This window comes from Dendropsophus ebraccatus, chromosome 1 (genome assembly GCF_027789765.1).
Source record: "Dendropsophus ebraccatus isolate aDenEbr1 chromosome 1, aDenEbr1.pat, whole genome shotgun sequence".
In the NCBI taxonomy this organism is placed as follows: domain Eukaryota; kingdom Metazoa; phylum Chordata; class Amphibia; order Anura; family Hylidae; genus Dendropsophus; species Dendropsophus ebraccatus.
Window position 1 is genome coordinate 148,885,621 of NC_091454.1, and position 69,320 is coordinate 148,954,940.

A 69,320-nucleotide genomic window follows, 5' to 3' on the forward strand; every position below is an offset into this window, starting at 1 on the left:
TGCCCGAAGCCCAGCGCGTGCTCCTCAGATGAGTCCAACGCTCATAGAGAATGACAGGCGAGTCCGACGCTCCGTCATTCTCTATGAGTGTTGCACTCATCTGAGGAGCGTGCGGGATCAGGTGAGTATAGGGTGCTCTAGCGGGGTCGGGAGCCTGTCACCCCGGCACGGGGGGTGACAGGTTCCCTTTAAGGACGGAGCCTGAAATGGCCATAAGGATAGGGACAATTGTCACTTTTGCATTTTTGTTTTTTCCTCCTCTCCTTCTAAGACCCATAACCCATAACCAGGCCATGTGAGGGCTTGTTTTTTTCAGGAGCAGGTGTACTTTGTAATGGCATCTTTCAATCTGCCATTGAATGAATGACGGAACCCCCAAAATATCATTTATGGGGTGAACTTGGGTCAAAAAATGCGATTTGGGGGGCTTCCACGTTTACGTAATCCACTTTGCGGTAAAACTGGCATTTTCCTTTATTTTATAGGTCAGTCTGAACACGGTGATATGCAGGTTTACTAGGTTTTCTTACGTTTTACTATTTTTATTAGCAGTAAAACTTTTTTTTTTTCAAATAGGCATATTTAAAATTGTCCTATTGTGACTCCTATAGCGCATTTATTTTTTCACCTACGGGGTAGTATGGGGTGTCATTTTTTGCGTCATGATCTCTAGTTTTATTAGTAACATTTTTCTCTAGATCAAATGTATTGATCGCTTTTTATTAAATTTTTTATACATAAAATGTCATAAAAAAAAGCAATCTCTTTTTTTTTCACGTCGTTCACCGTGCGGGAAAAGTAATGTTTTATTTTAATCGGACGATTACGCGCACTACGGTGTATAATTTGTTAATTAACTTTATTACTTTTTATGTGTTTTATGTATGCAATAGGAAGGGGGGGTGATTTACACTTTTATTGGGGGAGGGGCTTTGGGGCACTTTGTAAAACTTTTATTTATTTATTCTTTTACACTTTTATAGTTCCCTTAGGGAACTATCACTTACATATATTAGATTAGTAACACTGATCCCTGCTATGCCATAGTATTGCAGGGATCAGTGTTATCTGTGATCTTCTGATTCAGCCTGCCTGTGATCGCGGCGGCCCGCCATTGAGGGTGAGGGCCTGACTGCAGATAGCAGCCGGTCCTCACCCGGTATGGGGCGGGCTCAGCTCGTGAGCCCGCTCCATAGCCTGGGACTGCGCCAGGGCGTACATTTACGTCCTCCTGCGTTAAATCCCAGGCAGTGAGGGCGTAAATGTATGCCCGTTGTCGTTAAGGGGTTAAGACTCCAGGGGTTATTTCTCCATTTGAAGAGGTTAAGAAATCAAATTATTCTTTGGAATGATAGTATTATAGCTAATTTAATGTCTTTGTTTCTCAAGCTATAAATCACTGGATTTAACATTGGTAGTACCACTGTATAAAACACAGTTGCTATATTTATATTATTTCTAGAGGATGGAGATTTTGGACTAAGATACACATAAAGAACTGTGCTATAAAGTAATGTTACTGCTATGATATGGGAGGCACATGTAGAGTATGCTTTTTGCCTCCCTTCTGGAGTTGTAATTTTTAGAATGGTTACAAAAATCGACGCATACGACCCAAGAATGAGCGCAACGGAAGGCGCAGTGACCAAAGATGAAAAAAAAAATAGCACAATTTCATTTATTGTAGTGTCTGTACAAGAGATACTTAATAATGGAGGAAAATCACAAACAAAATGTTGGAGGATATTAGACGAACAGAAAGAAAGATGAAAGGTGCAGCAAGTCTCTATTAGAGAATGAAGGATTCCAGTGCTATAAGCTCCAAGCATCAATCCCAGGCATGTCTTTTCCTGCATTATTATGCTATAGTTTAATGGGCTACAGATTGCCACATAACGGTCATAAGCCATAACAGCAAAAAGGATACATTCAGTACTCCCGAGTGCACAAAAAATGAAGAGTTGTATGGCACAACCAAAATAAGAAATTGATGTCTTACTGAAGTACAGGCCCATTAGCATCTTTGGAGCAATATCTGAAGCATACACAATATCTATAACAGAGAGGTTGCTCAAAAAAAAGTACATGGGTGTATGGAACTTTATATTAGTATAGACAAGGTAAATGATCCCAATGTTTCCCAAAATTGAAATAATATAAATAATTAAAAACATAAAAAATAAACATATATTTTGGTAACGTCTACCAGAAAAACCCATAAGGACAAATTCATGTATCAAGGAGTGGTTGTTGTCTTTAGAAATTTCCATTGATAATTTACAAAAAAATCTCTGCAAAACATAAAAAGATGTAAATCAGCATAGATCCATTTTTTTTTTATTTTGAGAGTCTACTACTCACAAAGTACAGAAATTTCAAAGCAAACCCTAGATCCCTATAGCAAAGCCATCCTGGCAACTTAACCCTTTCCCGCAGGAGGACGTAACTGTACGTCCTCTCGCGGGTGCGGGCGTTCAGAGCGGGGCCGCGCGGCCCGCACGGCGGTCCGATCGCCGTGCCTGCTAATACAGTAATCAGATGCAGCTGTCAAACATGACAGCTGCATCCGATTACCGGACGCAGCTTATCCCTGGTGTCTAGGGGCGGAGATCGCTCCTCCGGTACGTTGTCCCGGAGGAGCGATCTCCGTAACTGAAGCCGGCTGGGGACCGCTCCAAGATGCCGCCGTCCCCGGCCGGCACCCGTTTACTTCCGGCTGCAGCAGCCGAAAGCAAGCGAGTGCCTATCTCATGGATCTCTGCAGCATTTCTATGCTGCAGAGATCTCTATGAGAGATCAAAGTGTATATACTAGAAGTCCCCCAGGGGGGCTTCTAGTATATGTGTATAAAAAAAGAAAAAAGTATTGTTATTAATAACAAGCCCCCTCCCCTAATAAAAGTCTGAATCACCCCCCTGTTCCCAGGTTTTAAATAAAAGTAAATAAATAAATAAATAAACATGTTTGCTATCGCCGCGTGCGTATTCGCCCGAACTATTAATTTATCACATTCCTGATCTCGTACAGTAAACGGCGTCAGCGCAAAAAATCCCAAAGTGCAAAATTGCGCATTTTTGGTCTAATCAAATCCAGAAAAAATGTAATAAAAAGCGATCAAAAAGACGTATATGCGCAATCAAGGTATCAATAGAAAGTAAACATCATGGCGCAAAAAATGACACCTCACACAGCCCCATAGACCAAAGGATAAAAGCGTTATAAGCCTGGGAATAGAGCGATTTTAAGGAACGTATATTTGTTAACAATGGTTTGAATTTTTTACAGGCCATCAGATACAATATAAGTTATACATGTTATATATCGTTTTAATCGTAACGACTTGAGGAATATGCATAACAAGTCAGTTTTACCCCAGGGTGAATGGCGTAAAAACACATTCCCCCCAAATAAAAGAAATGCGTTTTTTTTTCAATTTCACCACACTTTGAATTTTTTTCTGGTTTCGTAGTGTACTTTATGCAAAAATTCAGCCTGTCATTGCAAAGTACAATTAGTGACGCAAAAAATAAGGGCTCATGTGGGTCTGTAGGTGTAAAAATGCAAGTGCTATGGCCTATTAAGCACAAGGAGGAAAAAACGAAAACGCAAAAACAAAAATTAGCCTGGTCCCGAAGGGGTTAAGGGTTCAGTAATACGATAAGTAATTCTTTTGTCAAAAATAGTATAGCAAATAATCATACAACACAGTGAAGAGGTAGAAGAGGTAAAAGAGGTGACTGGGTTCCCGGGGAAATATTGAACCCATGAAGCTACCATGTGACGTCTCTTGGAAGAAGCCTCCAGAAGCCCCCAGACGGCATCACTCAAAGGTTGTAAGAGGTTTAAAGTGCCAGTTTCTGTGTTTTGTGGGTTCATATTTGTTTCTAAAAGGTGTAGTGGTGCTTTAAAAATAAGCCATAATTATCCTCCATTACTGATGCTCCTCAGCCCCCTAGCTTTGTGGTTCTCCGCTGCTTTTTGTTTTTTTTTCTGGAATCTCAACCCTGTAGGAAATGCTCAGTCAGCCAATTCTGAGACTGTGTGAACTTTAGACTAAAGGACCACACCCTGGAAAAGATTTATTATGATTAGTAAGAACCATATAGCCACAACCCAAAAATTTAAAATAACCTTGTAATTTGTCCTATGTTTATTTATATCTGATCGCGCTCCTCAGTTATATCGCTATATCCACATTGGTAGTGAATCGATAATAGATAACACCAAGTTGATATATTCCTATACATATTCACAGGGTAGCGCTGAAAGTGCGCGTCATATACACATATAACCTTGTAATTTGCATGTCCTGTCTGTGGTAATAAGAGAAAGCTGCAATCTGTACAGCATTGCGGTGACAAGTAGATAAATAAATAGATAGATAGATCAGACAATAGCTGCTCCTTGTGAAATGACCTCTTCACAGGTCACAGAGCACGCTCAGTAATGTTCCACATTCATGGTGACAGACTCTGCCTATTGTCTATGTCCCTGAGTCTTACTGTAAAGCATGTCACTAAATGCTGTTAAAAACAGCCCAGGCAAAATTAGAGCCTCTATAACAGTGTATAAAAAGGGAAATAAAAAAAATTACAGTCAGAAAACAGAAACAGATTAAAATAAAAGAACAATTTTTAGTATCTGACTCTAATCAGTAAAAGAAAATTTAGGTGACACCTGCCCTTTAATGAAGCCAAACAAAAACCAAGCTTGGACATCCAAACAGATGAGAAGCAGTCATGAAGTGTGGATGAGTGGTTAAAAGAGAGATTCCGGGATGGATCACTAATCTGCATTGGCTAAGGAGATGCTGGAACATTTGTCTGGTGCCATTCTAATGAAACATATAAAGATACCTGACACATATTATCTATATAGCACATAAGTTGTGTAGATAACAATGCCCGCTGTCACTTAAAAAGCCAGCTGCTGTATGTTCATTTATTTATTTTTTGCTTTTTGTGTGATTTATATTTGTATAGTTTTCCTACATTAATTAATCCCCATAGAATAAAGTATTTCAGAGGCAAGCATAATTGACCCCAGGATAATAAATAATTATAGAAATTATTTGTTCTATGCAGCACCTATACATTTTGGAGAAAATATCAAAATGCTGCCAGTAAATTTTAACAAGCATTTTAAAAATGTTTCATTTTTTTTCAAACAGTAAGAACCCAAAGACTTTACTTGTCTGTGACAAGCAAATCCAGCTATAAATGTCAAAGATTTTTTCTCCACTGTACTGTATGTATGGGAATGGTCAGGAACATTACTAAACTCTAGGGACCTAGGGCACCTCAGGACACTGGTGTGGGTGGTGGCCAGACAACACAAGTAAAGTGCTTCATTTAAACATTGCTATCCAAAAGAATGTGTTCCATCCAATGTATCTATCTGAAAAAAGAGCTAGGGTCTATTTTTTTGGGTAGGCCCTATTTTCGGAGAAAATAAGAAATACACTCCCCTACACTGTAGCTCCACTCTGTATGGTAGTTAACTGTCATACTGTATGTCTCACTGTTGTCGAGCTCTGTAGTTGTCCCCCCATACTGTATAAATCCCCCCCTCTGCAGGTAGTCCCTTTACTTTATAACCCACCCCCCCAGTTGGCCCACGTACCCTCCATTCCCCTATATTCAATGTCCCCTACTGTGCATCTTCTTACCACTCCTGCCTCTTGCAGCTTGTGATGAACAGATGGGGGCGAAGCATAACAAGTCATGGAACTGGTTGGTTGATGCTCATAGGCATGTGGTTGGCATGTGTTTGATCCTTACCTTGCCTGGTCTCCCTGCCAGTTAGTATGTCTGACCACAGGTGTTGTCATGGAGGTCAGGGGGCTGGTCCAATCACGTTCTAGACAGGGTCCCTGACCAGGGGCGGATTAACTTTACCATAGGCCCGGGGCTGTTCACCAAGCCTGGGCCCCCCCACCTCACTGTAACTATGGCGGCACTAGCGTGGCGTTCATAGTACAGGACAGATAATGTCATGATGTCCTGATTTGTGCAAAATTGCCATAAAAAAACAGTGAATCATGCAAATTATGGTGGAAGTGTAGCCAGGAGACAGTACACCACTGAAAGTATAAGTCTTTTTGGGTGGTCATGGGCCTCCCAGGAGCTCAGGGCCCCGGGCTGCCGCCCGAAACGCCCCTATTATAATCCACTACTGTCCCTGACCTCCTATAGAACATGGTTTGTTAAGATGTTTTTGTTAGCTATTAGTCTTTCTGAGTGTGCTAAGCGTACCCTGTACATTTATATCTCTGTATCTCTATACCTGGTTCATCTAATCTTGACTCCCGTACCTCTGACTACTCTTTGGTTCTAACTCTGTACCATGTTATCTGTCAGGTTTTACCCTGACCCATATGACCATCTCTTGGTGTTTTCTTCTTTCTTGTGTCCGTTTTGTGTTTTACATCTTAGGCCCTGGTTAGGGGGCATCACCCAGTTGCCTGCCACTGCCAAGGGCTGTTGAAGCAATTTGACATCTGTGCAAGGCAAGTCCAGGGCTCACTGTTTGTGTTCCCCCTGTACCCTTTCTATTCGTCCTGTGGCAGCCTATCTGACATATGATGTTTGGATGTGTGTGTTTATGTGTAATACTTCTAAATACTTAAACATTTGTGTCAATTCAATAAAAACTGCAAAAATGTAACAGAAACGCCATGCATAAACACAGCCTTAAAGAGATTAAGGTGTGATTACATGCTGCCTTGTTGTGCTGAATCTGCCACCTCACCTCACCAAGAGTCTGCATTGAAATTAGATGTTCTGCAACACCATTGGACGTATAACTGTCAGGAGTGCTGGGGGAGGGGCGTAGGCAGGGACTTTGATGCATCCTGAGACTTCAGAGGATGTGTTGTCTATGAAGAAAGGGAGGAGCCAGCAAACTGTAGAAAATACTCATTTTGTAGTTCTACTGTTTTTCATTTCCTGTTAGTTGTGAATCACACAAAATCCCCTAAAGTCTGGACTACTAGTGATAACACTACTTTAGTAAGTTATAAATCTTGGGGTGATAGTTTAACTTAAATATAATTTTCTTATGCCGGAGTACCCCTTTAGGATTCTTGGCTTTTAGTGTGCCACTCTTGTGTGTCAAACATAAGTGTTGAGTGTTGTACATTTTGCTATCCTTTCTGGGGCAAACATAATAAATATTTGAACAATGTGCCATATTTCAAGCACATATGGAGCCAAATTTCTGGTGCTTCAGGCATAGTAAATATTGTGTGAACTCAACTTCATGTTGTAACATACTTGTACACATTCCCACAGCATACTAAGCAGGTCTGTGGCATCAAAGGGAGCATGGTCTCCTTACCCAGGCGACCAGCTCTCATGAACGCCGGGCTGGTCAGCCTATCAGTAAATGTAAATGTAGGGATCACCACCCAGTTAGGGAATGCCATTTAGGGTGGATCATCCAACTAGGTAGGGATGGTGGTTTGGGTACAGTTTTGGACTGCAGTGTCCCTCTTGTCTAATACTCGCTTAAGATCAATAGTTGTGTTAGCAGCAGTACTCCTGTTCCTAGTTGTAATGTAATCTGCTGACAGTCCTTCTCTATTATAACATCACTTACATTGATAAAGATAAAGAAGTCAAAATGTAGACATGAATATATTGGTAAATTGGCATACAAGCTATTCTACAAACTTAAGTAATTTTATGGTTCTTTAATAAGTGTTTTCCCAAGGAATTCTGTTGTCTTTGTAAAATGGTGTATAAGCATGTTTTTTTTATTTTTTTATTTATACACATAGAGGTCAGATTTGTTGTGACATATAGGGGGGCATATAGGGGGAGTGTATATTTTGTTTCAATATCTTGTGACTAATTTTTAAAATGTAGTACTGCCATAGTGAATGTATCTAAGTAAAAAGTCACAAAAAAAGCAAAAATTGCATTGCAAAAGCATAATCACCTGGTATTAATCAGACGTAGGCCTGTACCTGTTTGTGCGACTTTTTAAAAAGTTTCAAATGATAAATTGGGCGCTAATTCCGGTTTATGCAAACATTTGTGTGAATACTCAAAACGGGCAGATAAAAAAAAAAGTCACATCGAAAAAAATTTTTGCCTGTCGAATACTGATTCGTAAATAGAACTTAAAAATAGTTGCAAATTTCCTTCATAGTATTAAAAGGGTATGTGATGAAGTCACAACTCGGTGGCGAATGCTTATCCTGGCTGATAGAAATCCCACTCAGTCAATCAGTAACTGATCAGCCAATCAGTGACTGCTACGACATCCCGCCCTAGTCACTGTCTGGCTGGGTGGCCAGTCCATCAGCTGGGTCATGACCCCAGCTTTGGTGGATATTCGGTAGTGGCGATCCAGCATTGGAGAAGCACAGGAAGAGGTGAGTTGGTGTAGTTTTTTTTATGTTCTACTGCTGTTAGAACAATGTTGCCCCTGGCCGGACTTCTTTAATTATTCCTTCCTCCTGAATGACATTTCACTATAATAGTTGATGTTAAAGCAGATTTAATGTCTTTATTTCTCAAACTATAAATCAATGGATTTAACATGGGTAAGATGACAGTATAAAAGATGGTGGCCATGTGCACATTGTCTGTAGAAGACAGAGATTTGGGACTGACATACACAGAGAGCAATGTACCATAAAATAGTGTTACTGCTGTGATATGAGAGGAACATGTAGAAAAAGCCTTCTGTCTTCCCCCTGCAGCTGTTATTTTTAGAACCACAATAAAAATGGAGCCATATGACACCAGAATGAATATGATGCAAGGTATAATGATAGAGGATGAACAAATGAATATAATCATTTCATTTACTGTAGTGTCTGAACAGGAGATCTTTAATAAAGGAGGGAAATCGCAGACGAAATGATGGAGGACGTTCGACTCACAGAAGGAAAGACGAAAAGTGCAACAAATCTCTATTAGGGAATGCAGAAAACCAGGAACATAGGCTACAAGCACTAGTATCAGACATGTCTTCTGCTGCATTAATATGTTGTAGGTTAACGGGTTACAGATTGCCATGTAACGGTCATAAGCCATAACAGCAAAAAGGATACATTCAGTACTTCCAAGAGCACAGTATAGGAAAAGCTGTATAGCACAGCCAAGATAAGAAATAGACTTTTGATTAAAAATGAGACCAACAAGAATTTTTGGAACAATATTTGAGGAATACACAAGATCTATAAGAGACAAGTTACTTATGAAAAAGTACATTGGAATATGAAATTTCACATTATGAGATACAAGAATCAATATTCCTGCATTTCCCCAAACAGAAATTAGATAAATGAATAAAAACATTAAGCTCAAAAATATTCTTAGATCAGATCTTTCAGAGAATCCAGTGAGAATGAATTCATGTACAAAGGAATAGTTGCTTGTTTTTGATAATCCCATGAGGAATGTGATCAGGAAACCTGAAACATAAAACAGATTTCAACATTAGTACCTGTACACTAATAAAAGGGCTTATTCTCACGTTCCATGAAACACACGGAACCTACGGATGGGTAAGCCATGTAGTGGAATGTATAACGCCTGGCATCATGTATCAATATAAAGCTGGGAGCAGGGAAAGTGTTTAAATCTTTGCTGAACTTTAATGACACAGCCGTGCTACTGTAATAAGCAAAAAAAAAAAAAAAAAAAAAAAAAAGGCAATTTTTAAACCAACTTTTATGACTTTTTTTTTTTACAATAATTACAGTTTTTTGTACAATGTGTGAACATAGCTTTACAGTCAAACTTCATTGTCCATTGAAATTCCAAACTATAACTGGCAGTAGAATTTAGTACATGTTTACACACTGCAAGCAGTTACGGGGAAAATGGTATTAGTTAGTTTTTGTTTTTTTTTGGGGGGGGGGGAGACTCATTAGAGTGGGAGGCTGGGAGCGAAGGGTGTGAGTTTGAAACTTAGATAATTACTTTTAAATATTTGTATCCCTTTGATGACAGTACGGGATACTTATCTGTAAAAGTGTATGTCTTTTATGTGACTAAAATTTAATTAAGAAAAAATAAATAAATGGGCTAAGTGTTTGGCTGAATGTTGCTGCCTGTTAAATTAGAGATCATAGACATGCAACGTGGTAAATGAGCCCAATGGTTTCCCAAAATTGAAATAATATAAATAAAAACATAAAAAATAAACATATATATAGAAAAGCCCATACGGACAAACTCATTTATCAAGAAGTGGTTGTTGTCTTTAGAAATTTCCATTGATAATTTACAACAAAATCTCTGCAAAACAAAAAAAGATGTAAATCAGCATAGACCCATTTTTTTTAATATATTGAGAATCTACTCCTCACAATTAAGTACAGAAATTTCAAGACAAACCCTAGATCCCTATAGCAGAGCCATCCTGGGAACTTCGCTAAGGCAGTAAGTAATTCTTTAGTCAAAAATAGTGTAGCAAATAATCATGTAACACAGTGAAGATGTAAGAGAGAGAAGAGGTAGAAGAGGTGACTGGGTTCCCGAGGAAATATGGAACCCATGAAGCTACCATGTGCGGTCTTGTAGATAGAAGCCCTCAAGACTGCGTCACTCAAAGGTTGTAAGAGGTCTAAAATGCCAGTTTCTGTGCATTGTATGTGCACATTTGTTTCTAAAAGATGTAGGTTTCTTTAAAAATAAGCCATAATTATCCCCCATAACTGGTGTTCCTCAGCCCCCTAGCTTTGTTGTTCTCTTCTGCTTTTTGTTTTTTGTCAGCCAATTCTGAGACGGTGTAAACTTTAGACTAATGGACCACACTCTGGATAAAACTCATTGTGATTACTAACTAAAAAATATGAAATAACTTTGTTATTTTCATGTCCTGTTTGTGGTGATAAGAGGAAGCTGCAGTAAAGCAATCTGTACAGCATTCCAGTGACATCAGTAGATAGAGGAGACAATAGCAGCTCCTTGTTAAATGACATTCATCTCAAGGTAACTGACTCTGTCTTTTGTTGTCTATGTCCATGGGTCTTACTGTGAAGCATGTCAATAAATGCTGTTAAAAACAGCCCAGGCAAGATTGGAGCCTCTATAACAATGTACAAAAAGTTAAATAAAAAATTACAGAAACAGATTAGAATAAAAGAACATTTTTTCGTATCTAACTAATCAGTAAAAGAAAATTTAGTTGACACATGCCCTTTAATAAAGCCAAACAAAAACCAAGCTCGGACATCCAAACAGATGAGAAGCAGTCATGAAGTGTGGATAACTGGAAAAAAAAAAAGAGATTCCAGGATGGATCACTAATCTGCGTTGGCTAAGGAGATGATGCTTGAACATTTGTCTGGTGCCATTCTAATGAAACATATAAAGGTACTTGCCTATAGATAAATCACCCAAAATGTTTCTATTTATTCCCAGGTTATCATTTGTGCAGTAATATTTGTAGAAAACAATATCTAACTACTGTATAATATTTAAAGCACATATTATCTATATCGCACATAAGTTGTGTAAATAGCAATGCCCGTTGTCACTTAAAAAGCCAGCTGCTTTATGTTCTTTTTTTTTGCTTTGTGTGATTTATATTTATATAGTTTCCCTACATTAATTAATCCCCATAGAATAAAGTATTTCAGAGGGAGACAAGCATAATTGACCCCAGGATAATAAATAATTCTAGAAATTATTTGTTTTATGCAGCACCTACACATTTTAGAGAAAATATCAAAATGCTGCTAGTAAAATTTAAAAAGTAGCATTTTTAAAATATGTTGCATATTTTTTTCAAACAGCAAGAACCTAAAGGCTTTACTTGTCTGTGACAAGCAAATCCAGATATATTTATCAGCTATAAATGCCGAAGATTTTTTCTCCACTGTACTACCCCTGTATGGCAATGGTCAGGAATAGAGATGAGCAAGTATTAAAATGCGGAAAACACGGAAATGGACAGGAAACAGCAGGGGCAGCATGCATGGAGTCTCTGGGGCTGGCGAATCGCAAAATTATGCCAAATTATGGGCAACAGCCGGGTGGTGGCCCTAAAAACAAGATGGGCAAGGCACATGTGCTGGCAGTTGTTAGGAAAGCACCCAACTAGGTGCAACGAAGCATGGCAGTGACAACAGAGTGACCAAGCTAGACTGAGGTAGCAGCTGAACCACTCAAAAAATTAGCCTGACACAGCATGGCGGTAAGAACACAGTAAACCACTTAGATGAGGTAGCAGCTGAACCACCCAAAGATTAAGCTTGGCACAGCATGGCGGTGAGCACACAGTGAACAAGTTAGACTGAGTTAGCATCTAAACCACCCCAAAATTGAGCCTGACTCAGCATGGCGGTGAAAATACAGTGAACCAGTTAGACTAAGGTAGCATCTGAACCACCCAAAAATTTATCGTAACACAGCATGGTGGAGATAAGAGTGAACAAGTTAGATGAGGTAGCAGTTGAACCTCCCAAAAATTAAGCCTGACAGAGATTAGCGTTGACAGCAGAGTGAACAAGTTAGATGAGGCAGCAGTTGTACCTCCCAAAAATAATCAATCAATCAAAATAAAAAATTAGGCCTGACACAGCATGGAGGTGAGAACTCAGTGAACAAGGTAGATGAGGCAGGCGTGGAACCTCTCAAAAATTATGCCTGACACAGCATGGCGGTGAGAACTCAGTGAACAATGTACATGAGGCAGGTGTTCAACCTCCCAAAAATTAGGCCTGACACAGCATGGCGGTGAGAACTGAGTGACCAAGATAGATGAGGCAGGCATTCAACCTCCCAAAAATAATGCCTTACACACAGTGGTGGATTAAATGTAGCCTGGGCCCCGGGCTGTCCACCCAACCAGCCCCCCCCGGTCAATCTGCCTAAACCGCCCACATTATAATCCGCTACTGCCCCCCACCCCCCCACGCTGTCCCCAATAAATACTGCCTGCCTCCCCTCCCTGCTGGCCCCAATAAACATAATGTTTGGTCCCTTGCTGCTACCCCCAGTAAGCATTTTCCACCCCACCTCTGCTGCCCCCAATAAACATATTGCCACTTGTTCACCCGCTGTTGCCCCCAACAAACATATTGCCACCTGGTTTCCTGCTGTTGCCCCCCCCCCCAAGGTCACAGCTGCACAGAGGTTGTCAGGAGAGGAGGGGGCTGATCTTATAGGGGAGGTCACAGGGTCACAGCAGCACAGAGGATGTCAGGTGAGGAGGGTGCTGATCTTATAGGGGAGGTCACAGCAGCACAGAAGATGTCAGGAGAGGAAGGTGCTAATCCTATAGGGGAGGTCACAGCAGCACAGAGGATGTCAGGAGAGGAGGGTGCTGATCTTATAGGGGAGTTCGCAGGGTCCCAGCAGCACAGAGGATGTCAGGAGAGGAGGATGCTGATCTATAGGGGAGGTCACAACAGCACAGAGAATGTCAGCTGGCCCCCTCTATAGCTGGCCCCCTCTTTCCCCCTTATAGATGGTCCCCCTCTTCCCCCCTTATAGATGGCCCCCTCTTATAGAGGGTCCCCCTCTTCTCCCCTTATAGATGGCCCCCTCTTATAGCTGGTCCCCCTCTTCTCCCCTTATAGACGGTCCCCCTCTTCTCCCCCTATAGATGGCCCCCTCTTATAGATGGTTCCCCTTCCCCCCCTTATAGATTGTTCCCCTCTTCCCCCCTCATAGATGGCCCCCCCCTCTTCCCTCTCCCCCCTATAGATGGTCCCCCTCTTTCCCCCTCATAGATGGTCCCCCTCTTCCCTCTCCCCCTCTCATAGATGGTCCCCCTCTTTCCCCCTCATAGCTGGCCCCCTCATAGATGGTCCCCCTCTTCCCTCTCCCCCCCCTCATAGATGGTCCCACTCCCCCCTCTCGTGCTCAGCAGATAACACACACACAAAAAACCCCACAACACAACTCACCTGCCATCCGTTCCCCCATCGAGCCTCTCGCCTCCTGGTCTGTCCCTGACTGATGTGCGGCTGCCGGGGGTGTCACATCCTATCCCCAGCAGTGCGCACATCAGAGAGCTCCCCGTGCGCCGGAAGTCACAGCCACAGGCGCACAGGGAGCTCTCTGATGCGCGCGCTGCAAAACAATGCTTGCGGTTACAAGAGAGGGCAGTGGCGGATTATAATGTGGGCGGCGTGGCATGGGTCCCCCAGGCGGCCGCCCAAACCTCCCACATTGTAATCCACTACTCCTTGCACAGCTTGGCAGTGAGAATTCAGTGAACAAGGTAGATGAGGCAGGCGTTCAACCTCCCAAACATTATGCCTTACACAGCATGGCGGTGAGAACTCAGTGAATAAGGTAGATGAGGCAGGCGTTCAACCTCCCAAAAATTAAGCCTGACACAGCATGGCGTTAAAAAACCAGTGAACAAGGTGGATGAGGTAGCAGTTGAATGTGCAAAAAATTAATCCTGACACGGTTGGCCCTTAGAAAAATTGGATGTTTGGTCAGGGTTTAGTTAAGAATAGAAACCGGAGGAGCAGAGGATATATGAAGAATTTTCATGTGAAGCTGCTTTCCTCTGTTAGTTAAATTGTGGTGAAATTCAGGCTTTATTCATTTTAATAAGCGTGAGCCTGTCAGCGCTGTCAGTTGACAGTCGGGTACGCTTATCAGTGATGATGCCACCAGCTGCACTGAAGGCCCGCTCTGACAACACACTAGCGGCAGGGCAGGCCAGCACCTCCAAGGTGTAAATCGCCAGTTCGGGCCATGTGTCCATGTGTCCAGTGATCACACAGGACGTTGGTATGGTCAGCTAGGTACTCCCTCACCATCTTTCTAAACACTTCCCCCCTACTCTGTCTAGACTGGGGACGGGTGACATAGTTTTGCTGGGGTGACATGAAATTGTCAAAGCCCTTGGAGAATGTTCCCCTTCCAGTGCTTGACAAGCTGCCTGCTCCACCCCTCCTCTCCCCCGCTTTTTGGCCCACAGAACTACGTCCTCTGGCGCTAGTGGTGTCAGATGGGAACAGTGTCGGACTGGAGTGCCTTGGGCCCACCAGGGGAAATCTTTCTTGGGGCCCACCCTTCAGCCACCATACTTATCTATGGTAACACTAAAGGGGTAGTGCGGTGTAAAGCATTACATGTGTCCAAGGGTCCAAGGGTCCAGTTACACAGCGTGATATGGGGCAGTGTAGGGCTGCAAACGATTGCTAATCAGCAGTGCAGGAATATATAGAGATGTGCAGCCGACAGCAATGATTTTTACAGATGCAAAAAAGATCATTTGCTTGTCAGCTGATCTCTGGCACTTTTACATGGGGCTTCCTAGGAGCGCTTATTACCAATAATTGGCCCGTATAATCGGGCTATACGACAATTTTCTTTGTATGATAACGCTGTATACTTAGATACATAGGTCATACAGCCACCAATAACACCAGTATATAAAGAGCAAATATCCCCACACATATTACCGCCATACTATTACTGACCAAATACAGTATACCAAGACTGATATTACCAATAATACCAGTATATAGGAGGGAAATAGAATCACCATACATATTACCGCCATACTGTTACTGACCAGATCCTGTGTACTATGACCAATAATACCAGTACACAAGGGGGGAAATAATACCGCCACACCACAACCATCACCACCATATTGTTACTGACTAAATCCAGTTTACTAAATTCAATAAAACACAGTACCAGATAAGTAACAAATAATACCACCACGCCATACTGACTAACACCACCGCTGCTACTGAATAACGCCACCACATACTGACTAACACCATCGCTGATACTGACTACCACCACCACATACTGACTAACATCACCACTGATACTGAATAATATTCACTGTGCACAGATCACTATCACCTCATTCTGTCATATAGAGGTGGACGCAGCTCTACACAGGCTTTATACACCATATACATTACAGTGCAGTTATATCAAGTGACTCACAGGGGACGTCTTCTCCGATTGTAGCTCTTCCCTTTTCATTTTCTTCTCCATCCATCCTGGGCCGTTATAAGAACTTTTTCGAGCCACGAATCCACAGAATCTGCCAGAAAGACATATTAGGCTCCTCACTCTGGCACCATCCTCATCTCTTTACAATATATATATCCCTTATAGTATGTGCCTGCTCTGTGTAGACACCTTATAGATTGCACCCCTCTGCCTCCCTTATAGATGTCTCTTGGTGTTGTCCATCCCTCATATAGCCCCCAGTGCTGTCCATCCCCTATATAGCCCCCAGTGCTGTCCATCCCCTATATAGCCCCCTTATGTTGTCCAGCCCCCCCATATAGCCCCCTTATGTTGTCCAGCCCCCCCATATAGCCCCCTTATGTTGTCCAGATCCCCCCCCATATAGCCCCTTATGTTGTCCAGCCCAGCTCCCCTCCCTCCCCATATAGCCCCCTTATGTTGTTCAGCTCCCCCCTCCCCATATAGCCCCCTTATGTTGTTCAGCTCCCCCCCTTATGTTGTTCGGCCCAGCTCCCCCCTCCTCATATAGCCCCCTTATGTTGTTCAGCTCCCCCCTCCTCATATAGCCCCCTTATGTTGTTCAGCCCAGCTCCCCCTTCCCATATATCCCCCTTATGTTGTTCAGCCCAGCTCCCCATATAGCCCCCTTATGTTGTTCAGCTCCCCCCTCCTCATATAGCCCCCTTATGTTGTTCAGCTCCCCCCTCCTCATATAGCCCCCTTATGTTGTTCAGCCCAGCTCCCCCTCCCCATATAGCCCCCTTATGTTGTTCAGCTCCCCCTCCCCATATAGCCCCCTTATGTTGTCAGCCTCCCCCTCCTCATATAGCCCCCTATGTTGTCAGCCTCTCCCCCTCCTCATATAGCCCCCTATGTTGTCAGCCTCTCCCCCTCCTCATATAGCCCCCTATGTTGTCAGCCTCTCCCCCTCCTCATATAGCCCCCTATGTTGTCAGCCTCTCCCCCTCCTCATATAGTCCCCCATGTTGTCAGCCTCTCCCCCTCCTCATATAGCCCCCTATGTTGTCAGCCTCTCCCCCTCCTCATATAGCCCCCTATGTTGTCAGCCTCTCCCCCTCCTCATATAGCCCCCTATGTTGTCAGCCTCTCCCCCTCCTCATATAGCCCCCTATGTTGTCAGCCTCTCCCCCTCCTCATATAGCCCCCTATGTTGTCAGCCTCTCCCCCTCCTCATATAGCCCCCTATGTTGTCAGCCTCCCCCTTCCTCATATAGCCCCCTATGTTGTCAGCCTCTCCCCCTCCTCATATAGCCCCCCATGTTGTCCAGCTCCCCCTCCTCATATAGCCCCCTATGTTGTCAGCCTCCCCCCTCCTCATATAGCCCCCTATGTTGTCAGCCTCTCCCCCTCCTCATATAGCCCCCTATGTTGTCCAGCTCCCCCCTCCCCATATAGCCCCCTATGTTGTCCAGCTCCCCCCTCCCCATATAGCCCCCTATGTTGTCCAGCTCCCCCCTCCCCATATAGCCCCCTTATGTGGCCCAGCTCCCCCCTCCCCATATAGCCCCCTATGTTGTCCAGCTCCCCCCTCCCCATATAGCCCCCTTATGTGGCCCAGCTCCCCCCTCTGATTTAAAAAAAAAAACCAACAACACATAACTCACCTTACCACACGCTCCCCCGTCGCTGGTCTCTTCTCTCTTCACCGCCCGACGAGCAGCTCTGCTGTGGAGTCCCGGCCAGCGCGCACCACTGAACTCAGTGTGTGACTCGGCGGCTGGGACTTCCGGTTCAGGGCGCGCATACCGGAAGTCCCAGCCACCGCGGCGCACACTGAGGTCAGTGATACGCGCTGACCAGGACACAACAGAGCTGCTCCTCGGGCGGGACGGGGCGGAGGACACTCTTGTGATCGCAAGCGAAACGCTGCTTGCGGTCACAAGAGTGATTGACAGGGCGGGAAGCCTATGGCTTCTCGCGCTGTCAATCAGAATACTACATTTAACTGGAAGCGATTGTTGCGATCGCTTCCAGTTAAAAAGGAACCCGGCAACGGAGTGGGCCCCTGAGGAGCACAGGGCCCCGAGTGGGCCCCCCAGGAGCACAGGGCCCCGGCTGGGCTTGAGTGGAGACCTGCAGTCTCCAGCCCTGCAGTCTCCAGCCCTGTGTCCCCTGACTGGGGAGCGGGGCCTACCGGGGAAATCCCCGGCTCCCCGGTGGCCCAGTCCGAGCCTGGATGGGAAGTATTGTTTAAGCTTCTGCACCAGGGCCTGTTCATATTAATTGACTCTCATACTCCTTTCCTCTACAGGAATTAGAGTGGAAAAGTTCTGCTTGTACCGAGAGTCCAGGAGGGTGAACACCCAGTAATCGTTGTTGGCAAAAATGTTTTGCACGCGAGGGTCACGGGAAAGGCGGGCTAACATGAAGTCACCCATGTGCGCCAGACTCCCAACACGCAAGAATTCCCTCTCCTCAATAGGCTGACTCTCCATATCCTCCTCCTCCACCAAGTCCTCCTCTTCAGTCCATACACACTCAACAGATACAAAGGAAAAGTCCAGCACCAGGATTAGCAGATAAAAGCAATAATTCCTTCTTTATTTTCAAAACTTTACATAACAGGAATAAACATGGGATTGTTGAGCCGTTTTGGCGTCTCTCACGCCTTGTTCACAACATAGCATACCATATACAGTTCCCCACATCCTTATATGGGCGGTACTAAGCATCACATGTTAATTAGTTAAAATTACACACACATGGTTAAAAGTGCAAAGTTGAATACAAAGTATACACCTGTATACACAGGGACAAAATACAATTGGCAAAGAAATATACAGCATGATTTATATGAACCTTAGGGATGATAGACAAAAACCACTAGAGTAACAAAAACATACTAATGAAAGAAACAAAAATCTAGTATGTTAACCCTTTGAGGACCAGGCCCAAAATGACCCAGTGGACCGCGCAAATTTTGATCTTAGTGTTTCCGTTTTTCCCTCCTCCCCTTCTAAGAGCTCTAGCACTTTCAGTTTTTTATCTACAAGCCATGTAAGGGCTTATTTGTTACAGGAATAGTTGTACTTTGTAATGGCGTCATTCATTTTACCATTACATGTATGATGGAATTCCAAATATATTATTTATGAAGATATAAATAGGTGAAATCGCAAAAAAGAATGCAATATGGTAACGTTTGGGGGGTTCCTGTGTCTACGTAATGCACTATATGGTAACAGCGACATGATACTATTATTCTATAGGTCAGCCCGAACACAACCATATGCAGGTTTACGCAGATTCTCTAATGTTATATATTTTTTTTAAATGAAATCCTTTTTTTTGGCAATTAATTATAAATAAAATGGGCCTATTAAGACGCTTCTAACGGTTTTATTTTTTCACCTATGGGGCTGTATGGGGTGTAATTTTTTCCGCCATGATCTCTAGTTTTTATTAATACCATATTTGTGAAGATCGGACGTTTTGATCACTTTTTATTAATTTTTTTTTATATATAATGTAACATAAAATCGGTAATCCGCGCACTTTTTTCCCTCTTTTCATGTACGCCGTTTACCGTTCGCAATGACGCTTGTTATATTTTAATAGATCGGACAATTACGCACGCTACGGTATATTATATGTTTATTTGTTTATTTATTTTTATATGTTTTATTTATATAATGGGAAAGGGGGGTGATTTCAACTTTTATTGGGGGAGGGGTTTTGGGGTAGTGTGTTAGTGTTTTTAACTTTTTTTTTTTTACACATTTGAAGTCCCTTTGGGGGACTTCTACATACATTAGTTTGATTTCTACACTGATGAATGCTATGCCATAGGCATAGCATTGATCAGTGTTATCGGCGATCTGCTCATTGAGCCTGCCTGTGCAGGCTTAGTGTAGCAGATCGCCGATCGGACCGCACGGAGGCAGGTGAGAGACCTCCGGCAGTCCGTTTCAACGATCGGGACCCCCGCAGTCACACTGCGGGGGTCCCGATCGGTAAGTGACAGGGGACTCCCCCTGTCACTTACACTTAAACGCCGCGGTCGCGCCGCGATTGCAGCGTTTAAGGAGTTAATGACACGCGGCAGCGCGATCGCTGCAGCATGTCATTACCGGTGAGGTCCCGGCTGCTGATTGCAGCCGGCCCCCACCTGCTATGAAGCGCGCTCCGCTCAGGAGCACGCTTCATAGCGGGAGAAACACCCAGGGCGTACAGTTACGCCCTAGGTCGTCTGGGGACAGACTTCCATGGCGTAACTATACGCCCTGGGTCGTCTAAGGGTTAAAATTAAATCATGTCTTGAATTTAATCTATAAGGAAATCTGCTTCCCAATCTAAAGATCAAAAGGATTCTCTGTTAAAGAGTTTACGTTTTAGAGAGCCCCCTCTTTTTGATAGTACAGTATGTGCTGCCCTGGCTCCAGGCTTTGCCACGCTCCAACTGCAGATACAGTGGGTGAGCTGACCTCAACTAACTAACACTCAACAGATAAGGATTGAGCATAGGTACCCTCTTCAATCTCAGCAACAGATGTGAGGGTGGTCTGGCTATCAAGCGACACATTTTCTTCCCCTGTCTCCTGAGACAAGGGCAAAGTTTCAGACTTCAGGCTGAGCAGTGAGGTTTTCAGCGGGATGGTTACACTTAAAATGGCGGCATCCCGCTGACCATCTGTGTTGACTCTTCAAAGGGGCTCAATACCTGACAGATAGAAGACATCCATGTCCACTCCTCATTGTATATTTTAGGATGCTGACTAATCTGACTACCGCTTCTCTGCATTGCTTGTAAACCCTGGCTACCATGTGCAAGGTGGAATTCTATTGCATGGGCATGTCGCACAGCAGTCGCTGAGCTGGCAGTTGTAAACGCCTTTGCAATGCCCTAAAGGTGGCAGCATCTGTGGTATTCTGAAGATCTGCAAAATGGACTTATAAGGTACCAGAGACTTCTGTTTTATTTCCCTTGTGTTTGGAACTGCTGGACATTCCATAGAGGGATGAGCAGGATGCCCAGATTACACTGTGAAGGACTTGGTTTATGCTCAGCATAACACGGAAGTGGGTTGCGGTTTTCTTAATGGTGGTTAAGTATTTAAGTGTGTCAGTGTTGTTGTATACACATGCCTGAGGAAGGCTCTATCTTATTTGTGAGCCGAAACGCGTTGCGTCTGTCAATAAATACCGCTTGTTATGATATTATACCGCTTGGAGATTCTCCTTGGTGGTGTATGATATACTGAATTTCCCTACACCTGCGCCAGGCTTGTTTGGAAGGTTCTTTCCTGTCCCAGTTGGTTTCTGCTGGGAATTCGCTCTACTGCTACTGTAATAGGGAGGAGGAAGAATAGGAGGAAAAGGAGGAGATGAAGGACTATGACCGAGGTAGGCCCCACAAACCTCGGTGTGGGCAGCACATGAGCGGACCAAGGGTCAAACTCGGTCCCAGCCTCCACCAAGTTAACTCAATGTGCCAACAGGGACATATAGTGTCCCTGCCCGCCAGCACTTGTCCACGTGTCCGTGGTTAGGTGGACCTTGTCACTAACCGCGTTGGTCAGGGCACTGATGTTCTCTGACACGTGCTGGTGTAGGGCTGGGATGGCACACAGTGAAAAGTAGTGGCAGCTGGAGTACCGAGGGACAGCCACTGCCATGAGGTTCTGAAAAGCCTCTGTCTCTACCAGCCAATTGGGCAGCATCTCCATGCTCAGGAGTTTGCCTATGCGGACATTTAGGGCTTGTGCATATGGATAAGTGGCAGTGTATTTGCGCTTACATTCAAAGGTCTGCTGTAAGGACAGTTGAACGCTGCATTCGGACACCTGGAGGGTGTGGAGCATTGTGGAGGTAAAGGGGTGGGTGTAGGGCGGGAGGCGCTCGTGCCTGGGTCTGCTGGGTCCTTCCAATAGCTCAGCAGAGATCCCACAGGCTGCCGTGACAAAAACCCTCCCCCCCCCCCGACCCCCCCATTCGGAAATAGGATATTCTGCTCCTGCAGTGAAAAGCCTCAGACACGTACATTTGAGTCCCGCTACTTGCCGGCAGTTAAAGGTCGAAGGTTATCTGTGCAGGAGGCAATAGGGTTAAAGATCAGGAGACGGCACATCTGTGCCTTATCAGCTCCTGCACTGATAACCTACGATCTCTCTACTAAAGCTGTCAGTTGCGGGACTCCGATGTGCCTGTCTGAGGCTCCTCACTGCAGGAGGATAGTAAGTAAGACCCTGCTCCAGACCCCGCCACAGTGGGAGTTGCCGTGCATGGACTGAGCTCTCCCTCATTAGCCAGGAGAGAGCTTGTCGCCGAAGACCGCCCACAGGGGAGGGGAGGAACGGCAACGTTGTAGCATAATTCCGCCCACCTAATGAAGTGGGTGGCTCTGAACTGCATTTATCAACGCCCTGGTTTGTGACGTCACGAATCAAGATGGCACCGCGATTCGTGACTAAAGCAAATTCTTCAGGACTACACTACTTTCGGCGGGAATCAAGGCCCAGAAAAGTGTGGTAAGATAGCAGAATCGCTTAATAGAGTATATTAGGCACTGATCTAACTTTTCATTTGGGGCTCATATTCAAAAATTGTGTTTGCCTGGACTTCTACTTTAAAACGGAGCCAGGGGGCGTGTCGAGGCTGCTGAGAGAAATGGCCGCATGACCTAGCTGCTCCGTCCTCAAAGCTACTTCAGACGCTGATACCGCACACCGGCTTCACAAGCACCCAATCCGACATCGGAACACCCGCTCCACTTGCTGTGATGTTGAAGAGGGGGAGAGGAGACGCGCTGCAACGCAAATTGACTGACTATTACTTCCACTCGGGGAACCAAGATGCGCCGCTGCTGGAGACAGGGAGGAGGAGGCGGAGACAACACTGCAGTGCTCGCCCGGCGCCATGAGACACAGTAAGCTCCTGCCTCCCTCCAACAAATATGCTCCCCCCCATGAGCCTGACACCCTCAGTGACACAGGAGACTCAGAGGATGCCGCCTCGGGTTTCTCTGCTGCCCACCGCATCTGTCACACTGATGCTGCAGCACATGAATCTCCCTCCCCTCTACCTCTCCTTGCTAGTGCCAGCGCCAGCCCAGTAAAGCAAAGGCAGAAAATGGATGACACTACCCCTGATCCCACTGTCTCTCATCCAGCAGAGCCCTTTGACTGCATGCACGCTCTGCAAGTATCTGATAAGCCCATTAAATATAATTCACTGTAAGTGCTGATCCTTGCTCTGAGAGACTCTATACAGTACAGTACAACTTACAGTACATGAATTGGGCTCCAGGGTAGACCACCAGGAATCTAAGATTAAAGATATTATTGAGTCACACAATTCTCTTCTGGATTCTCATTCAGCCCTGGAAGATGAGGTTGCTTTCTTAAAGGGGAAGGTTACAGACCTGCAGGACAGGTCCCGGCATAATAAAATCAAAATCCGCGGCATTCCTGAGACTGTCCTTCCCTCTGAGCTTACCCAATATATCCAAAAATTGATCAAGGATGTCCTCCCAGATTGCTCCCACAGAGACCTAACTATTGACACAGCCTACAGGGTTCCCTGCCCCAGTACCTCGTGACACCCTGGCCAGGGTTCATTACTTTCATATAAAAGAGGAGTTTATGAATGCTACTAGGCGTAAAGAGAACATTCCTGATAAGTATAAGGACATCTCCATTTTCACAGACCTTTCGCTGTGACTCTTCAATGGAGGCGCTCCCTTGTTCCAGTCACTGCTACCTTGAGAAATGCCAACATCCCGTATAAGTGCGGGTACCCTAATCGTCTGATCATCACCAGGAATGATTCTTCCTTGATGGTAAAGACCATGGATGAGGGACTACAGTTTCTCTCCACTTGGGGCATTGAAGTTCCTGCTTCCCGTCTTCAGTCATCTGCTGATCCGCAACATGTCCGACAGGATTGGCAAACAGTCTCTAACCGGAAGAAAGGTCAAGGCTGAATCCATTGGACAGACTTCTAGAGTTCTTCAGATTTCCTTTAGTCCACCTTCTCAGCTTTTGCTGGACTTTTGAGCCCTGTTCTTTGCTTGAGTCACCATTCTGTGACTTGACATGCATCATCCGGCGTACTGATGATTTTCGGCGTTAAAGGGAACCTGTCACCCCCCGTGCCGGGGTGACAGGCTCCCGACCCCCCGTTAGAGACCCCTATACTTACCTCATCCCGCCGGGTCCCGCTTCTGGATTCGGTCGGGTCCCGGAGATCTCAGCCGCTGCAGCCCGGCGCGCGCGCTGACAGATGAGTCCAACGCTCATAGAGAATGACGGAGCGCTGGACTCTCCTGTCATTCTCTATGGGTGTTGGACTCATCTGTCAGCGCGCGCGCCGGGCTGCAGCGGCTGAGATCTCCGGGACCCGACCGAATCCAGAAGCGGGACCCGGCGGGATGAGGTAAGTATAGGGGTCTCTAACGGGGGGTCGGGAGCCTGTCACCCCGGTACGGGGGGTGACAGGTTCCCTTTAAGTGCCGATATGCTAATGGTTTTATTCGCAAATGGCCGATTTGCAAATAAAATATTTGCATATCGGCACTTTACGCCGAGTACGCTGGGGGTGTGGGGGTGTGGAGGGGGCAGAACGGGGGGCGCGGACTCAGAGTCCGCGCGATTTATCATTTTTTCTACTCAAAGATATGCCGAAAACCTACTCCACCTTTATAAGTCCGGAGTAAAAAACGCCGGACTTAATAAATGTCCCCCTATATGTCTCAGATCTTGTTTGTAAATACGTGTCTGTTTATTTTTATTCTCTTATGTTCTGATTGCAGGTCATGGTGCCTTTATTTACCACTGCTCTGTGATGACTATCGTTTGATGCTCTCTTTGTTGTTGCTCAGGTATTAGTACAGTATCCATCTTTGTTATCTCTATTTTCACTACACCCTAGACTTTAGACTCTTAGCACCAAGGTCCATTTGCTTCCTCTCCTTAGTTACCCATGACAGTTAGATTTGTCTCCTACAACGTACATGGTATTCACTCTCCAGTCCGTTGGTCTCATTTATGGGCTGAAGTCAGAAAGCTCAAGAGCGATATACTTTGTTTAGTACAGATGCATATACTTGCCAAGAATGGATACAGATTTAGACACCTTTTTCTGTCTATATACCACGCTCACTAATGTCTAAGGCGCGTGGGGTACTAGTTCACTAGAGTTCACTCACAGTTTTAATCCAAAAAGAGGTTGCTGATCCTGCTCCCAGATTTCCTAGTATGCACTATTAATGAAATCCTCTATACCCTAGCTGTGATTTATGCCCCCCATGGACAGCTTGGATTTGTGAAGAAAATGCATCGCCTAATTTCCCGACATAAATAGAACTCATTGTTTGCGGCGATTTTAACATAGTCCCAGATAACTCCAGGGACTCTACTAGGAGTGATAGGCGAGCCCAGCAATCTCTTGATACGTTTTTGTGGCAGAATGACTTATGGGATGTATGGCGGGCCCAACACGCGACAAAACTAGACTTATTACTTATTACTCCCCAGTGCATAATAACATGGATCTCCTTTTCACTGACATCCCAACCTTACCATTAGTAGAGAATACCACTATTGATCTACGCACCTGGTCGGACCACTGCCCACTAACCTTTTCGATCACTGAATCTATTAACCCTTCCAAATCCTTCCTGTGGCGGTGTAATAACTTTTTGGTCACTCCCCCTGCCCATAAGGCTGTTGTGGAGCAAGCCTTGCGAGAATACTTCTCCCTTAACTCTACTGCCGATGTCACCCCAGCGACAGTGTGGAATGCCCACAAATCTGTCATTTGTGGTGTTCTCATCCAATTAGGCAGTAGAGTTAAAAAGGAGAGACAGAAGATCTTCTTGCAGAAATCAAGAGTTTGGAATTGGTTCATAAGCGCCTTCTGTCCCAATCCCTTACAGACAAAATCAGAACCCTACGTAGTAAATTGAGAGAAATTTTGCTCTCTATGAATATAAATTTAGGAAATCCAAGGAAGCAAGGCGGGTAAACTTTTAGCGGCAAAATTAAAAGCTGCACATACTAAATCCCGCATCCCACATATGATTGATCCACATACGCAGGGTAAGCTCACTGACCCTAAGGTGATAGCTAACTGTTTCTGCGACTATTCCGCCTCATTATATAACTTAAAAGATGACCCTCAGACCCCACAACCCACGCAAAGTTCCATTGATGATTTTCTTGGGAAATTACACTTACCGACGTTATCCCCTGCCCACCTAGAAACTTTAAACTCTCCCTTCACTGACCAAGAATCCCCAGGACCTGACGGACTGACAATCCTTACTTCCGATCCTTTGCCCCTATCCTATCCCCCCATCTCTTAGCCTTCTTTCAGCATGTTAAGGTCAATGGTTCTTCCCCTGCTGAGAATCAATTAGTCACCATTCTCAAACCCGATAAAACGCCCGACACCCCAAAAAACTTCCGTCCCATCTCCCTTTCAACCTCTAAAGGACATATGCCGTACCAGTACGGCATATGTCCGGAATAGGAGTTCAGAGGGGGGCCGCGCCGCGACCCCGCTTTGAACTGCCCGATCCCGACTGCTATCTGCAGCACGGGACCGCGACTATTAGCGAGAGCGGACGATCGCCGCTTCCGCTAATTAACACCGTTAGATGCAGCTGTCAAACATGACAGCTGCATCTAACAGTGTTATTTGCAGCCCATCACTGGTGTCTAGTTGCAGGATCCCCCCGGCGATGCAATTGCGGAGGGGGGATCCCTTGGTCTTACCGGGCCTCAGCGTCGGAATGATGCTGATCCCGGCTCGGTATTCTATTGCAATGGTCTGCAGCAGACCAAAGCAATAGAGCACCGATCTCATGGATCAGTGCAGTATAATGTAGCTACACTGATCTATATGGGAGATCAGTGTAGTTGTATTAGTAGTTAAAAAAAAAGTGTTTTCATAAATAACTCCCTCCCCTAATAAAAGCCTGAATCACCCCCCTTTTCCCATTTTATAAATAAAAATAAATAAATAAACAAACATGTGTGGTATCGCTGCGTGCGTAATCGCACAAATTATTAATTTATCACATTCCTGATCTCGGACGGTAAACTGCATAAGCGCAAAGACCTGCCAAAATGCAAAAATTGTGCATTTTTCGTTGCATCAAATCCAGAAACATTGTAATGAAAAGCGTTCAAAAAGTCGCATATACGCAATCAAGGTACCGATAGAAAGAACACATATGGGCGCAAAAAATGACACCTCAATCAGCCCCATAGACCAAAGGATAAAAGCGTTATAAGCCTGGGAATGGAGCAATTTTAAGTAACTTTTTCTTTCTGTAGAAGGTTTTATATGCAAGTTGCATATCATTTTAATCGTACCGACTTGAGGAAGTTTTTTCATAGGACAAACGGGAAAAAGAATTGTTGTTTTCTTTTTTCAATTTCACCTTGCATATAATTTTTTTCTGGTTTTGCAGCATATTTTATGCAAAAATTAAGTCAGCCATTACAAAGTACAATTAGTGACACAAAAAATAAGGGCTCATGTGGGTTTCTAGGTGAAAAAATGCAAGTGCTATGGCCTTTTAAACACAAGGAGAAAAAAAAAACGCAACGAAAATTGGCTCCGTCCTTAAGAGGTTAAACACCGACATCAAAATTTATGCCAAAATCCTAGCTGACAGACTCCCCACAGTCCTACCCACCATCATATCAGGAGACCAGACTGGGTTTGTACGACAGAGACAGGCCTTTGACAACACACGCCGGGTTGTTAATTTGGTGCATTATATTAATGCAACTAAAACGCCCTCTGTGCTGGTCTCCAGCAATGTTCTGTCTGCAGAAGTCTAGGCGAAATACCCATCTCTTTACATGTCCAGCAGCACAGGAACAAGCAACACCATCATGAGCCAAAGTCACAGAAGAAACAATCCCACCAGACGCAGGAGGGTCCAGCAGATGGCTATTGATGTAATCCGCCTCATATCAGAGGTAGGTGACATGTCTGTGAATATCTAATGTTATACACCTTTTTGTCATGTCACAGTATATATTTGATCAACCTGTGCCTTTGTACCTGTGGTAAAATAATTCTTGCATCAGCATGGCATTTGCCAGTCTTCTGCCATGCTAGGAGTAGTAGTTTTGCTTCAGCTGTAAGGCCTCGTTCACACTACGGAATCAGTGCTGAAATCCTGCCTTCAATGTGTTTGAATGGGAGGGCTCACGCACCTCTCCGCTTAAAGAGCTAACATGTCAATTCATTGAGCGGAGGCACGCGAACCCTCCTGTTCAAAGAGATTGAAGGCAGGATTTGAGACATTTTGCAGTAACAAATGTTGACCCTTTTTCCTTTTTGATTATGTTTTCTCCGGTCCGTATGTCAAGGAGTCCTGGGGTCCGGGAAGATGGCAGTCCCTTCTCTCAACCTGCAACTCCTGTCCCTGCCTACTTGCCCTCCTAGGCTAACCCTAGGGCAGCAACTGGGTGACAGTTCCTAGCCTAACTAGGGATACAGGGCGGTAGAAAGAACACACAGACAGGTATATACAAACAGCAGATCAGGCAGTCCTTATCGGCAACAGGAGGTAGTGTCAAAATCCAAATCAGCAACCAATGGGTTAACAGATAGGAATATGAAAAATGTCCAGCACCCATCATTCGGGTAAAATGCAGTTTCTTTATTAGAAAAATCTTCACAAAACAGGAATGCAAAAAACAGTTTACGCGTTTCGGCGATTTACATGCCTTGGTCACAACTGAGTATAGCATTGAATACATACTGCCTACATTGATAGGGCAGATTTTTGCTATCACATGATCCATAATTAAAACAAGTAACAACACATGTTAAAAGCATAAATTGGAGACAGGTGAACTACTACTCATGACAGAGCAAAGTAAAATGTACATTTTGAATGGTTACCATAGCAGATATCTAAATACATAATTTAAATCCATCAATCATAAATCATTCATTTATATATTGTCGTAACCTATTTCCTATAATGTGAACAGGGACACATAAATTCTGTATAGATAAGCAACCTATTTCCTATAGTGTGAACAGGAACACATGGATTCTGTATAGATTTGTAACAGTTAGTAGGTTAGAAACAAATCATGTCTAGCATTCAGACCTTTCGGTACTCTAGATGCAAGTCTGAAAATCCAAAAACACTCTAGGGGGAGATTTATCAAAGGGTGTAAAATTTAGACTGGTGCAAACTACCCACAGCAACCAATCACAGCTCAGCTTTAGGCAGTGCTGAAAGGAAAGCTGAGCTGTGATTGGTTGCTGTGGGCAGTTTGCACCAGTCTAAATTTTACACCCTTTGATAAATCTCCCCCTCTCTGTTTAATAATATGCGTCTGCGAGAACCTCCTCTTTTTGGTGGATGAATTTTTTCTATACCCATTATTTTTAAAGATGACACATCTCCATCATGTTTATCTCTGAAATGTTTGCTCAGTGAGGAGACATTTACTGCATGATTTCTACAGTCTGAAATATGTCGTCTAATTCTAGTTTTCAATTGATATAACTGTGTATCTTGTAGGAGCTGCCGTTGGTGCAGGACTTAAACTTCCTAGAAACCTCCATGTGTGAACATCTCACACATCTCTGATGTTCACATCTATAGGAAGCTTTAACTTCCAACCAGGTATTATCCTTAGGTGTAACCCTAGTATATAATGAAGGTGCTAGAGTTGAGCCCAAGGTAGGGGCTCTTTTAGAAACCACTTTAACCCCTTGGTGTGTGATGTTGTATAGGGCCTCATCTTGCCACAAAATTGGCAAGTGTTTGTTAATGATACATCTAATAGAGTTGAATTGTTTACTAAAGGTGGTAACAAAGACCATATTTTGCTGATCATTACTTTTTTTCTATTTTGTTTTTTTATGTCTGTAGGATATGTCTCTGTTCTCACTCAGCAAATCCTCCCTGGACACTTCTGCGATTTTTCTGCTAGCCTGATCCAAATATGTCTGTGAGAACCCACGCTCCCGGAATCTAAGTTGTAAATTACTCATTTCTGAATCATACACCTCTTTCGTAGTGCAGTTCCTTTTCAAACGGATACATTCATCATACGGAATATTATGAACCACATGTGATGGGTGGCAAGATGTAGCCATAAGTATAGTATAACCTGCACATTTTTTGCGGTATAACAGAACATCTATACCTTGGTTGCCCCCTGCAACTAATCGTACATCCAAAAAAGTCACCTCCTCACCTCCAAAACATGTGGTAAATTTCAAGCCATAATCACTGGAATTTAGTTAATCCGAAAACAACTGGAGTGTATTTGCATCATTTTTCCAAACTATGACCAGGTCATCAATATAACGTCCTATCCATTCTATACTATCCAAAAAGGGATTATTTTCGGAAAACACAAATTTCTCTTCTAAACATGACATCACTATATTTGCTAATGAAGGAGAAAATTTTGCACCCATACTCACGCCCTGAATCTGTAAAAAAAAAAAAATCATTGTTGAAAACAAAATAACTATGGCTTAAAAGGAAATCTGTAGCCATAATTAAAAATCAATCTCAGGGGCTGAGATCCCCATAATTCAGTAGTGTAGTACAACAGGCTAGAATAGAGAAGCAGGCCTGCTGTCAGAGGTCTGTGTGGTCACATGACAGCAATGGGGAAGGGGTGTGTTTAGCATGGAGCAGTCAGGAAGTGAGAATCGCAGAGCTGTGCAGGATGACAGTGACAGAAACTTTTCTATACAGCAGTGTGAATGGCTGAGTGTAAGTGCAGGCACATTATAGCAGCAGTGTCTATAGCTAAGTGTAAGTGCAGGCACAGTATAGCAGGAATGGAGAGGATGGCAAACACAAGGACTGACAGAGACTGCAGGTAGTGTGAAGGATTCAGCAGGGCAATACTCTGTCTGGGGAGAGAGGGGTTAGAGCTGTGAAGAGATTACCTTCACAGTCCCCTGATACAAGCTCCAGCCTGAAGTGAATCTGCCATGATTTGGAAGGTGAGGGAGACTTCCTGGGTCAGAGTACAGTGCTGTAGACTACGTTATGCAGACCATGCCCTTCCCCGACTTTCCCTCTCACCCAGCACAGGGAGCTTTCAAACCAAAGCAATGCTCTTAAACCAAGTTACAATTTTGAAAAACTGAGCTCTTCTTGCAAAACACTCTTAATCAAAGCTACTCTTAAACCAAGGTACCACTGTATATATATATAGCCTTTGTTGGGTGTTTCTGTGACTCTATACACTGGGCCCGCTGTTCAAAGAGCAGAGCCAAGGGTTGCTGAAGAAAGAGTGCTGCTTACTGTTTATTTTACAGATTGTCTCAGTAATGGGACCCCCTCCAACCAAAACATCTGACCTGTTGATGTTACATGTCAAATGTTTTTTTTTTTTTTTTTGAAGTGACAGGCACCTTAATACACCATCAATACTCACATTCTTCCTGTATCTCTGCACTGCAGAGTAAATGTTATGAATATCTTATACTGATTATGTCTTTTTAGTTTTTTATCTAAATATTCCTGGTACAAATATATGTGTGTGTTCTGAGTACACTATGTACTTACAACTCACCTATGTAAATATAATTCTCACGAAATGTACCAAAGGGATTTTAATACGCAACTTTAACAATAGATGGCGCTATAAGATTAATCAATAGAAAGAACAATACATGGAATAGTTTAGAAATTATACAAGATGCAAAATATAGAATGCACAAAATGTCAGATTTTTAGTAACAGGATTAAGTTGCTTCACAACACATAATGAATGTCATAGAGAACAAGGGGGCATAAACAGATTTCAAATGCATTTTAATTATGTGAACATAAAATATGGCTCTGGTATGTAATGCAATGTCATTGAAAAACTGTACTTGGCATATATAAAAATCACTTACTACTTTTAGCAATAATTATTGTATGTATTGTATTTAAAAAAAATTATTTGGTAGAAATTTGCTATGATGCTTTATTAAGAGGTAAAGTTACTTATTAATAAATATATAATCCAAATAACATTTATTATTTCAAAAATTTGCAAGACCAAATCAACAGAGGACAAACACATAACCCTTTAAAAAATTCATTGTGACAAAATAAGGGGAATAACTTACAGGGAATCTGCCAGCTGTAATTCACGTTCGATACTGCTTCTACTGTTCACACGTTTTTTTCAGCTCTGTTAAAAATGACGTCCGTCATTTTGAGTCTAAAATAATGGACGTTATTTAGCAGCCTTGCCTTACCTTAGTGCAATGACGGCTGTTGGTACATTATTCTAGTTTGGGTTACTAATTGGACTTTGGGTGTGTCTTAACTGAAAAGTCCATTGAATCTCATAGTAAAAAACGAGAAAGAATGGTGAGAAAAGAAAAACTGTATGTGAACAACTAATAAAAAATATCCGCTGTTTGCAAAAGACGTCCGGAAATAATGATCTTGTTAGTTATTTTCACGTCCGCGGTAAAAACGTCCGTTATTCAACACATTGTGTGCATTGGACGTCCGTCTTTCCATTGACTTCAATGCATTGCCATTGCAGTCAGTTAATTCGCTGCAAAAACGGACATTATTTTAAATAGCAAAATCTCCACCTTTTGAATATTTTTTGACGTTGTGTGACCATAGCCTTAGACAGCTGTTAGGTCAAGGAGACACATGGTGCCTTTCAAATACACAGCTGTGCTTCCGTGATGTATAAAAATGCTATTATTCTTCAGTGTCAAGTGTCCCAAGCCCCTGATTTTCTGAGGTCTGTAATACCTCTTCTCCATAACTGCTGACCTCAGGCACTGGATCCCTTGGCTAAATAGACCCAGCTCCTTTCTGACAATTCAAGTGGCCAGTCAGAAGAGCCATGAACATCACATATGCCTAAATACTATTCAGTTTGCTCAGATAGCTCTGCCTGGATACTGTGATGTGACTGACCACCTCAGCCAATTGGTGATTGGCTTTCCAAGGTAGAACCACCTGTTGGGGGGGGGGGCTGCCTAGCACATCAGACCACCCTAGAGTCCCCAATGTAAATACATAAGGGGGCTATTCCAGACTAGCCTTTTCTTGGGTATGCAAATCTTTATGCATGGTTTGATAGATATCCATTCCAGGGGTGTATAAACATTTCACTTTCTCTATAAAAGCTGGGAGATTAAAAATAAAAAGTGAATGTATTCTCATCCCTTAAAGTGTTACTGTCGCTATAACTTTCAAACTCTAAATCAACAGTAGATGTGATATAAAGCAAGTTTGCAATTTACATTGATATATATTTATATTTTTTGGTTACCATGGAAAACAGGGCACTTCCTGTTTTGATTATGTTTTCTTAAAAAACAGGAAACGGACAGAAACCAGGAAGTCATGTGATTGACAGACATATTAAACTGTGACACTCTGTACTGGCCGGAATTCCTGTTTTGTCTGTTTGTATTCAACAAGTTTTATTGAAAAATAGAAATTTTCCACAAGTATATAACAATGTACAAAAATACGGAGCAGCAATAAAAATACAAGTAAAGTACGAGCTAGAATACAAATCCAAATCAACCGAGATCAACTGGTCATCCCCAGCACGCAGTGAACAACTAACTCAGAGGCTGTAGTCCGACAAGGAGATCCATCAAAATAACAATGTAATCAGTCACATCCACAAGGGATCCATTTGAAAACACAACACTGTTTTGTCTGTTGTTTTTCAACCAGCACAAGTCAGAAAATCTGCCTTCAGGAGACTGGACCCGGATTTTAGGTAAGTTCACCTTTATTTTACAGCATGATAAAAAAAATAATAATAATAATGAATGTGTATATTAACTTGCTTTATTTAACATCTACTAGATTTTGAAAGTTATAACGACAGTGACACTTTACACTTTTGATGGGTGATAGGGAATGCTAAAGAAAGCAATATTGCAGATGCTTTGCATTTAACAAATTAGTTTCTTCTGCAGTATGGCCTCTTTATCTGCCATATAGTTGTTAGTGATGAGCGAACAGTAAAATACACGAGTCGAACCTCGAACAGTAGTGGTGTTTGGTTCAGTTCCCGAAAATATTAGTGGCCCCGGCGTCCCCAATTCATCAGTCTAATAAGAACCACACAATATAAGGGTGGGAGACGTGATGCAAATGGGTCTTAGGGAAAACAAATTAACATAATTTTAGCTTCCCTTAAGTCCCATTGGCATCACAACATATGGGGAACTAGCAAATACTATCCCCAGAGGGTGGGTTGTTTAGTACAGCAGCATTAAGAACAGACCTAGCAAAGGTAGTTCTAGCAGAAAAATTGGAGTCAATTTTATAATGCCTCAAAAAGGTAAACAAGGATGACCAGGTCGCAGCCTGGCAAATGGATTCCAATGGCACAGAGGAACGCTCCACCCAACTAGATGCAACAGCTCTGATAGAATCTGCCTTAGTAAATTCTGGCTTGGAAGCTTTTTTCCCTTATTATTCCCAACAAACAAGATCAAAAGATTTTCTTTTTTACGAAGAGGATTAAAACTGCCCAAGTATATTCTGATTAGGGATGGTCCCAACCCGCCGAGGTTCGGGTTCGGATGAACCCGAACGCTCGGCATCGGGTTCCCGCTGTCTGCCCGCTCCGTGCAGCTGGCGGATACAGCGGGAGGACCGCCTGGAAAAATGGGATACAGGCTATGGCTATGGCTGTATCCCATTTTTCCAGGCGGTCCTCCTGCTGGATCCGCCCGCTGCATGGAGCGGGCAGACAGCGGGAATCATTACCGAGGGTTCGGGTTCGTACGGACCCGAACCGAACTCGGTTCGGACCATCCCTAATTCTGATGGTTCGGGAAACATACAACAATGAAAGATGAATCTCTTCCTGAAATAGGTCAGAAGGAGCAAAGACTGGAAGAATCACAGGCTAATTAACATTATCAAAAGATGGCACCTTAGGTAAAAACCCCGGCAGGAATCTAAGAATAACTTTGTCCTCAGAAAAAATTACATATGGGGGAACGGAACCCAGAGCTTGGAGTTCACCCACTCTTTTAGCTGAAGTAATAGCTAACAAAAGTGCACACTTTAGAGTCAAAAATTTAAAATCCACCTCTTCAAGAGGTTCAAAGGGAGCCTGACAAAGGCTTCTAAATACAAAGGATAAGTCCCAGCTGTCCACATGCCTAGGCCTTAGTCTGGTGATGCCTTTAACAAAGTTTTTGACTTCCAAAATCTGAAAAAGCCTAGTGTTTAGATGATAGAGCGGCAATCCTGTACTCTTATGAAACTAGGCATCAGACCCTTGTCAAATCATTCTTGAAAAAACTCTAGTAGCTGAGGAGTAGAAGGTTTTAGGGCATCAACCTGCTTAGGGAGGCACCAAGATTGAAAGATCTTCCAAATCCGAGCGTAGGACCTGTTAGTAGAGTCACTACGAGCATGTGAGAGAGTACGAAGGACATTATAAGAAAAAGCTTTGGAACCTAATAAGGTCCCCTCAACCTCCAAGCCGTCAGACTGAGGCTGGACAGATCTCTGGATAACAGATGTCCCTGGGATACAAAACTCCCCCCTGCTCATGTTCATGAGAAGGGTGAACCATAATCTTTTCGTTCAGAAGGGTGTGATAATTACTGATGCCTGATCTTCGTTAGAACCCTGGGAATCATGAACATGGGTGGGAAGAGATAAGCCAACTGGAATGTCCATGGGATCGACATTGCGTCCACCACAGTTGGATGTGTAAAGGAAGCAGAACCTCTTCAGTTTGGCATTGCTTGCTGTGGCCACAAGGTCTATTTGAGGAAGTCCCTACCTGTGGGTTAACAGAATGAACACTCCTCGAAAGCGACAATTCCCCCGGGACCGTCAAACCTTGACTTAGAAGATCTGCAAGCGTGTTGTGGATACCTCTTATATGAAGAGCAGACAATCTGCTATTCTGGGTTCTGCCCATCTGAAGATGTTCTCTATCTCTCTGACGAGTAGTGGTGACCTGGTTGCTCCCTGCTTGTTGATGTAGGCCACACAAGCAGTATTGTCTGTCTTGATTCTTACAGACCTCTGAAGCAAAATGAAGGAGCAAAATGAAGGAGCAAAATGAAGAAGCGCTAGATAAATGGCTCTGAGCTCTCTCACATTGGACGGGAGGACAGATTCCTGACTGCTCCATTTCCCTGAAACTGTATTGTCTTCCAGATGAGCACCCCAACCTGTACCAGAAGCATCCATCGTGATGACGACCAATTGAGGTTTGGCTATCGGAGCCCTGTGTTTTACTTCCACCAGGTCAGGGACTGTCTAGTATCTGTAGATAGGACATGAAGGGCTTCCAGGTCTTCTAGTCTCCGGTTCCATGTAGCTAAGACTTCTCTTTGGAGATGACGCATGTGCTATAACGCCCATGGAACCGCGTCTGCCGCTGAGGAGAGTGGTCCCATAAGCCTCATCAAGGTCCGAAGCAATACTTGCCGAGGCAGAATAAGGAATAGAGCACCTGTCTGGATATGTGCTAGTCTGGGAGCTGACAGAAATATGGAATGTGAATGTAATCTATTATGAACCCCAAAAAAGTCTTTGATGTGGATTGATTCAGATCTGATTTCTCCGGGTTGATTAACAACCCCAACTGTTGAAGAATGTCCAAGACATAACTCAACTGGGAGAGAAGAAGACTCTGAGTCTGAGCCATAATCAACCAGTTGTCTAGGTAAGGGATAATCTTTATCCCCTGTAGCCTGAAGACCACCATGGCTTAGACCACCTTTGTGAACACAAAGGGAGCTGTGGTTATTCCAAAAGGAAGGACCCTTAACTGTAGGTGTTTTACCTTCCCTTGAAGGTGAACCGCAATTCTCAGGAACTTCCTGTGAGCTGGAAGAATAGGCACGTGCAGGTAAGCATCCTAGAGACGTATGGAAACCATAAAATCTCCCTCCTGGAGGACAGTTATTACAGACCATATATTTTCCATGCAAAACTTCTTTTTTTTAGATATCTGTTTAAGTAGCACAGATCGATAATAAGCCTCCACTTTCCTGACTGCTTGGGAAGGAGAAATACGGGAGAGTAGCTCCCTAGTCCGATGTCTAACGGAGGCACGTCTTCCAACACTTCTATTGACAGGAGATGAAGGCTCTCTTCTTCTAGGACTGGTTGCTTTTCTAGACCTAGACACCGAGACACAAGAACCCGGGGGGAGGAAGAGATGACAAAAGAAGAGCGTAGCCACTGCAAATAATGCTCAGCACCCAGTGATCTTTTATTAGGTTTTCCCATTGTGGCAGAAACAACATTAGACGTCCCCCCACAGGAATACTTCTGGCGTCAGACATCTGGTTTCTTGGTGGTGTCCTTGGTCTGCTGTTTACCAGCACCCCTTCTGTTGAAGTTCTTTCCTCTCCCTCTATATTGATAATGTCCTTTTCCTCTCTGAGACGATTTACCTCTACGAAAGGAGCCACGGGATCTAGAGGTTAAAGGCAAGGATTTACCCTTCTTGCCTGACATATCCTCCATAAGTTTATCAAGTTCCGATCCAAACAATCTTCCTGGCTGGAATTCTAAATTGCATAGCTGGAATTTAGAGGATGCATCACCAACCCATGTGTTTTAACCACAGCGGTAGACAAAGCCATACTTTTGGCCGCCAACCTAGTTCCTTGTGATATAGCGTCACAAAGAAAGTCAATGGCCATATTGACCTTCTAAAAGGAACAAAAGACCTTGTCCCTGTTTATTCCCGACTCCAGATCCTCCTGGACCTTAGTCAACCATCTTCTTCTCAGGCTTCTTGCAACCTCAAATGATGGTAACTTCCCCTTGGGCAGCAGCCACAGTGTAAGATCTTTTAAGAGCAACCTCAACTCTTCTGTCCATCGGATCCTTAATTAGATCTGTCCTCTGCTGGCAATACTGTACGTTTAGATAGCTTGGCAATACCTAAACATAAATGCCCAAATAGTATAGTCCAGAACGCACAAAAGAATATAAATCGAAACAAAGATCCACAGGGATCATACAAAGTGCAGGACAATCATAGAAAATTATAATTCAATTCTTTATTCAAATGATTACATTTAAAATACACAACAATAGATAATGAATGAGAAAAAATAAAAAACAGGGAAAATGAAACTGAACCAAATACATAGATTAGTGAGGGGACATAAAAGTATATTTTATGGAATCATATATTGCACTTGCCTAACAATTGATGAAGATTATAATGACCGTGGCAATGCAGGCAACCTCCACTGAGAAATAAATATTGTACATATGGGTAGATAGCAACAAAAAATGGGTTTGTAAACAGACAAAGTCCTATTTAAAACTACAGTTGCTCAATAAGGAAAATACACTGGTGAAATCACCAACAAATAAAGTAGTGTAAAATCTAGGAGGAAACATGCATTGCAACAGGTCCCACTCACCCACTCACCCTACGCACGTTTCGCGAGGCTCGCTTTGTCAAGGGACTTCTATGTCCCCTCACTAATCTATGTATTTGGTTCAGTTTCATTTTCCCTGTTTTTTATTTTTTCTCATTCATTATCTATTGTTGTGTATTTTAAATGTAATCATTTGAATAAAGAATTGAATTATAATTTTCTATGATTGTCCTGCACTTTGTATGATCCCTGTGGATCTTTGTTTCGATTTATAGCTTGGCAATAGCGGTATCAACTTTAGGAGGGTCTATCCAATCCTTGCACTGTTCCTCCATGAGGACATACAAGGTCTTAAAATTTTTACTTAAAACCGGAGCCTTTTCGGGTTTCTTCCATTCCGCTTGCAGCATGGACATGGAGGATTCCCCTACAAAAAAAAAAGCCCTAGGGTCCTGTAAGAGGAGGTCCCTTCATCCAGCTCTTCAGGGTGAATTTCAGCTTGAACAGCCCTAGATGTAGTGCAAAACTTCACCACTAGATGGCAGAAAGGCAACACTCACATTGCTGGTAAATAGAAGCACTTGTCACAGGATAAATGCCGGAATCAGAGCATAGGCTGAGCATACTGCTTGCAAAATAGCCACAATAGGAAAGACTAGCAAGTCAACCTACCATCTTTCTAGCAGGAACGTCCTCTATATAGGCCCTGGATACCACCTAGAGTGCAGGCTGCGCCGGAACTTGGCGCCCGGCGGAATGCACGCCTAGTTGGTGGAACAAATGGTCTGCAGTGGAACACAAGGCCTACCTGGAAATGGAGCGCAAGCGCCGGCCCAGGGTCCCTGCGACCAGAAGTGACGCTACGCCACTGAGCTGTATGCAGACAGCCCGAAATAGAGCATAATAATGACGGACAGACAAAGAAACTGCCGTGACCCCCCCCCCCCCCCAAATGGAGAGAGCGAAAATAAGGAGATGATCCTATGTTTCTTCATACATGGTGACCTAAAGAAATAAAAGTACCTTTGGAAAAAAAGAAAAAAGAAATAGAGGAGGGGGGACAGGGTCCCCTGGCGCTTAAAGGAGATGAAGAAAAAAAGACTGATGAATTGGGGAGGCGGGGGCCATTTATACTTTCGGGAGGAGGGGATTAAAGTTGGTTGTTAAGTTGATTCATTAAATATTCCTTCGCCCAAGGGGCTCTCAGGGGCGATAATACCCCATATGTTGTGATGCCAATGGGATGTAAGGGAAACTGGATACATGGAACAACTTGGTGAAGAAAATTTGGCTCTAAGAATGACAGAAAAAAATTAAGAGGGTAAAATACTTAATTCCTTTCAATGGATAACTGAGGTAGCAGAGTTGAGAGAGTGACTTAGCAGAGTTGAAGTCCATGCCGGATTTTGATTGTGATCTTATGCCAGTTTTTAGCTACAACCTTTTAATGGATATATATAAGGATGTGGAAAACAGCAGAAGTTTTTATGAGCTTGATAAAGATGCCAGATCTGCGTTAAAACGCGTCGCTCTTTTCTACTGTACATTTTATCTGAGTGTGCAATAAAGTGGTGCTTTTATTAGCAACAAGAGTCCCTATTCCTGCGCCAAGGCTGTAAGGTTGATCCAATTGGTGGATGTAAGCTGGTGTACTTTAGGCAATCGCATCGTGACAGAGGACAATTGCGGGATCACAAGCCGGGCTGCAGTACTTCTGCTCAATACAAATGCTTCATAGAGTTGTGCCTAGTTCAGCACAACTTAACCAGGTTAGTTTCCATTTAATGAATGTCACCTGTTGCTTGATCCACTGAAGATACTACACTATAGTGCGCCTCTGTTTTTTTGTATGTTTGTCTATCTGTAGCACAGTTGAGGTAGTAAGGTATTGACATAGCAGAGTCGAGGTAGTAAGGTAGTGATGTAGCAGAGTTGAGGCGGCAGTGACGTAGCAGAGTTGAGGCGGCAGAGGCGTAGCAGAGTTTTGGCAGTAGTGACGTAGCAGAATTGAGGAGGCAGTGATGCCAGTTGTAGGTCACTCAGCTTTCCTAGCATGTTGTATAGTAGTCAGGATAATGGAGGTCTCTCAGCTTTCCCAGCATCTTGTATAATAAAGGTCACCCAGCTTTCCTAACATCTTGTATAGTAGGCAGTATAATGGAGGTCACCCAGCTTTCTTAACATCTTGTATAGTAAGCAGTATAATGGAGGTCACCCAGCTTTGATATTGGAAAGATGGAAAGCTATAAGTGGGCTATTTATTAAGGCAAAAAAATTATTTTTGGGGGATACACCTGTGAAAATTACACTTTTTGCCATTGAGAAAGATTTAGCAACAGAGAGAACTCTATTTCCAGGATAAATATCGGTATGACAAAAATACACGGTATATTCGAACAGTATATTACCTCCAAAACTGACAAAAATTGACTTTTAACTAAGCAACTCCTATGGATGATGGATAGATGCGTATGATAGATGGGAAAACGTCTTTTTTATACTATTATTCAGCAATAAAAACTGACAAAAATGGAGTGTGAATAAGAAAATAGAGGAGCTTTACCAAACCTACTGTATGTATTGCTGTCTATGGAGAAATAAATGCTATCTAAGTCTACGCTTCTCCCTAAGTCCCTCAGCTTGTTCCTAAGTCCCTGAGATTGCTAAACACCCCACTAACTAACTAACTAAGCTAAATAGCAGCATGCAAGCAGACAGAAAGCAGTCTGTACAGCACTGTGAGTGAGCAGAAATTGGCGCCCAAAACACATCACAGTGATATATATATATAAATGAGATGGTCATGTGATTTTAGCAGCCATTGAGACCCCTACACCTCAGCAATGACATTTATGACACTCCTATGTGCTCTGCACTGATTGGCAAAAAAGGCAATCGAACACTAACTCGAACAAACAGTAAAATGTTAGGTTTGGTTCGAGCTTGAGATTTGACTCAAACGTAACTTTTCTCGAACAGTTCGATCGACACTAGTAGTTGTAAGCAGAGATGAGCGAGCACTGATCAAACGAAGCACTTCACTTTGTTTTGCTAAGCGATTTGCTCATCTGGAGTTGCAAGCTTGTTGCCTAGGTTCCTGACCACCGCTCTCTGCTCTGTGATGCATTCGGGTGGTCACCATCCTTGGAAGTGGTAAGGATACTTTTCACTCCCTCTCTAGCTCATGTCTTCAGGGCTTCCTGTGACCCATTCTTACTCCCCCTGTGGCCCCCTGCACCGGACCAGGAAGTAAGTAGGGACACAAGAAACCCCATTAAAGCAATAGGAAAGGCAGAATTTCAAGTGGACACTCTTTTGCTCAGTGTGTACAGGCCATGTAGCAGTACCCCATATGTAACCATAATTTGCTATTAGGACACACAGCAGGGCTCAGGAAGGGAAGGAGTGACATTTTTAGTGCAGATTTTGCTACAATAGTGCAGCAAAATTGGCACCACCATGGGCACAACCCCTGAGGTACCAGTATAGTGAAAATACCTGACAGGTGATCCCGTTTTTTTAAACTACACCCCAACAGAGGAGTGATCTAGCCATGTAGACCCAACAGGCATGGAAAGTTTTTGGCATTTGGTTCTAAAAATGAAAATGTACTTTTTTTCTATTAATATGTACGTTTTAACTAAAAATTAATGATTTTTTTAGAAGGAAAACAGGGGTATATGTACCCCAAAATTTGCAGTTCCCCATATTTGACCATATACTTCCTGTGGGGCATACAATAGGACTCAGTAGGGAAGGAGCACCATTTTTGCTTGTTTTTTCAGAAAGAGTTGTAGCTTTAATTGGTACTATTTATGTTGTACTTGCCACTTTTTGATAACTTTTCTTCAACTTTTTTTAAAAGCAATGTGACAAAAATCAGCAATTTTGCCATTTTTCTTACTAGTACAAGTCATTACAAACACAGTTATACAAATTATTTAGGCTTTTTTTCTCTCACACTTTTTGAGCATATTTTTTTTATACATTTTTGCATTTTTTTCTCCCTGAAGAATCTTGAAGTTGTGATCATTTGTTATATTACACTGCAGTATTTTTAATCTGATGTTACATTAAAGTCTATGGGAAAAAGTCTGTGCAAATATGTGTGAACATACAGGAGCTTGGTTGAGTGTTGCTGCCTGTTCATTTTAGAGATTGTGTCACAGTAATGGGCCCCCGACTGTTCAAACCTTTCGACATGTCGATGTGAGAAGCTTTTTGACGTGCCAGGCACCTTAATACACTGTCATTATAACTCAAGTCAATACTCACATTCCTGCAGTATCTCAGCACACGGCAGGGTAAATGTTATGAATATCTTATACTGATTTTATCTTTTTAGCTATTTTGTATTAGTTGTATTTCTGGTACAAATATATGTTTGTTCTGTGTACACTGTGTATTGATAACTCACCTATGTAAATATTTTGCCACGTAAATTGCCATGTAATTTACTAAAGGGATTTTAACACATGACATTTACAATAGATGACATTAAAAGATTAATCAAGAGAGAAGGCAATACATGGAATAGTTTGGAATTTACACTGGATACAACATAAACTAATAGGTAATACAGTGTTCAGGAAGTTTTCCTTGCCTCATGACCCCCCCCCCCCCCCCCCCCCCAACAAAGTTCTTAAATCTCACAAATCTCACAAGGAGGTCTTGAATAGTAAACAGATCCATAATGTGTTAGTCAGGGGGTACACCACACTTCATGAGAAACACCCTTATGGTGTGTTTACACAGAGATTTATCTGACAGATTTTGAAGCCAAAGCCAGGGACAGACTGTAAACAGAGAACAGGTCATAAAGGAAAGATTGAGATTTTTTTTACATGAATAGACCGGTAATGGAGCAGGGGTGCTGGTGCCACGCTCCATTTTTTGAACAGTTCACGCACATAGCACTGGTCTATTACCGAGTACAGGCTGGGCATGAAGAATTGAATCCAGGCCGGCCGCTTTAATAAATATATAATCCAAATAACAATACATGTTTTATAATAACCTATTGTAACGAAATAATTAAAATAGCTGAAATAAAGGGAGGGAAGAGTGCTGTAGCTGCTTCACTCTCACTGCTTTAGCCATTTTACTGTCATGTTTTTTTATTTTATTTTACTGTGTGACATACAGTAGCTTGGCTGAGTGTTGCTTCCTGTTGAATTTAGAGATTATGGAGGTCTCAGTAATGGGCCCTCCACCGATCAATGTATTTGACGTGTCAATGTGATATGTCAGACTTTTTTTTAAAGTTACTGGCACCTTAATAGACCATCATTATAATATAAGTCAATACTCACATTCCACCTGTATCTCAGCACACTGCAGAGTAAATGTTATGACTATCTTATACTGATTATATCTTTTTAGATACAAATACGTGTGTGTGCGTGTGTGTGTTTTGTGTACACTGTGTATTGACAACTCACCTATGTAAATGCAAGTGTCACACAATGTACCAAAGAGATTTTAATACATGGCATTTACAATAGATGGCACTATAAGAATAATCAACAGGGAAGGCAATTCATTGAACAGTTTAAAAATAACATTGGATGCAGAATGTATAATGTACAAAATGTCAGACTTTCACTAACAGTATTAAGTTGCTTCACAACACATGAATGCCATAGAGATTAATTCCATAGAGTACAAAGGAACGTAAAAGGATATAAAATGCTTTTTTAATAATATGAACATAAAATAAGGCTAAGGTACTGTATCTGCTGCAATTTCATTAAAAAAATTGGCACTTGGCATGTATAATAATTAGAAAACCTGGGTTCGCTTCGAACTTTGGCAAAAATTTGGTTTGCAATGCAATGTGCCTGTAATCAATATCAAAGCAAAGTAAAAAAATAAATTCTTAATAATAATAACCACCCCCTAATACAATAATAAATGTAGAAGAAAATATTGAAATAAAAAGGTACACATATTTAGTATCCTCACTAGAGATGAGTGAATTTACAGTGGGAAGCAGGGGTAGAGTGGTGCACAACGATAGGGACCAACAGGTCTGGTGCTCCCTCATGTGGGTGGACAAGTACATATGTCCTATAGTATCCCCTTGCTGAACATTTGTATGTACAGTCATTATACCTGTGCTACGCACTCTATATACTATTGAGTTGGTGCCAGAGACATTTATTGTACTGTCATACAATTTGGATTATGATTTGTACTCACTTGTTGGTGTTATGGCTATGAATGCCTTGAATTTTGGTGGGGGTGATTATTTTATGATATGATTAAAAGTTATGTTTTAGATTTAGTTTAGGAGATCATTTTGTGATTATATTCTATTTTGAGGATACTCCTTGGTGGGTCTGTGTCGAATTGACTACATATCTGTGATTATACAGTAGGAAGGAAGCAAAGCGCTTAGATTCTATCGGCATTCTGCTCATCAGCGTGCAGGGCTTTGAAGTCTGCTCCACGCTGTGCTGTTCCTCCCTGGGTGCTGGGCAGGCCTGTATTTAGAGTTCATGCTGCCCTAGGCACTTTAGAAGCTGAGCCCCCCCCCCCGGGCACTGGCAGGTTATATTCATGGTATATACCCTGGCACTTGGGTGCCGCTCTGCTTGATGCCCGCTGTTCTCATCAAACAGATGTGATAGAGGAAGGAAGGAGGCCCAGGACATCTTAGTTTGGGGACCGGTTCTGTCCAATGTCGGACTGGGGTACCTGGGGCCCACCAATATAGAACCAGTGAGACAAGACATGCTGACCTGCTCCTTTCCTGAATTCATCTGTATCGGTGACAAATCTCAGAACCCCCTACATTTATATAGCTCTCAGGGTATGCTGGGAATTGTAGTCTCCGAGAGGACAACCCTGTAATAAATCACTGTGTGCAGAGGCTCCTGGTGGCTGCAATCTGTGGGTGACAACCATCAGCCCTGAAGGTCCAACAATACATCTGTCTACAGCGGCAGTTATCAAAGGATTGTACTGCTGTACTACAACCCCCAGCACATCCTGAGGGCGGCAGACTGCAGTAAATGCTGAGAGTTGTAGTTCATGCCGCTGTTGTAGTTTGTGGATACACTGGATGCTTTGTGGCATATAAGAATACAGAGATCTGTGGGTAGATGTTTTTGTTCTATCCTCTATTAGTGATGTTCTGGGGTCACTTCCCTACACTGAGACCCCGCAGATCTATGTATTCTGATCTCCCACAAAGCGCCTAGTGTACAATGCACCTAGGACCCAACTACAACAGCTGCAGGCACTACAACTCCCAGCATATCCTGAGGGCTGCAGACTGTTCTGGGAGTTGTAGTGCAGCTGTTGTAGTTGGGTCCTTGAGGCATTGTGGGAGATCAGAATACATAGATCTGTGGGGGCTCAGTGCAGGGAAGTGACCCCAGAACACCACTAATAGGGATAGGGGTAGACATGTTTGTTCTATCCCCTATTAGTGACATTCTAGGGTCACTTCCCTACACTGAGCCCCCACAGATCTATGTATTCTGATCTCCCACAACGCCTCCAGAACCCAACTACAACAGCTGCAGGCACTACAACTCCCAGCATGTACTGACAGTCTGCAGCCTCTTAGCATATGCTGGGAGTTGTAGTGGCTGCAGCTCTTGTAGTTGGGTCCTAGTTTAAAAGTTTGCGCTAGTGTACTGAAGTGACCGCAGGGGTGTGTTAGTACACTACCGCAAACAATACACTGACCCATTTAGACCCCAATGGTACACAGGCTCTGCACACTATAGAAGTGATTACAGTGCAGTTACTAATGACTCCCAGGTGACGTCTTCTTGAATTGCTGTCGCTCACTTTTTGCTTTCTTCTTCATCTGGCGCAGCATCATGAAGACTTCTATGACCACAACTTGTCTGCAGGTGGGCAGCTGGGGGTGACTGGGGAAGGGAGGCAGCTAGGGGTGACAGGGGGCAGGAGGAGCAGCTGGGAGTGACTGGGGAAGGGAGGCAGCTGGGGGTGAGGCTGGGGGTCAGGGGAGAGGCTGGGCATCAGGGGAGAGGCTGGGGTCGGGGAAGAGGCTGGGGGGCGGGGGAGAGGCTGGGGGGCGGGGCAGAGGCTGGGGGCGGGGCAGAGGCTGGGGTCAGGGGGAGAGGCTGGGGGTCGGGGAGAGGCTGGGGTCAGGGGGAGAAGCTGGGGGTCAGGGGGAGAGGCTGCTGGGCAGGGTGAGCTTCCGGCACACACAGCCTGACAGAGGCCGGACTTCCTCCATGCTTGGCGGTGCACGTGATGTGACGTCATCGCCGAGCAGAAGAGAAGACTGGGCATCGCAGGGCTACGGCTGTGAGCTTCTGGCCTCTGTCAGGCTGTGTGTGCCGGAAGCTCACCCCGGCCCCCAGCAATCAAGGACCCCGGACCCCGGCAATCAAAGACAACCCCCCGGCGAGGACTAGGCACCCGTGGGCCGGTGCCTATGGCGGCGGAGGGGGTTTAGAAGAAAAAAAAAAGTGTTGCCCTGGTGCTGGGGGAAAAAATGGATCCAGTCCTGGGAAACTTCTCAAAGTCTGCAGCCTGATGAGCAGAATGCCGATAAGAACAAACCGTTTCACCTTCTTCCTACTGTATATTTGCTCATCTCTAATTGCCATGTCCTAAATGACGCTGGCAATAAAATTATCACATGATTAAAACTGCACAGTGATGCTAATGTTATAATTTTTTCATTCAAAATGTCTGTTTTACTCTGCACCTCACCAGCATCAAGGGCGTCTCCACCAACACCTCAGACAGCAGTAACAGAGAAAGCCCTGGGGTAACTACCACCATTAACCACCAAGGTTCAGTCCCCTCCCAACCTCTACCCCATACCCCGTAGAGAAGTATAAGGATAGAGAGATAATTCAGAGCACAGCCTGTGAAAAGACCTCTCTGTCGTGTCACTTTTTCCCCGCATAATCCACCTGCAGGTCTCTGTGCTAGGCCCCCTTGGGTCTAAAATATTTCCAGTGGTGCTGCCAGATGTCTGTTCTAGGCCCCCCTGGGTAAAATAGACTGCCCCTAATGGTTGTCAGGATCAGCGGACGTGAGGCCACTGTGTGACATGCCCGTCTATCGCTAAGGGCGTTGTCTAAGCGTATCCTCTGGTCTTCACGAGATACTCTTGATGGTGGCTTTGCCAGAGGATACACTACCTTTTGAGAGAGAAGAAACACGTGACAGCTAGTTCAGGCAGACCAGATGGCAAGGGTGAACCATCCGAGTTGCCAAACAGACAGTACAGACAAATGTTTGCACATAGGACACGCCTGATACAGGCAATGGGTGGAGGTGACAAACACTGGGAACAAAGACACAGATGCAGGTGAAACAATGTGGGTAAATTGGTGCAGGAACAGTTAGCAGGTCAGGTTCACACTGAGGACAAGAACAAGCAGGGATACAGGAACAAACTGGAAATGCAGGAACAGCAGGACCACTAGGACACGGAGCACCACAGCGAGAACAAGGGGACCCAGACGGAAAGTGCAGGGACACTGTATCAAGAACACAGAAAAACTTTACAAAACAAACATAGAAACACCGTAGCACGACCAAAGGACCTTGACGCTCAGGTAGAGCACATATGCAGAAAGCTTCTTTAAATAGCCAAGCCACAGATGCAGAATAAGGCACTGAGCCTTAACTCTCAGAAGGATGTATGCACACCCCCGTTTGTGGCCGGATCAATACTGCAAACAGAGATGACACATACTGCTTCATGCTGCTAGGCCCAAAAGCCAGCGGCGATGAGTGAATGCACGGCAGCTGGGACACCTCACCGCCATCACATCTACTACTTCATCGCTTCAATGCTGTAACATGTGTCAGATATTGTAACAGTATTAGTTGAGGATCTGCTGTACTACCAATAGCAATCATGTAAGCCGTACCAGGCTCTAAGGGGACACTGTTTTTCACCAGCACTTGCCACAAGGTGGGCTGGACTTGCGGCAGGTAACCCCCCCCCCCCCAGGTCGCTAACCCTGGCTTGGCATGTTAGCAACAGTGGGAAAGGTGCAGCAGGAGACACATAGGCAAGCAGGCTGGATTGCAGCAGATCTCATGGATGGAACTTGGGCAACAGTCAGAGAGGGCAGGAACCACGGGCAGGAAAACTGGGACCACTATGCAAGGTTGCAATAGCAGGCTCTCCAACAGGCGAACTAGGTGAAGCAAGGGTTTAAATGATGAAAGGCTGCAACCAATCAAGGGCGCATTGGCCCTTTTAAATCTAAGGGTCCATTTACACAGAAAGATTATCTGACAGATTATCTGCTAAAGATTTGAAGCCAAAGCCAGGAATGGATTTGAAAAAAGGAGAAATTTCCCCTATTCTTTATGACCTGATCTCTGTTTATAGTCTGTTTCTGGCTTTGGCTTCAAATCTTTGGCAGATAAGCTGTCAGATAATCTTTCTGTGTAAATGGACCCTAAGTGAGCCGGATAGCGCGCCAACAGCTGGGGAGAGAGCAGGAGCGTGGATCGTTGCCCTGCAGGCCCATAGATATGGCTGCGGCCATGACAGATGGTGAAAGGTAAATGCCCTGCCTGAGGATTAAGATTTGTGGCACTTTGAAATTTTACCTTTTTTTTTCGGTGTAATAGCTCCTCCTGTCTCTCAAACCTTTACTCTGTAATACTACCAATGGTATAGCTGCAATCCTTCTATTATAATGAATTTGTTTTGGTTTGGCTGAAAACGAATAGCTAAGCAGGCCTTAACAGGGAAGCATCAGCACAATGGGGACAAGAGTAGCAATGTAGAGGCAACAGCATAGGAGTCGGGAGGTAAGTATATGTTTTTCTTCTCTAATTCCCTCCCCAGGCATAGCGCAGAAAGGGGTCCTGGCTGGACAACCCCTTTAAATGAAATGAGGAAGGGCGGAGTGGTTTAGCTGCTTCAGGTACTGGATGACCGAGTTTAACAGACCCAACTCCTTCCCGCCATTCCAAGTGGCCAGTCAGATGAGCCTTTAACTCTAAATTTTTCCAGATACCATCCAGACTGCCCAGATACTTCTACCTTGATACTGTAATGAAACTGACCACCACTGCCAATCAGGGCCCAGTTTTCCCAAGAAAAACACATGTAAATAAAATAACCACGAATTGGAGGGGGTGGGGAAGAGAACATGGCCCAGCACAATAGATCACTTTGGACAAACAAACCGCCCGATGCTAGGTTTACACAGAGCGATAATTGGCCCGATCGTACGATTAAAGATTTCGAAGTAACGATTTTTTTTAATAACAATCAGCGTTTAGATGGAACGATATATCGTACAGAAAATTCGTTTTGCGATTGTTTTGTGATCGCTTAAGCCTATCTCACACATAGGTAAAATCAGTGAACGACTGTTTACACGGAATGATCGGCGAATTTTTTGCGAACGACGATTTAAGAACATGTTAAAAGATCAAAATGAACGCCGCATTTACACGTACGATTATCGTTCGAATTCGATTGTTATCGTGAAAATTTGCCCGATAATCGTTCCGTGTAAACGTAGCATAAGGCCTCTGCTACTATCTGTCCGTAATGCAAATACATAATAGGACTATTCTAGGCTAGCCGACCACTTCTTAGGTATGCAAATCTTTATTTGGATATCCCTTCTAGGAATGTATAAAAATTTTACTTTCTTTATAGAACAGCTTACCAATTCAATGATGAATGTCCAGGTGCACGGATCAGCTGGAAGCCACGGCATTAATACAAATTAATTTAAAAACAAACAAAAGAAAAAATACACATGTATATATCGTCAACATTTGCCTAGTAAGAAGCCAAATAGCACAAACAGGGAAATACATTATTATCTACTTCTCACTTCCTTTCCAGTAGTAAGTCAGAACGTTGCACATTGCTAGCTCTTTTCTGGGCTCGTTCCAATAGATTGGATACAGCCTCTCCTGAAAATGTGTTGTCAAAGCCAGATACTCGCACACCTGCGGGGGTGGTGGTCACTGACCGGCACAGTGTGGACTTAGTGTAGGGACCCATGTGTATCAGATACCTGCACACGGTACATGGGGCAGTGTGGCTTGATCAATTCATACACAAAATTCTGATGTTTTTTATGCAGCCGAGAGGCACTAGTGTCAATATCAGAAGAAAAATAGTGAGGGTATATACGTGTAACACACGAGGGTACCTGAGTATCATAAGGTGATAGTCCTCTTGTCGAGCGGGATACCCGTGTAGAAAGGAATCCAGACACTGGTGCTGCAATCAAATTTGCTTCTTTATTTTTTAGCAATATACTCGGTACACTTCGGCTCACTGGCTGATCCACATGCCCAAGCGTCCACCTGGTGTCCTGCGGACGTTTCGGAGGATAAGGCTCCTCCTTCCTCATGCGCAAGGAGCCTTATCCTCCGAAACGCTTTTCTGTGAAAGATATAAGAATTGTTGTGGTAGAAGAATTCCGGGAGAGAGTGTGATGAATGAACACAAATGAATAGCACACAGAGTCTTACCATTTATTGACTTGATGATTAGATGGAATATACAATGCTGATTATGGCTTGGTTCACTTCATTTTATTTATTATTTTTTATTTATTTTTTCACTTTGTTTTTGTTTTTTTTCTGTCACAGTCGCACTTGCGCACTTTTTTCACTTTTTATTTTATCACCCTGTGTGTATATAATGAAATGATTTGTGGTTTGACTGTGATTATGTATTTAGGTTATTGTAATCATGTACACAAGGTTAGGTGGGATGTTATTACTATTTAAATTAATTAATCAATTAATATTTGATTACACATTTAAATAAATTATTAAATAGATATTTCATTTTTTTACACTTATAGAGGGTATGATTATATTATATATATTGAAATCTTAAAATACATATTAATAACACATATACAAATAAATATTAAATTATTAGCACTTGGTCACTTTATGTATTTATTTATTTATTTTGTATGAGTAAATATAAAGACATTGTATATGAGCGTAATGATAGGGCATTGTGTACCCGGAATTGTCCTTGTATTCATTCATTTTTTGTAGATCTAATAAGGCCCCCACTGGTATTATGTATATGGGATTGTGTAGCTTCTACTGCGTTGCATTGTGGTGTGCTGCGGTATTTATTGGTTGTAATGCGCATGCGCTAGCTGACGCGCACGGCAGTATGTCCGTGCGTGCCATCTAGTTTGCTGGTGGAACGCATATGAAACGCACGCTTGTACGCCATGACGTAGGCGGAAGGTAGGCTGGATTACAAACGCCGTGTACGCTAGTAGTGATTGTACATCAGGGGAAGGGCTTTGATATATACACAGGCATAGTGGGCGGTCATGTGGGTCCCGGACTGGTGTCACGTGATCTCCGGCCCTCCCCTTATAAATCATTGGCCCTTGGCTTTTTTGCTTCCTCTTTCCGGTACCTTCCGCCATTTTGTTGTATCCGAGTCTATCATCCACACGTTGTAAGTGATACCAATTTATTATAGGTGTGTTTTTGTATGTATGTATGTATATATAGCTGTAGTACTTGAAGTGAGTCCATTAGCTCCTGATGAAGTGAGCGAAACGTACGTCGGGCTGCTGTGCTGGACGGGGGGTAGGACCTCAGTGGTGGTTTGTGGCATTGATAGTATATATGGCATAAGTGTATAATCCGGGTATACTATGGTGGGCTGACTATTATATCCACCTACCTATATTAATAGAAATTGCCTTTGGGATTACACACAGTTTCCCTCAGCAGTTTGATTTGATTGATTTTTGAGAAATACAATTTTTGAGTATTTGCTAGTTACCACTTGCTTCTTAGGTTGGTGAATCCTGGTTTTGTGCCATAACAGCAATGACCACTAGATGGTAGTATTTCAATATGATTATACTGTAACAACTACCCACTTTTTCCATTTAATTATGTGATGCCACACTGATGTCTTTCTCCTCCTCTGGTTTTGACCTCTGTGTTCTATCCCATGTGTTATGTTATTTTACTTGCTTTTATAAATTGATTGACCTCTAATAAAGATTTTTTGTATATTTGTAAATGGTTGTGCAAGTTTTTTTGGTTTATCTTTAGGATCGTTGTTGCACAGCAACTTGTGTAGGCAGGACTTTGTAGGTTGTCAGTCTAAGGCTATGTTCACACTGCGTATATTTCATTTAGGATATTTCAGTCAGTATTGCAACCAAAACCAGGAGTGGATTAAAAACACAGAAAGGATCTGTTCACACAATGTTGAAATTGAGTGGATGGCCGCCATATAACAGTAAATAACGGCCATTATTTCAATATAACAGCCGTTGTTTTAAAATAACAGCAAATATTTGCCATTAAATGGCGGCCATCCACTCAATTTCAACATTGTGTGAACAGATCCTTTCTGTGTTTTTAATCCACTCCTGGTTTTGGTTGCAATACTGACTGAAATATACGTAGTGTGAACGCAGCCTATAAGCAGAAAATGTTTTCCCTGGGGAATTACTACTGCTTTGGACAGTTCCTGTCAGGGACAGAGGAGGGAGCTGAGGACACAGTGTTAGGCTATGTTCATACAATGTAAGAGACCGGCCGTTCCGTGACCCTACGGGTCTCAGAAAAGATAATCCTGGCCGGTATTGCAGTACTGGCTGGATGATCTTTAGGGCCGCAGAGCTATGATGCGGGTGCATCCATGCGCGCCCGCATCAGAACTCCCCACTGCACACTATGGAGCTTCAAAAATGATTGCCGCTAACCTTAGCTTATCTTACATCTTTTATTTTTAGGCTATTTTCACACAGCTATTTTTCAGTTTCAAACAATGGCCGCTGTATTACATGTTCCTCTGGCTGATATTGCATTATCAGCCATAGGACCATTATTTTCCACCCATAGAATCTGCTGGCTGTATGGGTGTGAATGAAAATCAATTAACCATTGACTTTTATTGACATTATGGCCGTCAAGACAGGACAGTATGTAAACAGTTTATTTTCCACGGCCATTTTTAACAAACTGCGGCCGTACACAACAGACATGTTCATTATTTTGTACAGCCGCAGTAAACGGCTATAGTTAATGCACTGTGTGCTATTGTTCTATTGAAATTAATAGAATTGAATGAATTCGGAAACCTACGGCCATTGTTTTCAATGACCACAATGGCTGTAGGTTCCCAAATTCATTACACTGTGTAATCATCATAGCCTTAGGGCAAATTCATATATGGCTGGGTCGCATGCCAGATACAAAATAGGCAATAGAGTGGAATTTTGCCAAGCCAGCAAAGGCACAGTATGTCCTACACACCATTTTGCTCCTTGATAGCGCATAGCACAATCATTGTGGAGATAGGCCATTCACGCTATTGTGGCCATCCAATATGTAATTAGCAAAGGTGAATGTGTAATTGCATTCTTACACTGATGCTAATTGTAATAATCTAAGTCACATGGATGAAATTCACAGCACTTATAATTAGCATGCAAATAAAAATAGTTTGCTTAATGCAAATTAAATTAAATTAATTTATTTGATTAATGTAATCAATATTCAGTTCACACTATGCTTTATCTTTACCTGCCATTGCTTTAGTGTCGTCCTCTTCCAGTTCACATGACTGATGGCTTGAATCCTTAAAGGGGTTGTCCCACAAAGCAAAGCTATTAAAATCATATAGGTAAAATATATACATATATGCAAAGGAGTACAATTGTGCAACTTTTAAAAAGTAAACCCCCTAACATTCATGTACTATTCTTCTGCTCCAACTGATCACTTCCTAGTCTCCTCTTGATCCTGTGATCCTGCTGTTGTCGTGCAACAGTGCAGACACTTTCCCACAACCCCCCTTGCATATATATATATATATATATATATATATATATATATATATGCATTAAAGACTATGGGTATGTTCACACTATGGAATAGATATGGAATTTAGATCAGAAGCTTCATTGCGTATTCTGCCTGTCCCTTTGATTCAATGGGATTTCTCAAGTGCAATTTACCATCTGCCCAAAGAATTGACATGTCAATTCTGTGGGTGGATTGTGCTTGAGAAATCACATTGAATCAATGGGCCAGGCAGAATTTCAAGCAGATTCCACTTGAAATTCCACGCCTAGTCATAGTGTGAACATACCCTAACTGCCAGTACTAATGGGCCAGGTCAGGAGACTCCAGTTCCGTGAGTATGAGTGACCCACCTTGGTTGATGCTGAATGGGGGGCCACGGGCAACAGGTTAAAACAATGTAGACACCTGGGGGATTAGTGAGTCTATATCTCTCCAAAAAGTAGATTTTGAAAGAAATGTTTGTAGATTTGTAAAAATTTTTATTTAACATAATACATCGATTTAGACCAATTTATCTTTGAGGCAACCCTTTCAAAGATTGCTGCTCTGTCCAGTGTTCTTTAACAGAACATGGATGAAAGAAAAGAAACATTGGCGATCTGAACATAACTCAATAAACTATAACTATTAAAGCATTTGTCCAGCACCCATTCAATGTAGTAAAAACATCCATATTATTTAATCCATTTAATGATTGCTGCTCTGTCCTGCATGGCTCCTCTGTGCATGGATCAGAAAATCCACTTTGGCAATCTTAGCATACATTTAAGAATTATTTGTTTAATCAGTTTAAGATTATTAGAGTCAAAATAATTATCTATCATTTATCAATGGTAAGTTCTCTAGAAGTCTTTTACAAAAAGGTTAAATTATGCACACTGTAGTTATAATTATGGATAGATACAAAAAGTATATAAACAAAGTGTTAACCCCTTAAGGACAGAGCCTGAAATGGCCTTAAGGACAGAGACAAATTTTATGAATATGACCTGTGTCACTTTATTCATTAATACCTTCGGGATGCTTTTACCTATCCGGCTGATTCTGAGATTGTTTTCTCGTGACATATGGTACTTCACATTTCTGGTAAATTGGAGTCGATACTTATAACAAATCTTTATGGAAAAAAAACAAAATAACGTGAAAAAATGTGAAAAAAATGCATTTTTCCAACTTTGGAACTTTTCTGCTTATACAGAAAATGGTTATGCCTCATAAATGATATATTAAATAGCATTAGCAACATGTCTACTTTATGTTGACAGCATTTATTAAACTATCTTTCATTTTTAGACAATAGGAAGCTTAAATTATTAGCAGCAATTTTCCAAATTTTCTGTAAAATTTCAAAATCTGATATTTTTAGGGACCTGTTCAGGTTTAAAGTGTATTTGAGGGGACAGTATGTTAGAAAGCCCCACAAAGCACCCCATTTCAGAAACTGCACCCCCAAACTCGGCAAAAGCACATCCAGAAAGTTTTTTTAACCCTTAAGTGGAGTCACAGAAATAAAAGCTAAGTAAGAAATTTGAAAATCTTAATTTTCTGTGCAGAGATTTTATTGTAATCCAATATTTTTCATAATTATAAACCTATTCCCAGAGAAATGCACCCCAATATTGATTGCCCCGTTTCTGCAGTTTATAGAAATACCCCATATGTGGCCCTATTGCGCTATTTGACGCAACCACAAGCCTCAGATATAAAGGACCGCCTTGTGAATTTCAATGCCTCCGTTTTATTTGGTCATTTTTGACTTTACCACTTCAGGTTGGCAGAGGCTCTGGGGTGCCAAAACCTAAAAAACACCCCTAAAGGGACACCATTTAGAAAACTGCACCCCTCAAGGAATGTAACAAGGGGTGCGGTGAGCATCTGGACCCCACAGGTGCTTCAAAGATTTTCAGAACAATGTGGTGTAAAAAAGGAAAAATTAAATTTTTTACACTAAAATGTTGTTCTAGCCTTAATTTTTCATTTTTACAAGGGGATAAAAGAAAAAAAAAACACCAAACATGTGTATCGTAGCGCTATTTCTCCCGAGTACGGAAATACCCCATATGTGGACATAAAGTGCCAAGCGGGCGCAGGACAAGCCTCCAAAGGGAAGGAGCACCAATTGGCTTTTGGAAGCTGGATTTCACTGGAATGGATTTTAAGGGCCATGTCGCATTTACAGAGCCCTCTTGCTGCTAAAACACTGGAAACCCCCCACAAGTGACCCCATTCTGGAAACTACACCCCTCAAGGAATCTAACAAGGGGTGCAGTGAGCATATGGACCCCACTGGTGACGGGCACATTTTCATTTTTTCACTTTCACAGTAGAAATAACAAAAACAATTTGTTAAAATAAAGGAACTAAAATCGAGCAAGTAAAGCCTTGAATGTACTATTTCTTACAAATGGTGTAGCTCTGCAATCTCAATCTCAATCACAGTTCGTAGTGATGTTCGTACATAGGTTTTTACTTATATGTAGCATATATAATGGACAATCCTAATATGCTACATATAAGGAAAGAACTATGTACAAACATCATTACAAACTGATTTATTATAAACAAGTTAAAAACTATTTACAAAGCATGGCATTGCAAATAATAAACTGAAACAGCAACTGCAGAACCTCTTTAGACAATAGTAACATCTCCTGGGATACGGGACTGTGGTATCTGCTACAGGCAATTTATTAGCTATAGGCAGTTAGGTTGTATAAGAAGTGTTACCACTTCGTCCTGCTATTGATTTTATACCAACTACAAACTAAAAGAAAAATACAGTAAATGTAACATATGTAGCCTGGAAGAGCCCTGCAGATATACACCATTTGTAAAAAATAGTAAATTTCTAACGGTGTAAAAAATAGGTAATGCCTTCAAAGTCTTTGCAATAAATCCCACCTCTGCAGCTGGGTTGAGCTAACACATTGACTACTAAAAATAATAGCAGCTGGAACAATTAGCAAAAGTCTTCATGCTCCAGGCCCCCAACTTCTTAGGGTGCACCCTTAGGCTGTGTTCACACGGCGTGTGAGACCGGCCGTTTCGTGACCCCGGCCGGGTCACGGAACTGCCAATCTCAGCCCGGATCATCTTTCCGGGTGATCTTTTCGGCCGCAGAGCTCTGATGTGGGCGCATCAGTGTGCACCCGCATCAGAGCTTCCCATAGCCCACAGTGAAGCAAGCGGCCGGAGCCGCTCGCTTCACTGTGTGAACTGACAGGACATGTCAGTTTTTTCTGGTGCCGCAAGGGATCCCGGCCGGAGCGCATACAATGTGTGTACGCTCCGGCCGGGATCCCATTGCAAATAAGGCTATGTTCAACTCCTCAAAACTACTGTTGTAGTTCTGCCGCAAGATTTATCTGACAGATCTTGAAAGCCAAAGCCAGGAATGGACTATAAAGAGGGAACAGGTCATAAAGGAAAGCCTGAGATTTCTCCTCTTTTCAAATCCATTTCTCCGCCCGTTTCATAGACTCCATTCTATGCACGGGCGGATTCCTTCCTCTGTCCAAAAAATGGCCACTTTCCTCCAGAGACACCACTCTCCAGTTTGGGAGGAGTTTTGAAACTCAGTGTCTTAGAGGGAATGATGCTTAATTGCAAATCACACCTAAAGTGAGGAAAAAGGTGGTGCGTTCTCTGGAAGAAAGCGGCCATATTTGATAACCCTTTTGATATAGTGATAAAGATATATAGTTATATGACTTATAAAAGAAATGTTTCATGTCACCTTTTATCTGTCCTCTATACAACCACTGATGGCCTGCAGAATTCACTCATTGTACTGTGGAGAAGCAATAAATGTATAGACCTATTGCTGGTATTAAACTGCTGTGGCTTGATGTAAGGTGATGTACATTCCTTACCACCTTGCATTTGCTTGCATTTCTTTAATAGACTGTACTAAATGGTAAAGACCCTTGTGATTTTATAATATTTTCGAAATTAAAATGATTGTACCTGTAAAACAAAGCATAACCAAGTAATGTAGATAAGAAAAAGCACAGCTGACACTTTTACATGGGCACAAAGGACCTCAAAACTGATCTGCAGGAAGTGGAATCTGTCATGGTTAGAATTTGTGTGGAATCATCAATTCTGATAATAGTTGGCAAACATTGCCTTGCAGACTGTACAGTGTAAGAACGTGTGTTTACACAATTAATCATTCACAGTCATTTCAGTGAAAAATCCTTGACATTACGTACATCTGTATTAGCACTTGTTTTTGTGATATGTTTGTTTCTTACAATAATAAAAGTGGTGAAAATACTTTCAGTTCCACACTGTGACTGACCCCCTCCATTGTATAGTGTTACATCATCATAGACTATTATGCTGAACAAGTAGGGCAAATTAGAGTTTAACAGAAAGAAAAAAAAAAGAAAAAAACGCTATAATGTTCAATAAAATTTCATTTCATGAATCATTTGTTTCCTCTTTCAACATCCAATTCCATATGAGTAATCGTCAAAACATTACATCACTAGTAATTGTGTGAATACACTGGTGCTGACATAAGGGTTCCAGCCAGGAAACATGTGTGGTGGTTTATCCAGTAATTTATCCAATCCTCAGTGTAGTTAAAAGACCATGCAATGACTGACTGCAGGAGTCTCGGATGGTGGGAACTAACTGCACAAACAGTCCAGAAAATTTAAGAGAGGTTTCGTGCTCAAACACGGTTTGTGACGTTACTACAAACCTTTTCAGAGAATACAGGTAATAATTAAAAAAAAAAAAGAAATCAAATAGCGATTAAATATCTAGGGACCCAAATTCCTAAAGATTTGAGTAAACCCCTCTTGCCCAAAATTTCAAAGCAACTTGATTCCTTTAAAACTCCTTACGTGTCCTGGCTAGGGAGAAAAAATAGAGTCAAAACGTATATACTACCACAAGTTTTATATTTCATACAATCTTTACCAATTAAGATCCCTGCTTTTTTCTTCCAGATTTAAAAAATTATTATGTAGCAATCCACTTATCTAGATGGCTAGCTCTAGCTACAGTCAAGTCTTCCCCATTATACATTAAGCTGGAAAGGCATATCCTAGGTAAGGATAACCACCTATGCCTATGGACTAAATGCACATACTCAAATAAATGGGTAGGGCCACAACTGCAAGGTACACTCAATGTTTGGCAAAATCACTTTTTTAAAACACTTTTGACTAAGGACCCCCCTCCGCATATGCCTATAGGGCTCATGCCAGCTTTTTTGAACAATTCTACTACTCACCTAGTAGTAACGTGGTCTAATCTAATGCATCTCCCTTCATACCCACATATAAGGTCAAATAAAGCAATCCCTTCCCTTGAAGGTTTACTAGGCCACCCTCCCACTGGAGGTACACAATCGTTACAATCAGAGACGTTTACTAAGGGTTGCTACGACTTTATAACTGTGTCCCCGAATTATAGAGAGGCTTCCTGGTTAGAATGCTACCTTAATATGGATCACCTCCCTAAAGGATTAATTTCTAAAATTTACAAAGGTCTGCTGTTGAAGGAAGCAGAATCCAAACCATCTTTCATCTTATCATAGGAGAAAGAATTGAACATGATATTCTCCCAGTCCACAATTGCACAAATCTACAAAAACTCACATGGTTTTTCCCGATGCGTCAAAATTCAAGAAAATTCCTTCAAATTACTGTCTAGTTGGTACAGAACCCTTTATCTGTTAAATAAAATGAACTTTCTTAAAGACGATTGTTGCTGGAGATGTAGAACCTCTCCAGAGACTATTTCCCATATTTGGTTATCGTGCCCGAAGCTCCAATGCTTTTGGACAGAAATCGCTAATCATATTCTAAACATCTGTGGCAGATATCTGGTATCTGGCATTCACTTACATTTCCTTATCATCTCCCGCCTAATTCATTATTATTTCACTCGCTGAGCAATTCTCACAACACATGGTTCCTTAGTTCTAGTTCGATTAAGTCTTTGAAGAAGACTAGTCTTATTGCTAATCATCAGTCGCTAATCATTCACCCTTTGTTCGTAGGAGAATGTGATGTTCACGATCTGCTATTTTTATTTTTGATGTTTGCCCTATTCTCTTTTCTGAGATTACATCTGCACAAAACTATATAAAACAGTTGACTCTGATCAATGCAAAAGACATCTTAATGACTCTGTACTTGGGGCTAGGACCTGCGTGTCCTAATTGTTATTACTACTTTTCTGGAAGATGTCCTTCTATTACCTCTCGATCACAATAAAAATTTGTTTGGAAAAGAAAAAAAAAAAAAAGAAATCCAACAGTTAATCTCCCCCTAGTTAATATGTTCTGGTTACTTTATGTACCAAATGATATGAACATAACCTTAGAGGACAAAAATTTAAAACCACATATGGATGAGTTACATAGATGAAATGAGGTGTGAGCTGTAAAGTCAGTGTCCATTTCAACCCATCTGTGGGTGAAGTGAACCCAGTATTACTGCTCAGTGGAGTTTAGCTGTACTGTAAAAACACACAACAAAAATATTGTAAAACACTGCTTCCATTCCCAGTAATTCCTCCCTTCCACCCCATTAGGTTACATATGTGGCCTGTCCCATCTAATTAAGCACCAGTAGTGGCACTATCCCCATCTAAAAATATTCCTTTTCCTCCCACTAAAATGACCAAAAACAGCAAAACGTCCAAGTGTGCTGAAAAATCTGTCCCTTTTCAGCATATGGCCAGTGTCAGCAGCCAAGGAGGCTCACAATGTGGTCCCAGTGGAGCACAGACTTGTGGGAGTGGTGAACCCAACTGGATTGGAGGAAGGTGTCAGCTCCCTGTTACACCAAGTTGGTAAGTAAATACCATTCAGACTGGAATTGTTTACAGGACCCTTCAGATCCCCGCTTCACGGCAGGCAGTAGCCAATCTCAGAGACAGCAGTCATTGGAAGGGTCGTCTCAGAGTAGTGACACCACCATTCCATGGCAAGAGCAAGAAGTTTCTTTTGCCCTGTCTCCTGTGGCATCTCAGACCCAATTCCGCTTACCAGGGCTATCAGCAAGATAGCTCCTGGCGAGCCTAGAACACTCTCCAGAGTGTTAGCTGCTGTATTCAGATGATCTTTTGGAGGAATGCCCTGACAGTTAACAATTGGAAGGAAGGAAGAAAGCGTTGAGACTCCTGGAGTTGACAGGCCACAAAGCAGTCAGGAGAGTCGGCAGAGACCGCTTCTGGCAAAAGTGCGGGATTGTCCTGCATGCCTATAGAGGATGACAGCCTTGGAAAGGATATGTTTGCCCCGGACTATGATGATGATGATGACATTGCAGTCCCAACATGGAATTTCGGTCCACAGATGTCATCCTCAGTGTCATCATCAGGGAATGAAGCTGTGTTTCTGCCACCGACCAAGCATCAGATTCCATTCCTCCTGCACACGTCGGTAACCCCCCCCCCGGACAGCCACGAGGCGGGGTTCTTACTGGCCTCCCGGCTGATGCACGGCTGCCGGGGCTGTCCCGTCCTATTCCCGGCAGCACGGACATCAGAGAGCTCCCTGTGCGCCCGTGACTGTGACTTCCGGCACAGGGAGTGCTTGTACCAGAAGTCCCAGCCCCGACTCACGGGGAGCTCTCTCATGCGCGCGCTGCCTGGGATAGGACGCCAGATCAGGGGGACATTATTAGTATATGTGGGGCAATGCAGGGGACATTATTATTACTATATGGGGGCAATACAGGGGGACATTATTCTTATATGCGAGGGACAGCAGTGGGCAACCCACATACCTACTGACTTTAGTGCACCAAACAGCAGAATTACTACAGTTTGGGAGCCTATAGGAGAGGGAAAAGGCAAGGAAGTTGCTGGAAATGTGCGGAGCCTAAGATGTTTGTCTGGCAAGAAATCTTCCTGGTGACCTGGGCCAGATGGAGAGGAAAAGGAAAACGACGCCTCAGAACAAAGAAGACGTCACCTGTGAGTCACTGAATATTATTTGTCAGGGGTGCAACACCACTCTATTCCGTAATACACACACTGCTTCTTCCTAGTAACCCCCCCTTCCTTCCCCAGGGCTGAACTGAGTGAGGTGGTGGTGGTGGGGTGCTTTTATCAAGATTCACCCTGTTGCCAAAATGCCTTAGAGACTGCCCTGAGTAGAGAGTATGTGGAAGCAAGCAGTCAGAACAGAGAGAGAAGAACAGATAGATAGGGACAGAGAGGAGAGGGTAAGAGGATGGATTGTGGGAAGACTGTGGGTAGATTTTTATTGAAAGCTGTGCAGTCAGTGTCCAGTATATAGGTAAACTGGGTACTCCTACTACATGGTGGCAAGTCACTGGTTGTGAATAAGAAGTGTCTGGCTGCTGGTGCTGCAGTATAGCTGTGTGCTGGGTACACATTGTACCAAGGTACTAAAATTCTTTAGTTTAGTTTACAACCAAAGAAAATATGTTCTGTGAATATTCACAAATATTTACGAACCTCACAAAACATTGACAATGGTGAAGGCCTTGATGTCTGTGCAGCCATTGCTAAATGATAACGGATCGTGCAATAGACCCAGTAAACAATCACCGATCTACCAGATCAGCACTCGTTTACAATATTGATTGGGCCTTCATCGACTCCTATAGTACCCTAACACAGACAGTATAGGTCTGGGAATCCTTCAAAATCTCTGACAGATACTGAGACAAAGTGTAGAAATAACTATAGGCTGGCTTTACATGTGATATGTGATCAATATTTGTAACCTAGTAGATCCAAAGCGCAGAAAAATGTTGGTAAAAATACTGACCACATTAACGTGTTTGCCCAGACTTATAATCCAGAACTACATTCAAAGTTCTCATGGCCTCTATTACAACCAACTAACAGCTTAGCTGGGTTCCTGTGTACAATAGTGCTAAAATATTACTTTATGATTTCCTGCTTCAAGCATGAGTCACAAAGTCCAAAAGAAAATATGTTTGTATTGTCTACTTCCTTATGTTCTTTTCTTATTTAAGATCATCATTGATAAATGTGTACAGAATCAATAACATGCAAATGTACATGCGTAATTTATTGATATAGAATATTTTACAACATAATATGTTCTTGTTTGCAGTTGTACGTTTATTTTCTTCCTAGGGTATTATTACTGACATACTGGTGACATCAGCCATACATGTAAAGTGAATGTGTGCTTAGGGATTATGAGCCTGCTATATACACAGCGGGTGCTAACTGCTATCAGTGACCAGCATTATCATTTCATTGCAAGGCATTCCTGATTCTGAATCTCTAATTTTTTATCTTTTTACTAGGGATGGTCCGAACCTGCCGAGGTTCAGGTTCGTACAAACCTGAACTCTCGGCAATGATTCCCGCTGTCTGCCCGCTCTGTGCAGTGGGTGGATACAGCTGGAGGACCGCCTGGAAAACTGGCATACAGCCATAGGCATAGGCTGTATCCCAGTTTTCCAGGCGGTCCTCCGGCTGTATCCACCCTCTCCACGGAGGTGGAAGACAGCGGGAATCATTGCTGAGAGTTCAGGTTCGTACGAACCCGAACCTCGTCAGGTTCGGACCATCCCTACTTTTTACCCATCTCCATTCTGTTCCGAAAGGCCTGCAAATGTAAGACTAAGTAGAATAACTGAGCATAGATAGTAGTCCTCTCTATGTATCAGAATGCTCACTTTGCATGCTTACAGTAAGAGAATGCAAATGAGAAGAAAAATAGAAATTACAGATTTGTAATAAGCGTGATCTTCAGGTCCCAGCTGTGTTCCATTCTGCAAACTTATGTTGACGTTTTGCTTCCCCGTTGAGCTCTGTGATTGGCTGAGAGGAATGTCATCAGAAGCCTGTAAAACAGGAACACACCTTGGACTGGAAGATCGCACAGTGGGAGCAGAGGCTTGAGTGGGGGAGGTAAGTATGGCTCATTTTTTGTTTTATGCCAAAGGGAGGCAATATGTATAGTTAAGGTTTTCCCTAAAAAACCTCTTTAAAGTGAATGTACCATCAGACCCGTTCTGAAGCACTGGAGGCAGGCCGAACCACCCCCAGTGGGAGGAAACCCCCACCCCTCTATGACGCGGCTCCATTGATTCTAATGGAGCCGCGTCATAGAGGGGCGGGGGTTTCCTCCCACTGTGGGTGGGTTTATCCTGCCTCCAGTGCTTCAGCCCGGGTCTGATGGTACATACACTTTAAATTCTTGTCATTTGTTTCCATTAAAATCTATGGTGTTTGGATTCTAGGTGAATTTCAGGTAGAACTCATGTACAAATCTGTGTGCAAAATGCCTCTATCAGTAGGCCATTTATAGGGTTACAATTAGAGATGAGCGAACCGGGTTTGGGTTCGAGTCGATCCGAACCTGAACGTTCGGTATTTGATTAGCGGAGGCTGCTGAACTTGGATAAAGCTCTTAGGTTGTCTGGAAAACATGGATACAGCCAATGACTATATCCATGATTTCCACATAGTCTTATGGCTTTATCCAACTTCAGCAGCCACCGCTAATCCAATGCCGAAAGTTCGGGTTCGGATTGACTCCAGCATGCTCGAGGTTCGCTCATCTCTAGTTACAATAAATGATTTCCTGATAGGAGTTACAAGGTCTTTATTTTCTACTTCCTTATGTACTTTCTTCCTATCTTTCAGGATCATCGATAAATATTTGTCTAGAGAATGAAGTAAAAAGTACATACATAATTTTTTATATAGAAGATCTTAAAAAGACACACAATAGAAAACATGACTACATCCTTGTGTCTTAGGCTATGTTCTCACATCGTATAACACCGTTCACTGCATAGCAACGGATGGTGTTATACTGCTGTCCACTGTTCATCACGTTCCTGCAGCCGATTACAATTGAATTGCGGGTACTGTTGGGTGTGCCAGCAAATCAATTAAGCATTCACTACAATGTAAAGTACAGCCGCCGGACATACTTTACATTGTTTACATTGTGTGAACAGCTATTGTTTCTGAACACTGGAACAGCGCCTGGAAATAATAGGCATGTTCATTATTTTAACGCCCGTTAAGACAGGCATTACAATAACCACGTGTGCACTCAGCGGGCAAAATTGTATTGAATTTAATGCAATGCCGCCCCTGCAGAAAAGAACGGATGCTGATTTCATTGCAATCAGTGTCCGTTCTTTTCAATAAAAGAATACAGGTGAACCTCTGCTCAGTCTCAAGTGTTTTTCACAAAGTCGCCATTGCGAACACTCAGTGTTCCTGAATCAGCTGTGAAAATTACATAATAGGGGTTTTGCCATTAATCCACCAATGCCAAAAATCATTCTTTATTGGTACAAATGCCTTGGATTACGAGCATAATTAGTTCCGGGACCATGCTTGTAATCCAAATCACTCTTAGGGTGCCTTCACACGTAACGTATCGCTGCGTTTTTATCGCTGCATTTTTGGTGCGATTTTTAGATGCGCGTTTTGATTTTCACATGATTTTCATTTGAAAATCAAAACGCACATGTAAAAATTGCACCAAAGACGCAGCGTTAAAAACGCAGCGATACGGTACGTGTGAAGCTACCCTTAAGCCAAACCAAAATTTCCCATAAGAATCGTTAATATGCAGACATATGGTTCCACACCCCCAAATAATGATTTTTTAAAATTCTGTATAGCAGGTAAAACAAATAAAACAAACATTTAGAAACAGCTAAACAGGTCATATTATAAGTTACTGCACAATATAGCGATCAGTATGTGGATTGAAACGTATAGTAAGTGCATAAACCTGAACAAAAAAAAAACATCAGCAATTTGTAGATACAGGATGGAGATGCAGACCCTTATAATGCAGTAGCGTAGTACAACAGGCTAGAATAGAAAAGCAGGGCTGCTGTCAGAGGTCTATGTGGTCACATGACAGAAATGGGGAAGGGGTGTGTGCTCAGCATGGACCAATCAGGTGAGAATCACAGCGCTTTGCAGGAGGACAGTGACAGAAAATTTTCTATACAGTAGTGTGTATAGCTGAGTGTGAGTGCAGGCACATTATAGCAGCAGTGTGTATAGCTGAGTGTAAGTGCAGGCACATTATAGCAGGAATGGAGAGGATGAGAAACACAAGGACTGACAGAGAATGCAGGGAGGAATGAGCAGGACATATGTGGACAAAGCACTCTCTGTCCAGGGAGAGAGGGGTTACAGCTATGGAGAGATTACCTCCACAGTCCTGTCCCCTGATGCAAGCCCCAGCCTAAAGTGGATTGCTATGATTTGGGAGGTGAGGAAGATTTCCTGGGTCAGAGAACAGTACTGTAGACTACGCTATGCAGACCATGCCCCTCCCCAACTTTCCCTCCCACCCAGTACAGGGAGCTCTTAAACCAAGTTACAATTTTGAAAAACTGTGAGCTCTTCTCGCAAAACACTCTTAGGGCTCATGCACACTGAGCAAAAAAGGTGAATTTTCGAGCAGATTCCGCACGAAATTTCACCCCAAAATTTGCCTGTTTAAATTGAGCAAAGCACTTTTCTGTTGATTTCAATGGTCTTTGCTCTGTGCTTTTCACACAGCGGAATTTCCGTCCTTAAATTTCCGTCACGGATCTGCTTTCCGCCCAAAGAAGTGACCTGTTACTACTTTGGGCGGATTCCGCTAGAGGAATCCTATAGAAGTCAGTGTGGCTTGAATTCTGCTTGAAATTCTTCTTTAAAGTGACTGTACCACCAGGCCCAGGCAGAAGCACTGGAGGTGGGCTGACCCACCCTTAGTGGGAGGAAACCCTAGCCCCTCTATGATAGGGTTCCATTGATTCTAATGAAGTCACGTCATGGAGGGGCTGGGGTTTCTTCCCACTGGGGGTGGGTCGATCCGCCTCCAGTGCTTCAGCCTGGGCCTGGTGGTACAGTCCCTTTAATTCCGCTCAAATTCAGCTCCTAGGGTGGGTTCACACTATGGAATTCTCGCGGATAAACTCCACGGAATTCCGCCGGCTGTACGTGCTCAGGACGCGCGCCTTTCCGTCGGCTTCATAGACACCATTTTATGGGCCAGCTGATTCCGCATTTCGCCGAAAGAACGCGGAATGCGGAATCAGACGGCCCATAGAATGGTGTCTATGGAGCCGGCAGAAAGGCGCGTGTCCATGAGCGCGTACAGTCGGTGGAATTCCGCAGAGTTTATCCGCAAGAATTCCGTAGTGTGAGCCCACCCCTATTCTGTCAGAGCAGAATAGGGGTATGTGCACACTGAGCAATTCTAGTGGAATTGAAGCAGAATGCAAGCAGAATTCAAGCGGAATTCAAGCAGAATGCAAGCGGAATTTAAGCCCCCATTGACTTTTATAGAATTCCTTTAGCAGAATCCCCAAAGATTGCTCTTCAATTCCTCACCTTTTCCTCAGTGTGCACATACCCTAGAAGAGGAATTTTCAAGCAGAAATCTTTCCTCTTCAATTCCTCGTCTATTGCTCAATGTGCATGAGCCCTTAAAGTGACTGTACCACCAGGCCCAGGCTGAAGCACTGGAGGTGGGCCGACCCACCCTTAGTGGGAGGAAACCCTAGCCCCTCTATGATAGGGTTCCATTGATTCTAAAGGAGTCACGTCATGAAGGGGCTGGGGTTTCTTCCCACTAAGGGTGGGTCGGCCTGCCTCCAGTGCTTCAGCCTGGGCCTGGTGGTACAGTCACTTTGAGGGTGTGTTCACACCTACAGGATCCGCAGCAAATCCGCAGCAGATTTGATGGTGCAGATTTGATGCTGTGTTCAGTTATTTAAATGATTCCAATCTAGTCTCCAATCCCCCATATAGTGCCCTACATAGTCTCCAATCCATCATATAGTGCCCCATATAGTCTCCAATCACCCAAATAGTGCCCCACATAGTATCCAATGCCCCCATATATGCCCCACATAGTATCCAATGCCCCCATATAGTGCCCCACATAGTATCCAATGCCCCCATATAGTGCCCCACATAGTATCCAATCCCCCCATATAGTGCCCCACATAGTATCCAATCCCCCCATATAGAGCCCATATAGTACCTCAATAGTGCCCAATATTGTATGCAATCCCCCAATAGTGCCCCATATAGCATTAAATGCCCCCACAAGTGACACCCGCCCATCTCCCCATCCCCGCACTGCCCCCAGCAGAAAAAGAAAATAAAAAAGCTGTAAGTCACCTGTCTGCCGGTCCCAGCAGCTCCTCTCCTGTCAGAGCGCGCACTCTTGTCATCCTCCCGCGCGGGCAGCGGGATATAGAGACACTGACTGTGACGGTCAGTGTCTCCATACCCTGCTGCCCGCACCGGAGGATGACAGGAGTGCACGCTCTGCCGGGAGAGGAGCTGCTGGGACCGGCAGACAGGTGACTTACTGCTTTGTTGTTTTTATTTTACACCCAATATAATGCGGGACACTGGGTGCTGTTCCGGGACGGCGGGACACCACCCTGAAAACGGGACTGTCCCGCCGGATCCGGGACAGTTGGGAGCTATGGCTCTGTAACCTGATATATTGTGATGTGGATGGATAGCAGCTTGCTGGGACCTGTAGTTCTACACAATATATCAAGTCACAGAACTTCTGTACTACAGGTCCCAGCAAGCTACTATCTGTCCACATCACAATATATCAGGTCACACAGTTTCTGATTTGGACTGATAGCAGCTTGCTGGGACCTGTAGTTCTACAGAAGTTCTGTGACCTGATACATTGTGTAGAACTACACGTCCCAGTAAGCTGCTACCCATCCACATCACAATATATCAGGTCACAGAGCTTCTGTAGAACTACAGGTCACAGCAGGCAGCAGGAAGCAATCCATGATTGGAAATGTAGTTTCCTAGCCAGCACCATCTTGCATGCATATATCGGCTTTCAGAAAAACTTTTTGGGTGGGTTCACACTGAGGAATTATCGTGAATAAATTCTGCGGAATTCCGTCGCCTGTACACACGCATGGCTGCGCGCCGTTCCGTCGGCTCCATAGACACCATTGGGCTAACTCCTCCGAAAGAATTGAAATGTCCCCACCCTTTCTCAGGAATGGCACGGGAGATGGCTGAAAAAAATACTTAGGGGGACTTGGTGAGTAAGACCAGCTAGGTTTGGAAGCATTTCATTTTTTTTAGCTCTTGGGGGTGCGTTCACACGTACAGGATCTGCAGCATATTTAAATCTGCAGCAGATCCGCTGCAGATTTGATGGCCCAGAATTGATTTGCTTTGAATCTGCAGCAGATCTTGTACGTGTAAACGCACCCCTAGGCTCGGTTCACACTACGCATATTTCAGTCAGTA

General features: G+C 43.2%; 2 protein-coding genes and 1 long non-coding RNA gene across 3 annotated transcripts; all 3 read right to left on the reverse strand.

The window, feature by feature from the left end:
- Positions 1 to 1,331: 1,331 nt before the first annotated feature.
- On the reverse strand, positions 1,332 to 2,270 carry LOC138783519 (olfactory receptor 5AR1-like). The gene has a single exon (XM_069958319.1). The coding sequence runs from the start codon at positions 2,268 to 2,270 to the stop codon at positions 1,332 to 1,334; it is 939 nt and encodes a 312-aa protein (XP_069814420.1).
- A 6,177-nt stretch (positions 2,271 to 8,447) lies between these two features.
- On the reverse strand, positions 8,448 to 21,748 carry LOC138783526 (olfactory receptor 5I1-like). The gene is made up of 3 exons (XM_069958331.1): positions 21,455 to 21,748; positions 18,184 to 18,424; positions 8,448 to 9,427 (listed from the first exon to the last, which is right to left on the reverse strand). Exons 1-3 carry the CDS (start codon positions 21,746 to 21,748, stop codon positions 8,448 to 8,450), a joined length of 1,515 nt encoding a protein of 504 aa, XP_069814432.1.
- Positions 21,749 to 50,322: 28,574 nt separating this feature from the next.
- On the reverse strand, positions 50,323 to 55,176 carry LOC138800041 (uncharacterized). The gene is made up of 3 exons (XR_011364334.1): positions 55,096 to 55,176; positions 53,784 to 53,838; positions 50,323 to 50,885 (listed from the first exon to the last, which is right to left on the reverse strand). It is a non-coding gene; the product is annotated as an uncharacterized lncRNA (long non-coding RNA).
- Positions 55,177 to 69,320: the final 14,144 nt, after the last annotated feature.

Bases quoted from the DNA above. Each gene is read 5' to 3' on its own strand.
- LOC138783519 (XM_069958319.1), bottom strand. From the start codon at position 2,270: ATGGAAATTTCTAAAGACAACAACCACTCCTTGATACATGAATTTGTC.
- LOC138783526 (XM_069958331.1), bottom strand. From the start codon at position 21,748: ATGCTCCACACCCTCCAGGTGTCCGAATGCAGCGTTCAACTGTCCTTA. The intron at 18,425-21,454 runs GTTAGTGACAAG...GTATCTGTTGAG, and splicing joins TCAGTGCCCTGACCAACGCG to TGTGTATGGACTGAAGAGGA. The intron at 9,428-18,183 runs GTATGAGAGTCA...TTTATGTTTCAG, and splicing joins AATTCCTGTAGAGGAAAGGA to GTTTCCTGATCACATTCCTC.